The sequence below is a fragment of the Vigna umbellata genome, chromosome 3, assembly GCF_029865625.1.
Source record: "Vigna umbellata cultivar VRB3 chromosome 3, Vumbellata_1.0, whole genome shotgun sequence".
Classification (NCBI taxonomy): domain Eukaryota; kingdom Viridiplantae; phylum Streptophyta; class Magnoliopsida; order Fabales; family Fabaceae; genus Vigna; species Vigna umbellata.
Genome location: NC_142167.1, coordinates 34,207,973 through 34,280,061, shown reverse-complemented (window position 1 = coordinate 34,280,061; position 72,089 = coordinate 34,207,973). Strand labels below are relative to the sequence as shown.

General features: G+C 37.3%; 4 protein-coding genes and 1 long non-coding RNA gene across 8 annotated transcripts in view; 1 reads left to right on the top strand and 4 right to left on the bottom strand.

Moving 5' to 3' along the window:
• Positions 1-19,865, bottom strand: part of LOC148202351 (exosome complex component RRP41 homolog) — a 23,832-nt gene extending 3,967 nt beyond the window's left edge. For 2 of the 3 annotated variants that reach the window (XM_088111086.1, XM_088111087.1), the window contains exons 1-5: positions 19,812-19,865; positions 18,943-18,989; positions 18,797-18,857; positions 18,593-18,628; positions 8,095-8,162 (exon numbers count right to left, since the gene is read on the bottom strand). In XM_088111086.1, coding sequence (XP_087967212.1) covers positions 8,095-8,162; positions 18,593-18,628; positions 18,797-18,857; positions 18,943-18,989; positions 19,812-19,865 — 266 coding nt within the window. Of the gene's footprint in view, positions 1-8,094; positions 8,163-8,253; positions 8,290-8,457; positions 8,519-8,603; positions 8,651-9,483; positions 9,538-18,592; positions 18,629-18,796; positions 18,858-18,942; positions 18,990-19,811 lie in introns of those variants that run through there. The other variant, XM_088111085.1, reaches the window with a different exon arrangement.
• LOC148202352 (exosome complex component RRP41 homolog) lies at positions 15,786-17,351 on the top strand. The gene is made up of 6 exons (XM_088108766.1): positions 15,786-15,832; positions 15,918-15,978; positions 16,147-16,182; positions 16,275-16,342; positions 17,143-17,221; positions 17,307-17,351. The coding sequence occupies exons 1-6, from the start codon at positions 15,786-15,788 to the stop codon at positions 17,349-17,351; spliced, it is 336 nt and encodes a 111-aa protein (XP_087964892.1).
• Positions 19,866-40,939: 21,074 nt separating the features above from the next.
• LOC148202350 (exosome complex component RRP41 homolog) lies at positions 40,940-44,988 on the bottom strand. 2 transcript variants are annotated; one of them, XM_088108460.1, is made up of 11 exons: positions 44,935-44,988; positions 44,055-44,101; positions 43,909-43,969; positions 43,705-43,740; positions 43,547-43,614; positions 42,714-42,792; positions 42,592-42,628; positions 42,356-42,472; positions 42,146-42,231; positions 41,088-41,177; positions 40,940-40,987 (listed from the first exon to the last, which is right to left on the bottom strand). In XM_088108460.1, the coding sequence occupies exons 1-11, from the start codon at positions 44,986-44,988 to the stop codon at positions 40,940-40,942; spliced, it is 723 nt and encodes a 240-aa protein (XP_087964586.1). The 2 variants fall into 2 exon arrangements, with proteins under 2 accessions (XP_087964586.1, XP_087964587.1); XM_088108461.1 differs by having other exon boundaries at positions 42,146-42,216.
• Positions 44,989-58,516: 13,528 nt separating this feature from the next.
• Positions 58,517-62,690, bottom strand: LOC148202349 (uncharacterized). Its single transcript, XR_015785046.1, has 2 exons — positions 61,956-62,690; positions 58,517-59,517 (listed from the first exon to the last, which is right to left on the bottom strand). It is a non-coding gene; the product is annotated as an uncharacterized LOC148202349 (long non-coding RNA).
• Positions 62,691-65,484: 2,794 nt separating this feature from the next.
• Positions 65,485-71,792, bottom strand: LOC148202348 (uncharacterized). The gene has a single exon (XM_088108258.1). It carries the CDS (start codon positions 69,756-69,758, stop codon positions 68,310-68,312), a length of 1,449 nt encoding a protein of 482 aa, XP_087964384.1. The 5' UTR covers positions 69,759-71,792; the 3' UTR covers positions 65,485-68,309.
• Between the last annotated feature and the right edge of the window lie 297 nt (positions 71,793-72,089).

Here is a 72,089-nt window from a genome sequence, read left to right as displayed (position 1 = left end):
GTTAAGAGAATCATAACAACACAATCATCTTATTCATTCCCAACTTGCCTTTTTGCTTTTGCATTTGCATTTGCATTGAGCTTTACTTCTTTTTCTTTTCTTTTCTTTTTCTTATTCTTTTCATATTCTTACTTTTTAGCTCTTAGCTCAATGCTTTTCCTTTTTCATGTTTCCCCAACAACCCCAAACTTGAACATTTAACAATACCACATAAGATCTTCTACTTAACTCAAGGTAAAGATTTTCAATCAAGGGTGTTCAGTGTATGTTCAAGGCTTTGGGTTGAAAGGATAGAACACAAAGTGTTCTCTTTTAGTAGGCTAACTTTATGAATTTGGCCAATAAAAAGGGTTTTAAAAACACGGCCTTGATCACATGATGTAAAACAAGCAATTGATTCAATCATAGAAAACCTGGGCAAAATCATTCATGCTTTCAAAGTAATAGCATTCAACAATAACAACTCTGGAGCTCAAAACCTCACATATAAGCTCATTCACATTTGACATACACATCCTGCTTAATTTCACAATCACAATCATGATATTATGCATTTGTTCACAAAGCTTGTGAATCACCTGTATAAGCATTTAATGTGCACATCATCTCAACATCAATCAGTCAATAAGCATCATCAAGCATTACTCATCAAACAATCACAGTTAATAGCAAACCATCATAATAAACCAGATGTTCAATAGAGTACATCAAACCCTAATCTAAAAACAAAAAAAAACATACTTACAAGATACTGGGTTGCCTCCCAGTAAGCGCTTGTTTAACGTCCCGAGCCTGACCCAACTTTCAAGGATCAACCAACAACATCATTGTGGAAAATTGTTGCACCTCTCCCCCTAGATAAGGCTTGAGACGTTGACCATTTACCACCCAGCTTTTCTGTGGATCATCAGCAGATGGATTAAATATTTCAATTGCTCCATGTGGATGCACTTCTTTTATCACAAATGGTCCTGTCCATTTTGACTTCAGCTTCCCAGGAAATATCTTCAATCTTGAATTGAACAATAATACCTGTTGTCCTGGATTGAAAACTCTATTCACCAACTTCCTGTCATGATAGAATTTCATTTTGTCTTTGTAAGCCTTGGATGAATCATATGCATGTAAGCGCATTTCTTCAAGCTCCAAAATCTGCCGTCTGCGTGTGCATTGAGTGTCATAAGGATCAAAATTCAAGAATTTCAAAGCCCATAATGCTCTATGCTCCAATTCAACTGGCAAATGGCATGCTTTCCCATAGACTAATTGAAATGGTGATAATCCCATAGACGTCTTCATTGCTGTTCTATAAGCCCAAAGAGCATCATCCAATTTGAGAGACCAATCCTTCCTTGATGAAGTCACAGTTTTTTCCAGGATTCTTTTTATCTCCCTGTTAGATACCTCAGCTTGTCCATTGGTTTGTGGATGATAAGGTGCAGCTACCTTATGCTTCACTCCATAGTGTTTAAGTACTTTCTCTAGCTGATAATTGCAAAAATGAGATCCTCCATCACTAATCAACACTCTTGGAGTGCCAAATCGTGAGAATATCTGCCTCTTCAGGAATTTAATTACCGTGCTAGCATCATTTTTAGGACAAGCCAATGCTTCCACCCATTTACTCACATAATCCACTGCTACCAGAATATATTCATTGTTGAAGGATGGAGGGAAGGGTCCAACAAAATCAATGCCCCAACAATCAAAAACCTCAACCTCTAAAATACCTTGTAAAGGCATCTCATGACGTTTAGTGATTATCCCTGCTCTTTGACATTTGTCACAATTCCTAGCATGATTATGAGCATCTTTAAATAAAGTTGGCCAATAGAATCCTGATTGAAGGACTTTTGCTGCTGTTCTTTCTCCATTAAAATGTCCTCCATAAGGTGAATCATGACAATGCCAGAGAATTCCTTCTGCTTCTTCATTTGTAACACATCTCCTCAGAAGATTATCTGCTCCAATTTTGAACAAATACGGATCATCCCACACAAACTGCTTGGCATCATGCAGAAATTTCTTTCTCTGTTGCCAAGTTAAGTCTTCTGGCATGACTCTTGCAGCTTTGAAATTTGCCATATCAGCAAACCAGGGCCTCTGCTGAATATACATGAGTGATTCATCTGAAAAAGATTCCCAGATTTCAGACTCCTTGCTAGTGACCTCATTGTTGACTAACCGTGACAAATGATCAGCAATTAAGTTCTCACTTCCTTTCTTATCACGGATTTCTACATCAAATTCTTGCAACAATAATACCCATCTAATCAGACGTGGCTTAGAATCTGGTTTTGTCAACAAATATTTGATAGCTGCATGATCTGTATAGACAATCACCTTAGACCCAATAAGATAAGGTCTAAATTTCTCTAGAGCATATACAATGGCAAGAAACTCTTTCTCTGTGGTAGCATAATTCAATTGAGCATCATTCAACACCTTGCTAGCATAATAAATTGGATGAAACTTTTGTTCTTTCCTCTGACCAAGGACAACTCCTATTGCATAATCACTTGCATCACACATTAATTCAAAATTTTGATTCCAATCTGGTGCTACAATTACTGGAGCTGACACTAGCTTCTGCTTCAATATATCAAAAGCTTTCAGGCAGTCTTCATTCATCACAAAAGGAGCATCCTTCATCAAAAGATTACTCAATGGTTTAGCAATTTTTGAGAAATCTTTGATGAATCTTCTATAGAACCCAGCATGACCAAGAAAACTCCTAATCCCCCTTACATTTGTTGGTGGAGGCAGTTTCTCAATGACTTCTACTTTGGCTTTATCCACCTCAATTCCTTTAGCAGAGATTTTATGCCCCAGTACAATCCCTTCAGTTACCATGAAATGACATTTCTCCCAATTCAAAACCAGATTTGTCTGAACACATCTTTTGAGGACAGTGTTCAAATTAGCTAAACATCTTTGGAAAGAATTTCCAAAAACTGAGAAGTCATCCATGAATACTTCAATGCATTTTTCTAAAAGATCAGAAAAGATTGCCTGCATGCACCTCTGAAACGTAGCTGGAGCATTACATAATCCAAAAGGCATCTTTCTATATGCAAAGATACCAAAAGGACAAGTAAAAGCCGTCTTCTCCTGGTCTTTTGGATCTACCACAATTTGATTATATCCAGAATATCCATCTAGAAAACAATAGAAAGCCTGCCCTGACAATCTTTCTAGCATCTGATCCATGAAGGGAAGAGGAAAATGATCTTTCCTAGTAGCTTTATTCAGCTTCCTGTAATCAATGCACATACGCCAGCCAGTAACTGTCCGAGTAGGAATAAGTTCATTCTTGTCATTATAAATTACTGTCATCCCACCTTTCTTTGGCACCACCTGTACTGGACTCACCCATTCACTGTCAGAGATTGGATAAATGATACCAGCTTCTAGTAGTTTCAACACTTCTTTTCTGACCACCTCTTTCATAACAGGATTTAACCTTCTCTGTGGTTGAGCACTTGGTTTATAGTCTTCTTCCATAAAAATCTTGTGCATGCAATAAGTTGGGCTAATACCTTTGAGATCTGATATTGACCACCCAATTGCTTCTTTGTTAGCTTTCAGAATTTCTACCAACTGCTCTTCTTCTTGTAAAGATAAAGAGTTACTGATGATGACTGGCTTTGTTCCATCCCCTTCTAAAAACACATATTTCAAATGTGATGGCAATCTTTTTAATTCTGGAGACTGTGCTTTGATTGTTTCTTCCTTATCAATTGTTTCGAATATTGGATCTTCCTCTGGACCCTTTTTCAATGTTTCCAAGTCCATCAGACATTCATCAATCAATTTCTCTTCTTCTTCATCCAAATCTTCACATGCATCAATGAGCGTTTTTTCCAATGGAGAAATGTTACGCACCATTCTTTCTTGAACCATACAAACTTCATCAAGTTCATCAAATTGAAAGCATGCTTTGTCATCATTTGGATACGTCATAGCCTTGGATACATCAAAAGTGACTTCTTCATCATCAACTCTCAGTTTAAGCTGACCATTCTCTACATCAATCAAAACTCTAGCAGTCTTCATAAAAGGTCTCCCAAGAATGATAGGAACATCACTAGTTCCTTCCATCTCCATCACAATGAAATCTACTGGAAATACAAATTTGTCAACCTTCACTAGAACATCTTCAACCACTCCATATGGATATTTAAGAGACCTGTCTGCCAATTGAAGAGTCATTCTGGTTGGTTTAATTTCCAGCCCCTGAATTGTTCTGCACATGGATAGCGGCATTAGATTAATGCTAGCTCCCAAATCAATCAATGCTCTTCCAACTTTCACATCTCCTATGGTGCATGGAATGGTGAAGCTTCCTGGGTCTTTAAGTTTAGGAGGTAGTTTCTGTATGATTGCACTGCAATTGCCCTGTATATTGATAGTTTCCTTCTCAATGTACTTGTGTTTCTTTGTGAGAAGTTCCTTCAAGAATTTTGCATATGCTGGCATCTGTTGCAATGCTTCAGAGAATGGTATAGTGATCTCCAACTTCTTAAACAGTTCCATGAATCTTTCCAACTGCTTTTCTTTCTCCTTCCTTGAATAACCCTTTGGATAAGGAAGTGGCTTTTCATACTCTTTTTCTTTCTGTCTCTCTTCTCTCTCATTTTTTTCTCTCCTCTCCTCTTCTTCTTTTTTCTTTTTCTCTCTCTCAACTCTTTCCTTCCACTCACATGTTTCTTTTTCACTCTCACTCTCATTTTCTTTCTCCTTTCTCTCTTTTTTTCTCTCCTCTAACACTCTACCACTTCTAGTCACAACAGTTTTACATTCCTTTCCAAGAGTATCATGTTTCATCTCGTCAACTATTCTCTCAACATAGACCTCCATTTTTTTAAATGCAGCATCCACATTATGACAATAAGACGCATTTGTCTTTAAGAATCTCTGGAAAGTCTCTTCAAGCTTTGTTGTTTTCTCAGCTGGAGTAAATTGCATTTGCCATTTTTGGTGCTCTTGAACCATTGAAACCTGTTGTATTTCCTGTGGTATTTGAGAAAGTTTCATGGTTACTTCTTCAAGCTGTTGAGAGATAATTCTGTTTTGGATAAGCAAGGCCTCATTTAATTGTAACAACTCCTTCTGACTAGGATCTCCTTTTTCAATATTGAGTTCGTTGTCACTAGTAGCCATATTTTCAATCAGTTCAGTTGCTTCCTCTGGAGTTTTCCATTTAATATTGCCTCCTGCTGAGGCATTCAGCATCATCTTGGTTTGTGAACCAAGCCCTCCAAGGAAAGTTAGGACTACTTCTTCTTCTTTGAAACCATGCATGGGAGTTTTACGTAACAAGCTTTTATACCTGTCCCAAGCATGTCCCAGTGATTCTTCCATGCCCTGCTTGAATGAAGAAATCTCTTGCTTGCCCTTAGTCACTTTAGATTGTGGGAAGTATTTATTTAAGAATTTTGTCACCACTGCCTCCCACTCTGTGAAACTTTCTTCTGGAAAAGAGTTCAACCAAAGCTTAGCATTGCCCCCCAATGAGAAAGGGAACAAGCTAAGTTTGATAGCTTCGTCTGGCACCCCATTAATCTTGACCGTATTGCAGATCTCATTAAAGGTAGTAAGGTGCTCATATGGGCTTTCGTGAGATAACCCATTAAATTGATTACTCTTCACCAGTTGAATCAGTGCTGGCTTGACCTCCATGTTGGCTGCATTGACTCTAGGTCTAGCTATGCTGTTGAAGTGTTGAGGTCCAGCAAGATTAGTGTAATCTGCAAGAGTTCTTCTAGCATTATTGTTCTCCATACTCCCTGTGCTATGAACAGAACCTTGTGGTGATGATTGTAAGAGAGTTTCTGGAGAAGGGAAAAGTTCTCTAGACGTTCTGATTCTTCTCCTCCTTCTACTCTCTTCTAGACCTTCAAGAAGTGGTTCTGTTGTTTTCTTACTCCTAGTTCTAATTGCTTCCTGCATACACAAGAAAACAAAACCCTAGAAAAGATTTGTTAGCACAAAAAGATATAGGAGAAGATATATATTCAGAAGATAAAAGATTCAGAAGATAAAATAAAATAAGATAGAATAAAATAAAACCTAATCTAAAAAAAAATAAAATCTTACCTAATCTAAAAGATAAAATAAAATAAAATCTAATCTAATCTAAAAAAAATAAAATAAAATAAAATCTAACCTAACCTAAAAGATAAAATAAAATCAAATAAAATCAAATCTAATCTAATAAAATAAAATCTAATCTAATCTAAAAAGATAAAAAGATAGAATAAAATAAAAACAGAAAAATAAAAACAGAAATTCAAAATTAAAGTCAAAGATAATCAATAATCACACAAATTAACCAGTTAAACCACGAGTCCCCGGCAACGGCGCCAAAAACTTGATGGACAAATTTGTAAGCACCAAAATATGATGTCACAAACTTGTTTCACAATCGGCAAGTATGACCGAATCGTTCAAGTAATAAACTTGGTAAGACCAAGTATCGTTCTTCCCAAAGGACTCACGGCCTAGTTTAGTTATGTGATTTGTTGATTAGCTAAGACTTACAAACAAAATAATTGGATTTTAATATGCAAGACGAAAAATAAACATGTATGCATGAAGTTTGATCAATGGCAAAGACAAAAGATAAACACTTTCAATGGAATATATGAATATGTTGTTGGGGGTCAATTTCATCTCATCCACTCTCATACATTTTAGGAATTCAACATTCAAATCATCATTGTTAATGCCACTCTCTAAAGTACCATTCTAGATGGCTTCTCCCTAATCACGAGTTCATACAATTCCTAGCATTCCTAATGATTAGTTCATAAGCGCAGGAGCTTAACGACAACCAATATAATATTGGGAGAAATTCCCCGGATCTAGACTTCCCCGTACGTGCCCGTATCGACAAAACCAATAATCATGCATTAGAATGAGTTAAACAATGCAAGCATTAAGCAAAGAGGAAAAACCCTAACTAATGATGAAAGAAAGCATATATCTTAATTCAAAGATGCAAGCATAAATTCCATATATGAGAGCTTCAAGAGATTACATTGATTCCCCAACAAACATACAAGGTTTAGTTCACCATATTCATGGTGAACCTAGATGAATTACAATGAAAGTATGAAAGAATAAACCCAATAAAGGTGAAGAGGTAGCCTGAGCATCCAAGATCCTCCTTCAAAGGGGTGGAAGAGAGAGTGTTTGCCTCCTTTCTGCCAAAGATACTAATTCTAGGACGTGCAAGTCCTTATATACTAATTTAGAATTACAAAAGATTACAAAAGCCCAAGTCCATAAAAGTGCCGCTCAGCGGTAAATACCGCTCAGCGGTGATTGCGCTTCACGTTTCTTCCCCTCAGCGGCCAGTTTGCCCCTCAGCGTGACTCCCACAACCTCCTGAGTGCCGCTCAGCGGTAAATTGCCGCTGAGCGGTGCCTTCGGCTTCTACTTTTGCACTCTTTCTTGTCTTTTCTAATGTCATCTCTCTCCTTCTTCACTTCTTTCACCAAATTCACCTCAAAACCTGCACAAAAACACTTAAATCAAGCATAAACCTGTCCAGCTCTCTTATTTCTGAAAATATGGATAAAAGGCATGATTTCAAGCTAGTTTCTAAGTCTAAAGGTTGCTTTTAGTATCAATTTTAAGCATGAAAATAACAGTTTTTCAACTGTTATCAAGCAGCCAGCCCCAAAAACACTACAATACGTTAGTGGATAGCAAGATAGTTGTTACATAGAAAATTATGAATGCAAGATTAAAAAAAAAATTATACTGTATCACATGAACAAATGCAATATATATATATATATATATATATATATTACTAATTAATAATCAAAATTTATACTCTAAAAGTCTAAACATGCATTACCACCATTGCTATTAAATTCTTACCTCAGTAAAAAGATCAAAAAGTCCAATTTACAAATTACAAGGCACTCTTAAGATAGATTCTACTAATGCAACATTCATTATCATCCTAGTAGTCTATGCTCCAATACCATTTTGATAAGTATAAAACTACGAATATATAAAAAATAAGTGAAAGGTCAAAAAGAATAGGAAGTTAAACAAAAGCAAGTAAATGAGCAAAACCTGTCACCCTTTGATTTCCTCATGCGATCTCCAGTGCTAAAATTAGCCATGCTGTACTCACACCGAACCTATAGACATACATTGCACATAAGCAACAATTAAGTTTTTGTTACAATTCATATAAATACAGACAACATAACTTAGAAAAAAAAAAACTACCAGAGCATGGTTGGTTATTTGGCTTCTATTTTGCACCTGAAATGCAGAGAAGTTACTAAAGAAAAACAACAAATCATCTAAAGCTCAACTACAACATCAAAGTTTTTTAAATGTCTAAACCAACTAACACTGAAAAAGGATAGTTAACAATCCTTAAATTACATAGACAAATTTTCATTAGCAAGGTAAATAATTAAACAGTACCTCTCTAGGGCCATAGACGGCAGCAATAACTTTTGTATTACCCATCTCAAACATGGCAGAACTGTTTTCAAAATAAAAAAACTTTATGGTCAAATGCTTCAAATGATATCACAACTTAATTTTCTAAAAAGCTAAAATTCATTTACCCATCTGCTTTGGATACAACACCAATTTCTGCACGAATTTGTCGCATCTACAATATACCATAAAGAGAGGAGAAAAAGTTAAAGGCAAAAGATCAGTAGAGAAAGAAATATAAAATCATAGATTTAGATCCTCTGCAGTGAAGGAATAACACTTTAGAGGATAAACTGCAGTAATAGTCATTGAGATTTTAATAACTTCATAGTTTCTTATACATGTACATATATTTTATCGCACTCTTAAATACTAAATTTTTAATAAATAGTAATAACTTCACCTTATCCTCTAAAGTGCATCTCCTCATTTTAAATAGTCGAATCCCAAAATCATGTCCAAATCACAGCTGTTAAATAGGACTGAATTCCATAGGCCAGACCTTAAAATGCTGCTTTCAATTAGCTCATTTTGTCATAGGACCAAGTTCATATATCTTACTAAAAAAGGTTGGTTAGACATCCTTAGGGTTAGAACCCTCCATTTTCTTACTTTTATCATTTGGCAAACTACAACATTTGTAGCTTTTAAGTGATAGGTTTTAATGTTTATCAGAACTAAGGTTATTGACTGCTTCTAATCTGTTTATATGTTTTTTTGCAGTTCAAAATGTGCCCTTACACATTTCCATTACCCATGGCATGGCTCATCTATGTATAACCCATATGCAGAACTATCTGCAGATCTTATATATACTAATTAACATAAAGCTTCAGTAATTCATGACTATGTAAGAATTCATGTAGGATATTATTATTTATTAATACTCCACATTTCATACGCTTCATGAGTATTCTTGAAAGATCTAAAGGAACCTTTTTTGGAATGAATATTAAGTGAAGAAAAAAGGAGGAAAAAAAAAGCCCAAGAAAAAAATAATAGTTGTACCTCCATGGGTCTGCGACCATCCAGTCGAAGTCCTTCTGGGCTGACGTATTCCATCCTCAGGTCAATCTATGGCAGAGACAAAAAGGAGACAAAGATGAGACATAAGCAGCTGGATTTTGTTTTATTTTGCTTTATATTCTTGGCTTCCAAAAAAAAATGATATTTTCTACTAAAGTTATTGAAACAAAATGGTGAGATTTTGCAGAATCTGTGTAAGGACTTGGATTTGAGTCAGCAAAAAGGGGATGACAAGTGGAAAAGATGAGAGGTTGAGTACTTTAAAATAAAATTACATTAGTTTTGAAACATTGATTTTTAACTCATTCCTCTTGTCTGAGAAACCATTCCTCTTCCTGCAAGCTCTCTCCTCCCCCTATATCTTCTCCCTTTCCCTTCTTCACACTGAACCATTAAATTCTCGATTAGGTGCTGCCCCAACGATCACAAAGTAGCGGGTCTTGCTCTTAGTCGATCAATTTCTCTAATCAGAACCGGTAAGAAAACCCCCTTTCTCATGTGCCCTAGGGTTGTAAGCATGTGATTGAACTTGTTGCATGCAACCCATTTCGTTTTCTTCCGTAATCTAGCTTCTATTGGGTTCTAAGATTCGTTTTCTATCATCAATTGATGATTTATAGGTGATTCTAACATTTTGAGAGTGCAAGCAAGTGGTCTAGGGTTCCTACTTGAGCTTGGTTGTCTACACTAGAGGTAAGGGGAGCTAGTTCTACTTTTGATTTTACTGTGTGGAGTGAATGCATGATAAAATTTGTAGTGGTTTGTGGTGGAAGCATGAACTTGGTTCTAGCTAAACTTGAAATGCATGTATGGAAGTGTGTGTTATGTGTATTTGGTGATTGATGTCTATAAACTGTTTGGAATGACTTAGAATGATGGAATTGTGTATGTTGGAACTGTTTTAGCGTGAAAATTCTGTGGTAGTGCTGTTAGAAAGGAAATAAAGTGTCTTTAGGGTCAATTTTAGGCCATTTTAGAGGAAGTGAGGTAGGGATTTTGAGTAAATGAAGGCTGCAGTGTTCCTGGACTGTTTGGGCAGCCTAGACAAGTCCATTGTGACTTGTTAGAAACATAAGAGTGGTCGGAAACATGTTCCAAGTAGTAGAATCAAATTTGGGTCCCTAAGTTGTTGAAGTTAGTGTTTTGGAGCTGAAAGTGAACTTTAATCACTTAAAAATGGTAGTAGGAATGCTTAGAATCAGTTGGACAAGTTTAATTAAGTCTAAAACGAGAATTAAGAGTCTAAGAAGTTGAGAAAAGTGGTTAGAAATGGTCAAAGGGAGGTTCTGTTACCATTATGCAGAATTCTGCATAATTCTGCAGAATGCGCAAACTGACCGTTCGTCCATGTCGGATTTGAACGCTCGGTCATGCCATGTGCTGAGTGACGTTCGGTCAAATGTTGGTTTGATTAGCGTTCGTCCTTGTCTGGGGAGCGTTCGGTCTTAGGGGATGATATTAACAGCGTTCGGTCATTGGTTTAAATAACGATCGCTCAAGTTATGGTTTAGTAACGATCGCTCAGGTGTTGGTTAGTAGCGTTCGTTCAGTTGATGGTTTAATTAGCGTTCGGTCAGAGGTTGAATTAGTAGCGAGCGTCCATAAGTAATAGCGAGCGTTCATGTTGGTGGCATTCGGCCTTGGTTTAGTTGCGATTGTGAGTGTTCGGCCTGAAGTTTGTATTCTTAGGGTTGAATCTTAAGCGTCCGGTCTTGATATTGGTTAGTGATCGCTAGCGCTCGGTCTTCATGTTTGATCGTTGAGCGTTCGTCCAAACAAAGTCCGCCCAAGGGATTTTGACGTTCGTTCAAACAGTGTCCGACCAATGGGTTTTGGACGTTCGTTCAAACAGTGTCCTCCCAAGGGCTCTTGGCGCTCGTCCAAATAGTGTTCGTCCAGTGGTGATATTTTCTGTTATGTTTTCTCTCATTCCAATAAGTTATGTTATTTAAATATTTCGGTTACAATTTATGAATGCATCTTCATGTGATCCAGATTGGTTGAAAGTGTATGGTTATAAGTGGTTTATGATGTACATTGTTGATCCAAAAGGAATATCATAAGATTTAAAATGGTAGGATTGAATCGGAAATTTAGATCTCTCGGTGGGATCAGTTAGTGTATTGAATGAATGTAAGAGGCTTCCATATGGGGGTTATCCCTAACACTCCAACGGTCTTTCATTCTCACTTAGAGAGGATTGACGCGTGTGGTGGGAGTAGTGGGAGGTCCTAGGGTAGACGCTATCACTGGAGGTCTATTCCGCGGTAACGGACTAGCCTTGTGTATGGTCGGGTGGAACCCCTCGGCAATGGCTTTGCAAAGCAGTAGAGGCCATCACAAGTGCACAACCCGCCCCAGCTCTACATACATTCTATGTCCGGACGTGTCTAGAGTCTTAACATGATAGGATGCTTGTCTTGATGAGTTTTATGAAATGAATGCTTATGTTTATGATGACTAAGGTGTTTATATGTGTATGGATATTCTGGTAACTGCTAGATTGATTGAAAATGAATTGTATGTGTTGCATGTGTTTGCCTTTCCCCTTGCGATGATCATCCAATCCTTTGGATGTGAGCAGTAGGTGATGATGTACCTTTGGAGCAAGCTTTGGAAGTTGAGGAAGACCCAGCCCCTAGTGCTTAGGATTTCTACTAGCTAAACAACTCTTTATTTTGAAAGACTTCTAGCCTTCATTTTAGCATGATCTGTGTTTTGGAGAATTATGAACTTGTACTTAAGTTTTAAAGTTTCCCAGCCAGACTTGGATAACTGTACTCCTTAATTCTATCTATTGTGTACTCTTAACTGCTTTCTATTATTATAATCGCTGCATTCTACATATATACATTGTTATATATTTTGGGATGTCAGCATGTGACACCCGGGCACTGATGAGAGTGCGGGGAGTGACGCCGGTGCAGGTAGCATGGTGCAGGGGGCACAGACAAGGAGCGGCTCCTGGCAAGGCTTCCGGTGGAAGGGGTACATGGATGAATCGAACATACACCGGAATGAGAGGGATCTGGAGACTATATAGGTATGGGACTATACCATTGAAGGATAGCTTAAAGGAATTGATTTGACTACTCATATCACCAAATGCATTTGCTTTTCGGTTGCCCGACTCATAAGAACTCCATGGTTAAGCGTGCTTAGCCTAGAGTAATTCTAGGATGGGTGACCTTCTGGGAAGTTTTGGTGATCTGTGGGGGCAGTCGACACTAAATAGGTTTAATAGGTCCTATTTTTTTTCTAGAAAAATCAAATTTAAACACCGAACAGCGGAACCCTGCCTAGACTAGGCTCGTTTGCAGTGCGCGGACCAACTTCCGTTCTCGCCGTCGCCACACAGAGCGTAACAGCCACCGGCAAATCTCGCCGTCAGTCAGGTACTTTTCCTTTTCTCTCTCTCTGGTCATCAAAGTTCAAACCCTTTCAATGTTTGCGTTGTCATGTGTAGTGCCTTGCAGTGTCACCACTCACCACCCAATCCCTATTTTCTGTTAAACTCGTAAAAGTTGCTATGCTTTTCTAATTTAATCAATTCAACATTTACAACCAAGAAAAATGGAGTTTACGACAGCTTTGTATAAGCTTCAAACATTGAACATCTTGATAACCAATTACTCCTATACTATATCGTTCTCTCAATCAAACTTATAACCCTTCCTTGCCCTTTGTATCGATCTCACAAAAACTCTTCTTAAAAATCCTACATCTTGAACTTGCATACCACTCAACCATAAAATTGATCTATAGCATAACCGAGTCACTAAAATCATTGCTCTGTGTTGTTAGTTTATTAAGTGGGAAGGGAACACTGTCCTTCTCATATATAATTGACCCAAATCTTTCTTCTGTAACTATTAAACTAAAAGCCTGCTCATTCTCCTTTAAAAATTTGTTGAAATTCGGGGAGTGCTAGAATAAAATAAAAATAATAACAGTATGCAGATTGAATTTGCTTCGAGAACCACCCCTTTACAATATCTTTCTGTCCGTGGTGTACTTTCCTCTTTTTCTTTGCTTGTAGTAAGATTAAGAGCAAACTTAAATGTTTAAAAGGGTAGGGACACGACCAGATTTATTTTCTTCAAATGCGTTGTTATTTTGTTGTTTGCTGATTTCTAATATTTATTTCTGCAATATTATTTACCTAGTGCCCCACTTATTGGGTAAATGTTTGTTGTTGTCTATATGATATTCATTCAAAGTTCAGATTGCTTGATTTTTTGTAACCTTGTTTTCATCCTAATCTTTACAGAGCAACTGGAGTTTGTTCGGTATGTTTTCAATTGAGCAGTGTTATTAATTCGAACTGCTCTCTCACTCATCTCACTGCATGACCCACAAACTACTTGAGCCAACACAAACTTTTAAATGACTCAGATTCATCAAAATCTCACCATTTTGTTTTAATAACTTTAGTAGAAAATATCATTTTTTTTGGAAGCCAAGAATATAAAGCAAATAAAAACAAAATCCAGCTGCTTATGTCTCATCTTTGTCTCCCTTTTGTCTCTGCCATAGATTGACTTGAGGATGGAATACGTCAGGCCAGAAGGACTTCGACTGGATGGTCGCAGACCCATGGAGGTACAACTATTATTTTTTTCTTGGGCTTTTTTTTTCCTCCTTTTTTCTTCACTTAATATTCATTCCAAAAAAGGTTCCTTTAGATCTTTCAAGAATACTCATGAAGCGTATGAAATGCGGAGTATTAATAAATAATAATATTCTACATGAATTCTTACATAGTCATGAATTACTGAAGCTTTATGTTAATTAGTATATATAAGATCTGGTAATAATTCTGCATATGGGTTATACATAGATGAGCCATGCCATGGGTAATGGAAATGTGTAAGGGCACATTTTGAACTGCAAAAAAGCATATAAACAGATTAGAAGCAGTCAATAACCTTAGTTCTGATAAACATTAAAACCTATCATGATGGACGAACGCCCGAGGAGAGGTCGATTGAAGCTGCGCGAATACAAACCGGACCTCCTCGAAGCTTCTCTGACGAAGAATACACAACGGAAAATGACAAAAACAGAGGGTTAAACTCGATAGAAACCCTATAAATGGAAGGAAACCCAATATGAACCGATTAATCGGTTCAAAATGAAGATTGAACGATGGAAAAGGTTTGGAACGAATCAAAAGTAATTTTAATCGGCTAAAATCAGAGAAAATGATGAAGGATGAAGAAACCCTAGACAAATGTGCAGATGATTTGGTGACAGTGGAAGAAAGATGAAGAAACTTGTGAATCTGATACTTACGGAGGAGAAGAGATGGATTTGTGATGAAGAATGGCTGGCGACGAGGAAACTCTTGAGTGGAAGAACGAGATGTGGTTCTGCGAGATGGAGAAAAAGCTCTCACGAAAGAGAGAATGTGGCTGTGCGTGTCTGATGTGTGAGAAGAAAAGCAAATGATGTGGAACGAGGGAGCGGACGCGTGGCTGAAGAAGGAATTGAAAAACGCTGACGCATGCGAGGTGGCAGCGAAGGAGAGGTGGCGTGGAGGAATGAGTAGCACCGTGGAATTTTGGAGAAATGGAAAAATAGAGTGTGCTTGGAAGGTGGCTAGAGGAAGTCTTTGGACTCTCTAGCCTATGACTTTCAAGAGAGAATTATTCTGATTTCAGAAATATAATTCTCATTCAGCTCAAAAGTGACAATACAATAGAGGAGCTGGGTATTTATAGTAACCCATGCTCCTTAAGAGCTAAACTATAAAAAGTAAAAAAATACAAAAAGAGGACTACGTCAAGTACGATTCCATCATATCACTTAAAAGCTACAAATGTTGTAGTTTGCCAAATGATAAAAGTAAGAAAATGGAGGGTTCTAACCCTAAGGATGTCTAACCAACCTTTTTTAGTGAGATATATGAACTTGGTCCTATGACAAAATGAGCTAATTGAAAGCAGCATTTTAAGGTCTGGCCTATGGAATTCAGTCTTATTTAACAGCTGTGATTTGGACATGATTTTGGGATTCGACTATTTAAAATGAGGAGATGCAATTTAGAGGATAAGGTGAAGTTATTACTATTTATTAAAAATTTAGTATTTAAGAGTGTGATAAAATATATGTACATGTATAAGAAACTATGAAGTTATTAAAATCTCAATGACTATTACTGCAGTTTATCCTCTAAAGTGTTATTCCTTCACTGCAGAGGATCTAAATCTATGATTTTATATTTCTTTCTCTACTGATCTTTTGCCTTTAACTTTTTCTCCTCTCTTTATGGTATATTGTAGATGCGACAAATTCGTGCAGAAATTGGTGCTGTATCCAAAGCAGATGGGTAAATGAATTTTAGCTTTTTAGAAAATTAAGTTGTGATATCATTTGAAGCATTTGACCATAAAGTTTTTTTATTTTGAAAACAGTTCTGCCATGTTTGAGATGGGTAATACAAAAGTTATTGCTGCCGTCTATGGCCCTAGAGAGGTACTGTTTAATTATTTACCTTGCTAATGAAAATTTGTCTATGTAATTTAAGGATTGTTAACTATCCTTTTTCAGTGTTAGTTGGTTTAGACATTTAAAAAACTTTGATGTTGTAGTTGAGCTTTAGATGATTTGCTGTTTTTCTTTAGTAACTTCTCTGCATTTCAGGTGCAAAATAGAAGCCAAATAACCAACCATGCTCTGGTAGTTTTTTTTTTTTCTAAGTTATGTTGTCTGTATTTATATGAATTGTAACAAAAACTTAATTGTTGCTTATGTGCAATGTATGTCTATAGGTTCGGTGTGAGTACAGCATGGCTAATTTTAGCACTGGAGATCGCATGAGGAAATCAAAGGGTGACAGGTTTTGCTCATTTACTTGCTTTTGTTTAACTTCCTATTCTTTTTGACCTTTCACTTATTTTTTATATATTCGTAGTTTTATACTTATCAAAATGGTATTGGAGCATAGACTACTAGGATGATAGTGAATGTTGCATTAGTAGAATCTATCTTAAGAGTGCCTTGTAATTTGTAAATTGGACTTTTTGATCTTTTTACTGAGGTAAGAATTTAATAGCAATGGTGGTAATGCATGTTTAGACTTTTAGAGTATAAATTTTGATTATTAATTAGTAATATATATATTATTAATTAGTAATATATATATATATATATATATATATATATATATATATATATATATATATATATATATATATTGCATTTGTTCATGTGATACAGTATAACTTTTTTTTTAATCTTGCATTCATAATTTTCTATGTAACAACTATCTTGCTATCCACTAACGTATTGTAGTGTTTTTGGGGCTGGCTGCTCCATGCCTTTGATATAGCTGACTACAGGCTCAGCAATGGGTTATGTATCATAAAACAATGAAAAGCTTAACCCCATGCACCCTTTTACTGCCTTTTCTCATTTTTAATCTTTTTTGCAAGCTTTGACTTTTTGAGTAATCTTTGGCCAAAACTCACTGAATAGTTTTGAATGGCTTAACCATCAATGTTTGCAGATATAAATGTTATCATGTTTTGCTTTTCCTTCATAGTTTTAATATGGTTCTCATTGTAAGGTTCTCTTACAGAAGGATAATAGGATCACTTCTTATTTTTTACTACGTGATTTGAAGTTCTCATTCTACAGGAGATCAACTGAAATTTCCCTGGTTATTCGGCAAACCATGGAAGCATCTATATTGACACATCTATTGCCTCGATCTCAGGTTTTATTACACATTAAGAACTTATTTTGTCATGTGCTTTGCTTTCCCCTAGTCCTCCCTAATGTTTTACTTATTAAATTTGCAGATAGATATATATGTCCAAGTTCTCCAAGCAGATGGAGGTAACTAAGACTTGATAATGGGATCTTGTGATTCTCTTCTGTCATTGCCATTTTATTAAATGAGTAAAGAGAGAAAATAAAATGGCAATGACAGAAGAGAATCACAAGATCCCATTATCAAGTCTTAGTTACCTCCATCTGCTTGGAGAACTTGGACATATATATCTATCTGCAAATTTAATAAGTAAAACATTAGGGAGGACTAGGGGAAAGCAAAGCACATGACAAAATAAGTTCTTAATGTGTAATAAAACCTGAGATCGAGGCAATAGATGTGTCAATATAGATGCTTCCATGGTTTGCTGAATAACCAGGGAAATTTCAGTTGATCTCCTGTAGAATGAGAACTTCAAATGACGTAGTAAAAAAATAAGAAGTGATCCTATTATCCTTCTGTAAGAGAACCTTACAATGAGAACCATATTAAAACTATGAAGGAAAAGCAAAACAGGATAACATTTATATCTGCAAACATTGATGGTTAAGCCATTCAAAACTATTCGGTGAGTTTTGGCCAAAGATTACTCAAAAAAGTCAAAGCTTGCAAAAAAGATTAAAAATGAGAAAAGGCAGTAAAAGGGTGCATGGGGTTAAGCTTTTCATTGTTTTATGATACATAACCCATTGCTGAGCCTGTAGTCAGCTATATCAAAGGCATGGAGCAGCCAGCCCCAAAAACACTACAATACGTTAGTGGATAGCAAGATAGTTGTTACATAGAAAATTATGAATGCAAGATTAAAAAAAAAATTATACTGTATCACATGAACAAATCCAATATATATATATATATATATATATATATATATATATATATTACTAATTAATAATCAAAATTTATACTCTAAAAGTCTAAACATGCATTACCACCATTGCTATTAAATTCTTACCTCAGTAAAAAGATCAAAAAGTCCAATTTACAAATTACAAGGCACTCTTAAGATAGATTCTACTAATGCAACATTCATTATCATCCTAGTAGTCTATGCTCCAATACCATTTTGATAAGTATAAAACTACGAATATATAAAAAATAAGTGAAAGGTCAAAAAGAATAGGAAGTTAAACAAAAGCAAGTAAATGAGCAAAACCTGTCACCCTTTGATTTCCTCATGCGATCTCCAATGCTAAAATTAGCCATGCTGTACTCACACCGAACCTATAGACATACATTGCACATAAGCAACAATTAAGTTTTTGTTACAATTCATATAAATACAGACAACATAACTTAGAAAAAAAAAACTACCAGAGCATGGTTGGTTATTTGGCTTCTATTTTGCACCTGAAATGCAGAGAAGTTACTAAAGAAAAACAGCAAATCATCTAAAGCTCAACTACAACATCAAAGTTTTTTAAATGTCTAAACCAACTAACACTGAAAAAGGATAGTTAACAATCCTTAAATTACATAGACAAATTTTCATTAGCAAGGTAAATAATTAAACAGTACCTCTCTAGGGCCATAGACGGCAGCAATAACTTTTGTATTACCCATCTCAAACATGGCAGAACTGTTTTCAAAATAAAAAAACTTTATGGTCAAATGCTTCAAATGATATCACAACTTAATTTTCTAAAAAGCTAAAATTCATTTACCCATCTGCTTTGGATACAGCACCAATTTCTGCACGAATTTGTCGCATCTACAATATACCATAAAGAGAGAAGAAAAAGTTAAAGGCAAAAGATCAGTAGAGAAAGAAATATAAAATCATAGATTTAGATCCTCTGCAGTGATGGAATAACACTTTAGAGGATAAACTGCAGTAATAGTCATTGAGATTTTAATAACTTCATAGTTTCTTATACATGTACATATATTTTATCGCACTCTTAAATACTAAATTTTTAATAAATAGTAATAACTTCACCTTATCCTCTAAAGTGCATCTCCTCATTTTAAATAGTCGAATCCCAAAATCATGTCTAAATCACAGCTGTTAAATAGGACTGAATTCCATAGGCCAGACCTTAAAATGCTGCTTTCAATTAGCTCATTTTGTCATAGGACCAAGTTCATATATCTCACTAAAAAAGGTTGGTTAGACATCCTTAGGGTTAGAACCCTCCATTTTCTTACTTTTATCATTTGGCAAACTACAACATTTGTAGCTTTTAAGTGATAGGTTTTAATGTTTATCAGAACTAAGGTTATTGACTGCTTCTAATCTGTTTATATGTTCAAAATGTGCCCTTACACATTTCCATTACCCATGGCATGGCTCATCTATGTATAACCCATATGCAGAACTATCTGCAGATCTTATACATACTAATTAACATAAAGCTTCAGTAATTCATGACTATGTAAGAATTCATGTAGGATATTATTATTTATTAATACTCTGCATTTCATACGCTTCATGAGTATTCTTGAAAGATCTAAAGGAACCTTTTTTGGAATGAATATTAAGTGAAGAAAAAAGGAGGAAAAAAAAAGCCCAAGAAAAAAATAATAGTTGTACCTCCATGGGTCTGCGACCATCCAGTCGAAGTCCTTCTGGGCTGACGTATTCCATCCTCAGGTCAATCTATGGCAGAGACAAAAAGGAGACAAAGATGAGACATAAGCAGCTGGATTTTGTTTTATTTTGCTTTATAGTCTTGGCTTCCAAAAAAAAATGATATTTTCTACTAAAGTTATTGAAACAAAATGGTGAGATTTTGCAGAATCTGTGTAAGGACTTGGATTTGAGTCAGCAAAAAGGGGATGACAAGTGGAAAAGATGAGAGGTTGAGTACTTTAAAATAAAATTACATTAGTTTTGAAACATTGATTTTTAACTCATTCCTCTTGTCTGAGAAACCATTCCTCTTCCTGCAAGCTCTCTCCTCCCCCTATATCTTCTCCCTTTCCCTTCTTCACACTGAACCATTAAATTCTCGATTAGGTGCTGCCCCAACGATCACAAAGTAGCAGGTCTTGCTCTTAGTCGATCAATTTCTCTAATCAGAACCGGTAAGAAAACCCCCTTTCTCATGTGCCCTAGGGTTGTAAGCATGTGATTGAACTTGTTGCATGCAACCCATTTCGTTTTCTTCCGTAATCTAGCTTCTATTGGGTTCTAAGATTCGTTTTCTATCATCAATTGATGATTTATAGGTGATGCTAACATTTTGAGAGTGCAAGCAAGTGGTCTAGGGTTCCTACTTGAGCTTGGTTGTCTACACTAGAGGTAAGGGGAGCTAGTTCTACTTTTGATTTTACTGTGTGGAGTGAATGCATGATAAAATTTGTAGTGGTTTGTGGTGGAAGCATGAACTTGGTTCTAGCTAAACTTGAAATGCATGTATGGAAGTGTGTGTTATGTGTATTTGGTGATTGATGTCTATAAACTGTTTGGAATGACTTAGAATGATGGAATTGTGTATGTTGGAACTGTTTTAGCGTGAAAATTCTGTGGTAGTGCTGTTAGAAAGGAAATAAAGTGTCTTTAGGGTCAATTTTAGGCCATTTTAGAGGAAGTGAGGTAGGGATTTTGAGTAAATGAAGGCTGCAGTGTTCCTGGACTGTTTGGGCAGCCTAGACAAGTCCATTGTGACTTGTTAGAAACATAAGAGTGGTCGGAAACATGTTCCAAGTAGTAGAATCAAATTTGGGTCCCTAAGTTGTTGAAGTTAGTGTTTTGGAGCTGAAAGTGAACTTTAATCACTTAAAAATGGTAGTAGGAATGCTTAGAATCAGTTGGACAAGTTTAATTAAGTCTAAAACGAGAATTAAGAGTCTAAGAAGTTGAGAAAAGTGGTTAGAAATGGTCAAAGGGAGGTTCTGTTACCATTATGCAGAATTCTGCATAATTCTACAGAATTCTGCAGAATGCGCAAACTGACCGTTCGTCCATGTCGGATTTGAACGCTCGGTCATGCCATGTGCTGAGTGACGTTCGGTCAAATGTTGGTTTGATTAGCGTTCGTCCTTGTCTGGGGAGCGTTCGGTCTTAGGGGATGATATTAACAGCGTTCGGTCATTGGTTTAAATAACGATCGCTCAAGTTATGGTTTAGTAACGATCGCTCAGGTGTTGGTTAGTAGCGTTCGTTCAGTTGATGGTTTAATTAGCGTTCGGTCAGAGGTTGAATTAGTAGCGAGCGTCCATAAGTAATAGCGAGCGTTCATGTTGGTGGCGTTCGGCCTTGGTTTAGTTGCGATTGTGAGTGTTCGGCCTTAAGTTTGTATTCTTAGGGTTGAATCTTAAGCGTCCGGTCTTGATATTGGTTAGTGATCGCTAGCGCTCGGTCTTCATGTTTGATCGTTAAGCGTTCGTCCAAACAAAGTCCGCCCAAGGGATTTTGACGTTCGTTCAAACAGTGTCCGACCAATGGGTTTTGGACGTTCGTTCAAACAGTGTCCTCCCAAGGGCTCTTGGCGCTCGTCCAAATAGTGTTCGTCCAGTGGTGATATTTTCTGTTATGTTTTCTCTCATTCCAATAAGTTATGTTATTTAAATATTTCGGTTACAATTTATGAATGCATCTTCATGTGATCCAGATTGGTTGAAAGTGTATGGTTATAAGTGGTTTATGATGTACATTGTTGATCCAAAAGGAATATCATAAGATTTAAAATGGTAGGATTGAATCGGAAATTTAGATCTCTCGGTGGGATCAGTTAGTGTATTGAATGAATGTAAGAGGCTTCCATATGGGGGTTATCCCTAACACTCCAACGGTCTTTCATTCTCACTTAGAGAGGATTGACGCGTGTGGTGGGAGTAGTGGGAGGTCCTAGGGTAGACGCTATCACTGGAGGTCTATTCCGCGGTAACGGACTAGCCTTGTGTATGGTCGGGTGGAACCCCTCGGCAATGGCTTTGCAAAGCAGTAGAGGCCATCACAAGTGCACAACCCGCCCCAGCTCTACATACATTCTATGTCCGGACGTGTCTAGAGTCTTAACATGATAGGATGCTTGTCTTGATGAGTTTTATGAAATGAATGCTTATGTTTATGATGACTAAGGTGTTTATATGTGTATGGATATTCTGGTAACTGCTAGATTGATTGAAAATGAATTGTATGTGTTGCATGTGTTTGCCTTTCCCCTTGCGATGATCATCCAATCCTTTGGATGTGAGCAGTAGGTGATGATGTACCTTTGGAGCAAGCTTTGGAAGTTGAGGAAGACCCAGCCCCTAGTGCTTAGGATTTCTACTAGCTAAACAACTCTTTATTTTGAAAGACTTCTAGCCTTCATTTTAGCATGATCTGTGTTTTGGAGAATTATGAACTTGTACTTAAGTTTTAAAGTTTCCCAGCCAGACTTGGATAACTGTACTCCTTAATTCTATCTATTGTGTACTCTTAACTGCTTTCTATTATTATAATCGCTGCATTCTACATATATACATTGTTATATATTTTGGGATGTCAGCATGTGACACCCGGGCACTGATGAGAGTGCGGGGAGTGACGCCGGTGCAGGTAGCATGGTGCAGGGGGCACAGACAAGGAGCGGCTCCTGGCAAGGCTTCCGGTGGAAGGGGTACATGGATGAATCGAACATACACCGGAATGAGAGGGATCTGGAGACTATATAGGTATGGGACTATACCATTGAAGGATAGCTTAAAGGAATTGATTTGACTACTCATATCACCAAATGCATTTGCTTTTCGGTTGCCCGACTCATAAGAACTCCATGGTTAAGCGTGCTTAGCCTAGAGTAATTCTAGGATGGGTGACCTTCTGAGAAGTTTTCCCGGAAAGTGTGCGAGTGAGGACAAAGCACACTAGAAAGCCTAGTGGTGATCTGTGGGGGCAGTCGACGGTCCCTGTGACGTTACAATCTACCGAACAAACTCCAGTTGCTCCTAAAGATTAGGATGTAAACAAGGTTACAAAAAATCAAGCAATCTGAACTTTGAAACATTTACCCAATAAGTGGGGCACTAGGTAAATAATATTGCAGAAATAAATATTAGAAATCAGCTAACAACAAAATAACAACGCATTTGAAGAAAATAAATCTGGTCGTGTCCCTACCCTTTTAAACATTTAAGTTTGCTCTTAATCTTACTGCAAGCAAAGAAAAAGAGGAAAGTACACCACGGACAGAAAGATATTGTAAAGGGGTGGTTCTCGAAGCAAATTCAATCTGCATACTGTTATTATTTTTATTTTATTCTAGCACTCCCCGAATTTCAACAAATTTCTAAAGGAGAATGAGCAGGCTTTTAGTTTAATAGTTACAGAGGAAAGATTTGGGTCAATTATATATGAGAAGGACAGTGTTCCCTTCCCACTTAATAAACTAACAACACAGAGCAATGATTTTAGTGACTCGGTTATGCTATAGATCAATTTTATGGTTGAGTGGTATGCAAGTTCAAGATGCAGGATTTTTAAGAAGAGTTTTTGTGAGATCGATACAAAGGGCAAGGAAGGGTTATAAGTTTGATTGAGAGAACGATATAATATAGTAGTAATTGGTTATCAAGATGTTCAATTTTTGAAGCTTATACAAAGCTGTCGTAAACTCCATTTTTCTTGGTTGTGAATGTTGAATTGATTAAATTAGAAAAGCATAGCAACTTTTACGAGTTTAACAGAAAATAGGGATTGGGTGGTGAGTGGTGACACTGCAAGGCACTACACATGACAACGCAAACATTGAAAGGGTTTGAACTTTGATGACCAGAGAGAGAGAAAAGGAAAAGTACCTGACTGACGGCGAGATTTGCCGGTGGCTGTTACGCTCTGTGTGGCGACGGCGAGAACGGAAGTTGGTCCGCGCACTGCAAACGAGCCTAGTCTAGGCAGGGTTCCGCTGTTCGGTGTTTAAATAGGTCACTAAATAGGTTTAATAGGTCCTATTTTTTTTTTCTAGAAAAATCAAATTTAAACACCGAACAGCGGAACCCTGCCTAGACTAGGCTCGTTTGCAGTGCGCGGACCAACTTCCGTTCTCGCCGTCGCCACACAGAGCGTAACAGCCACCGACAAATCTCGCCGTCAGTCAGGTACTTTTCCTTTTCTCTCTCTCTCTGGTCATCAAAGTTCAAACCCTTTCAATGTTTGCGTTGTCATGTGTAGTGCCTTGCAGTGTCACCACTCACCACCCAATCCCTATTTTCTGTTAAACTCGTAAAAGTTGCTATGCTTTTCTAATTTAATCAATTCAACATTTACAACCAAGAAAAATGGAGTTTACGACAGCTTTGTATAAGCTTCAAACATTGAACATCTTGATAACCAATTACTCCTATACTATATCGTTCTCTCAATCAAACTTATAACCCTTCCTTGCCCTTTGTATCGATCTCACAAAAACTCTTCTTAAAAATCCTACATCTTGAACTTGCATACCACTCAACCATAAAATTGATCTATAGCATAACCGAGTCACTAAAATCATTGCTCTGTGTTGTTAGTTTATTAAGTGGGAAGGGAACACTGTCCTTCTCATATATAATTGACCCAAATCTTTCTTCTGTAACTATTAAACTAAAAGTCTGCTCATTCTCCTTTAGAAATTTGTTGAAATTCGGGGAGTGCTAGAATAAAATAAAAATAATAACAGTATGCAGATTGAATTTGCTTCGAGAACCACCCCTTTACAATATCTTTCTGTCCGTGGTGTACTTTCCTCTTTTTCTTTGCTTGCAATAAGATTAAGAGCAAACTTAAATGTTTAAAAGGGTAGGGACACGACCAGATTTATTTTCTTCAAATGCGTTGTTATTTTGTTGTTTGCTGATTTCTAATATTTATTTCTGCAATATTATTTACCTAGTGCCACACTTATTGGGTAAATGTTTGTTGTTGTCTATATGATATTCATTCAAAGTTCAGATTGCTTGATTTTTTGTAACCTTGTTTTCATCCTAATCTTTACAGAGCAACTGGAGTTTGTTCGGTATGTTTTCAATTGAGCAGTGTTATTAATTCGAACTGCTCTCTCACTCATCTCACTGCATGACCCACAAAATACTTGAGCCAACACAAACTTTTAAATGGCTCAGATTCATCAAAATCTCACCATTTTGTTTTAATAACTTTAGTAGAAAATATCATTTTTTTTGGAAGCCAAGAATATAAAGCAAATAAAAACAAAATCCAGCTGCTTATGTCTCATCTTTGTCTCCCTTTTGTCTCTACCATAGATTGACTTGAGGATGGAATATGTCAGGCCAGAAGGACTTCGACTGGATGGTCGCAGACCCATGGAGGTACAACTATTATTTTTTTCTTGGGCTTTTTTTTTCCTCCTTTTTTCTTCACTTAATATTCATTCCAAAAAGGGTTCCTTTAGATCTTTCAAGAATACTCATGAAGCGTATGAAATGCGGAGTATTAATAAATAATAATATTCTACATGAATTCATACATAGTATATAATTAATATATATAAGATCTGCAGATAATTCTGCATATGGGTTATACATAGATGAGCCATGCCATGGGTAATGAAAATGTGTAAGGGCACATTTTGAACTGCAAAAAAGCATATAAACAGATTAGAAGCAGTCAATAACCTTAGTTCTGATAAACATTAAAACCTATCATGATGGACGAACGCCCGAGGAGAGGTCGATTGAAGCTGCGCGAATACAAACCGGACCTCCTCGAAGCTTCTCCGACGAAGAATACACAACGGAAAATGACAAAAACAGAGGGTTAAACTCGATAGAAACCCTAGAAATGGAAGGAAACCCAATATGAACCGATTAATCGGTTCAAAATGAAGATTGAACGGTGGAAAAGGTTTGGAACGAATCAAAAGTAATTTTAATCGGCTAAAATCAGAGAAAATGATGAAGGATGAAGAAACCTTAGACAAATGTGCAGATGATTTGGTGACAGTGGAAGAAAGATGAAGAAACTTGTGAATCTGATACTTACGGAGGAGAAGAGATGGATTTGTGATGAAGAATGGCTGGCGACGAGGAAACTCTTGAGTGGAAGAACTAGATGTGGTTCTGCGAGATGGAGAAAAAGCTCTCACGAAAGAGAGAATGTGGCTGTGCGTGTCTGATGTGTGAGAAGAAAAGCAAATGATGTGGAATGAGGGAGCGGACGCGTGGCTGAAGAAGGAATTGAAAAACACTGACGCATGCGAGGTGGCAGCGAAGGAGAGGTGGCGTGGAGGAATGAGTAGCACCGTGGAATTTTGGAGAAATGGAAAAATGAGAGTGTGCTTGGAAGGTGGCTAGAGGGAGTCTTTGGACTCTCTAGCCTATGACTTTCAAGAGAAAATTATTCTGATTTCAGAAATATAATTCTCATTCAGCTCAAAAGTGACAATACAATAGAGGAGCTGAGTATTTATCTTGAATTAATGGTTTTCTTAAAGATAAGAATAACTCAAGATTTGAATTGTCATATTTTGAAAATGTTTTCATGACAATTGGTTTGAAAGAGAAGTCAAAAATTGAAAAGTAATCAATTATTGGAAAAGAAGTAAAGATTTGGAAACCTTCCCTTTTTTGTTCCAGTCTTTGAAAGAATAGGATTTGTCATCAGTAACAATTTCTCCTTTTCTTTCTTCTCTCTTTCTTGCCTTTCTTTCTTTTCTTCTTCTTTTCTCTCTTCTTCTCTTCTTAATTCCTCTCTTCTTCTCTCTTTTCTTTTCTCTATTTCTTCTCTTCTTAATTTCTCTCTTTTTCTCTCTTCTCTTTTCTCTATTTCTTCTCTCTCTCTCTTCTCTTCTTCTTTCCTTTCTTCCTTTTCTTTTCTCTCAATCTCTCTTTCTCTTTTCTTATCCTTGATCTCCTTAAGTCTTGCCCCAAATTCTAATTCTCTACGAAGAAACCCATGATTATTTAAACTCTCAAGAAATAATTTTCCATCATTAATGCAATCCCTAATTAGTTCTAGGTTTCTTTTAATGCTTGAAGGCACAAACTTTCTTCTCATGCAAGCTTTTAAATCACGCCAATCACGTATGGAGGACTTTCTACCTTTCCTAACATGATATTGTCTTTCATCCCACCACTCACTTGCATTTTCTTCTAACTTAGAGAGATATATACTAAGAACATAATATTCACTCTCTTCACAAAACCAAGGATTTATTTTATCAATTTCTTTTTCCCAAGCTAGGTATGTTAATGCACCTATATCTTTACCAAAGGATGGAAGATTCCTAGCTTGTTTAAACATTTCATCAACTTTATCTAACCTAGAAGACCTATATGAACCATAAGACATCTTTGTTTTTAAAAGTTTTCTTAATCTATAGGGTTCAAAACTTTCACTTAGACAAGTCCCAAGTAAGAGAGGTGAGCTAAAGAGCTGCTTAAGTACCAAATCTTGCCTTGCCAGAAATGTCTTAGGCTACTAACTAATTACCCCTTAAACTAAAATCACCTTTAGAAACAAAGTACACAACTCAAACAATTAATCACAAATAAAAGACTAGACTCTCGGACTCTAATGTGAAAAGGCTTAGAGTTTAATCCCTTTTAGCCTAATCAACCCTAAACGTGAACACAAAATCAAAGATACAAAAACACTAAAGAAACCAGCGGACTCTAATGACCCCTACGAGATACACAAATTAAGTCAATATTAAAGTCTACTCCTATGGTGAAGCTTGTAGCTTTGGCTAACAAGACACATTCACCTGTCTAGCTATGCTAAAAATAAAAGCAAATAAAGTTGCCAAGAGTTTGAAAGAGCACCAAGGACTCTTCCTAAACACTTGGACTTTATAAAAGGCCCTTTTACAAAACAAAAGCTAAAGCTAACAGTAGGCTAACACAAGCCTATTACAAACAAATTGAAGAAAATAATTACAAAAGAAAAACTATACTAGGCTGCTACGGTCCTGGTCCTGGTCCACTTCATTCATTTTGATGCCAAGTCCTTGTGCCAAAAAAAAATGTACACTCCTGTTGCTGGTTCGGCCAGCTTTGGCCCCTTTTCTAGCTTCTGGTTTATCCTATAATCACAAATCACAATTGGAATCAATGTGCCTTATCTACACACAGATATCAAAAGGATTAAATTCACACAATATAAAAGATTCTTCCCTTTTCTCCTAGTCTCGTACACTTGATGCAGCTATATAAATTTCTGTTGCTCTCAAATGACAAACTGCAATCAAAGATTCACAATCAATTCAGCAGAGTAACCATCAATGCTATCAATTTCCAGCTAAGACAGAAACAATTAAGTAATCCAGAGGCAACAAAATTAAACAACTCCCCTAATTAAATGGTTGGTCTATCTTGCTGTAAACTCTACTGATATTCTGCTACTGCTTAAAATTCTTGACTCCAAATGTTTATCAACTCTGCACACAACAACATCAAACCAGATTCCAATTCAGCAAATCACATCATCCAACAAATTGCAAGCTATAACACAAACAGTTAAACAAATAGAAGTAATATAGCTAAGCAACTTCCCTGATTAATGCTATTTCTAGTTGTTGGTTTTAGTGGACTTTGTTGTAGGTTCTTCCTTGTGCTCAACTAATCAGCAGATTCATTCTTCACTTTTTCCCTGCACTGATTCACTTCAGATCTGCTCACAGAAATTGCACCAACTCCAGCAAAAATACACAAGGACATAGATATTAAACCAGATGCAATGGGTGTAATTCAAAGCTGAACTAAACTGATTTAAACAACCATTCAATTCTAATTTAAATTCTGATCAATCCAATGGGTAAAAGAATTATGTGCTTAATTCAACCACAACGTCAGAATTGGAAAGTAAGTGCTTTAGTCACTTCTTCAAATGGAATGATGCTTTGGCAGTTAAAACAAGTTCATGCACAAGACTAATTACTCCAAGCAAATCAATTCATGCATAAATCAGTCCATGAACAACTAACTAGGTGGCATGCAAGGTATTCAATCAATCAATCTGAATAAAACTGAAATCTGCATGTGATTAATACCAGGAAAATATTTTCTATATGCATTTGGAAAAATTGATCTCAACAACGAAAGAATGATGGTGCTAATAAGTATTCAACAGATTTCAACAATTGTAAGCAAACCATGAAATCAGTAATCACATTCAGACATATAATATCTCAATGATTTCAGCAAGCAGTTTATAATCCAAAATGAATGCAATGTCAGTTTAAGCAAACCACAACTGATCCAATCTAATTGATCCAATTTCTTTTCCTGCACAATGAACAATCACAAAACAGTTAGACTAACAATGAATTCTCTATTTCAAAGTGCCAAGGAATTAGGCCAAATCAGCCTTACAAAACTCACAACACTCAGGCTTCTTTTTAAAAGCTTAAAGCACTCAAAATGTAAAGGTTTGGAAGGGAGATTCTCCCTTGGCAGTACACAGCTGGAGAGTATTCCAGACCACCACCACCTAAAATGCTACCAAGCACACAAACCTTCTTTCAATTTCCAGAAATCCAGAGTGAAAAAGCTTCTCAAGTAATAAAGAAATGGCTAGGCAAAGATCAAAGTAATGGACAGACAGGTAGAACAGAACAGGACAACCACTAAAGCAAAAGAATTTACAGCACAACAGAGAAACTGACTCAAGATCAGATTATGAAAGCAAACAAAGCTCAAATTAGAACAGCTGAACAGATTTTACATGTAATGTAGACAAAACTAAGACATTCAACAATGACAAGCAAGAAACAAAGCTTTTGATCACAGTAAGCACTCAAACAGGATCCTAAGATCAGTTCTAGAGTAGATTTCAAAAGCAATAAAAGATCAAGAACAAATTGCAGAATTTTTGTAAACAAATGTTCAAACTGATTCACTTTATTTCAGACTTGTAGTGCAGCATTTAACATTGTTAATTTCAGCCTTATGCACTGTTTTACAATGAAATCAGTAGAATCAACTCCAATTACAAGTGTTACTGCTAGGTTCAAATTCAAATCACAGATTTAGTGGTTGTTTTGTACAAGATTACAAGTACTGCTGATGTGATGCAGATTTTTGTGGACTTAATCATCAACCACTTACAAATTTTAAGCCAGAACAACTTTGACACAAAGGTGCAGTAACACAAGTCAAATCAAATTTAATTCTGCAGAAAAGAAATTAAAGCACTCAGACACAATGACTCTAGGATGTACTGATGTTAGAACTTAGTAATGATCTAATACTAAGTAGAACAAACACACACTCAAAACATTAACACAGACTTCAAAGAAAAACCAGTTCGGTGTAGCTGGCCAAATGAAAGACTGATGCTGCTGTAAGCATCTTGCACCCAAGCTCAATGCAACATTTCATAGCTTAATTGGTGTGCATTTGCTATCCACAAGCAGATTCAACTTTCAGCTCACAGAATTTCAAAAGTGCAATACAAATTACATGTAATGGTCAGCATCAAAAACTCAAGACAGCTTCAGATAAATGAAATGAAATTAAACTGCTGTTGAAGTCTGCATCAAGCTCATTCAATTGAATGTCACTGCTTATGATGATGAACAGATCTTACTCAAAGCAAAAAAAACTCAATTGAATCACAGTTAAACTCAGATTTAATTGACAATTAAAACAAAATAACATGACATAGACAAAACAGAAATGGATTTAGAAATTAAAATACTCAAACAAAGACTTGCACCGAAATAAAATGAAATAATACTCATATAATGACTCAAAGGCACAGAACAAGAAAGCTTAAACAAATAAGTAACACTCAACTTGAAAACCTAAACGCAGAAATTGAGATCCAAGAACGAACAAACATATTTGAATCTCATACAGAAAAAACAACACATACTGAAACTGAATCAAGGCAAAACACTTTGAGAATTCCATGACGAACAAAAGTTAAACACAAGACAGTAAAGAAATTAACTAAGAACGCGAAAATGGAAGAATAAACTCAGAATCAAGACAGAATCAAAACACAAAACTAGAACAAAGACAGAGACACGAATCAAACTGAAACAAGAATCGAAACAACTCAATAATGGAAGAAAACTCAGAACAGAGACGAACCGAGATACTTACCTCTGAAGCGTGTTCGAACCTGGCGACGAGGAAACTCTTGAGTGGAAGAACGAGATGTGGTTCTGCGAGATGGAGAAAAAGCTCTCACGAAAGAGAGAATGTGGCTGTGCGTGTCTGATGTGTGAGAAGAAAAGCAAATGATGTGGAACGAGGGAGCGGACGCGTGGCTGAAGAAGGAATTGAAAAACGCTGACGCATGCGAGGTGGCAGCGAAGGAGAGGTGGCGTGGAGGAATGAGTAGCACCGTGGAATTTTGGAGAAATGGAAAAATAGAGTGTGGTTGGAAGGTGGCTAGAGGAAGTCTTTGGACTCTCTAGCCTATGACTTTCAAGAGAGAATTATTCTGATTTCAGAAATATAATTCTCATTCAGCTCAAAAGTGACAATACAATAGAGGAGCTGGGTATTTATAGTAACCCATGCTCCTTAAGAGCTAAACTATAAAAAGTAAAAAAATACAAAAAGAGGACTACGTCAAGTACGATTCCATCATATCACTTAAAAGCTACAAATGTTGTAGTTTGCCAAATGATAAAAGTAAGAAAATGGAGGGTTCTAACCCTAAGGATGTCTAACCAACCTTTTTTAGTGAGATATATGAACTTGGTCCTATGACAAAATGAGCTAATTGAAAGCAGCATTTTAAGGTCTGGCCTATGGAATTCAGTCCTATTTAACAGCTGTGATTTGGACATGATTTTGGGATTCGACTATTTAAAATGAGGAGATGCACTTTAGAGGATAAGGTGAAGTTATTACTATTTATTAAAAATTTAGTATTTAAGAGTGTGATAAAATATATGTACATATATAAGAAACTATGAAGTTATTAAAATCTCAATGACTATTACTGCAGTTTATCCTCTAAAGTGTCATTCCTTCACTGCAGAGGATCTAAATCTATGATTTTATATTTCTTTCTCTATTGATCTTTTGCCTTTAACTTTTTCTCCTCTCTTTATGGTATATTGTAGATGCGACAAATTCGTGCAGAAATTGGTGTTGTATCCAAAGCAGATGGGTAAATGAATTTTAGCTTTTTAGAAAATTAAGTTGTGATATCATTTGAAGCATTTGACCATAAAGTTTTTTTATTTTGAAAACAGTTCTGCCATGTTTGAGATGGGTAATACAAAAGTTATTGCTGCCATCTATGGCCCTAGAGAGGTACTGTTTAATTATTTACCTTGCTAATGAAAATTTGTCTATGTAATTTAAGGATTGTTAACTATCCTTTTTCAGTGTTAGTTGGTTTAGACATTTAAAAAACTTTGATGTTGTAGTTGAGCTTTAGATGATTTGCTGTTTTTCTTTAGTAACTTCTCTGCATTTCAGGTGCAAAATAGAAGCCAAATAACCAACCATGCTCTGGTAGTTTTTTTTTTCTAAGTTATGTTGTCTGTATTTATATGAATTGTAACAAAAACTTAATTGTTGCTTATGTGCAATGTATGTCTATAGGTTCGGTGTGAGTACAGCATGGCTAATTTTAGCACTGGAGATCGCATGAGGAAATCAAAGGGTGACAGGTTTTGCTCATTTACTTGCTTTTGTTTAACTTCCTATTCTTTTTGACCTTTCACTTATTTTTTATATATTCGTAGTTTTATACTTATCAAAATGGTATTGGAGCATAGACTACTAGGATGATAGTGAATGTTGCATTAGTAGAATCTATCTTAAGAGTGCCTTGTAATTTGTAAATTGGACTTTTTGATCTTTTTACTGAGGTAAGAATTTAATAGCAATGGTGGTAATGCATGTTTAGACTTTTAGAGTATAAATTTTGATTATTAATTAGTAATATATATATTATTAATTAGTAATATATATATATATATATATATATATTGCATTTGTTCATGTGATACAGTATAATTTTTTTTTTAATCTTGCATTCATAATTTTCTATGTAACAACTATCTTGTTATATTGTAGTGTTTTTGGGGCTGGCTGCTCCATGCCTTTGATATAGCTGACTACAGGCTCAGCAATGGGTTATGTATCATAAAACAATGAAAAGCTTAACCCCATGCACCCTTTTACTGCCTTTTCTCATTTTTAATCTTTTTTGCAAGCTTTGACTTTTTGAGTAATCTTTGGCCAAAACTCACTGAATAGTTTTAAATGGCTTAACCATCAATGTTTGCAGATATAAATGTTATCCTGTTTTGCTTTTCCTTCATAGTTTTAATATGGTTCTCATTGTAAGGTTCTCTTACAGAAGGATAATAGGATCACTTCTTATTTTTTACTACGTGATTTGAAGTTCTCATTCTACAGGAGATCAACTGAAATTTCCCTGGTTATTCGGCAAACCATGGAAGCATCTATATTGACACATCTATTGCCTCGATCTCAGGTTTTATCCCCATCTCTTTGAAAGCACGTCTTAATTTTCGAGGACGAAAATTTTTGTAGTTGGGGGGAATGTCAGGCCTCAGAAAAAAAAAAAAAAAAAAACGTGGCAGTCTGAGAGCGCGCCACCTCAGCGACACACGTGGAGACAGCACCGTCTGTCGGATGCCAGGGTGTGAACGTGCGTCCGATGGTAGTGGAAAACACGTGGCAACCTCAGAGTGGACGACCGTCCAGCATGGCCGACAGGAGCGTGGTGGAGTGCCCTGGCAGCATGGGAATGTGTCTGCCAAAGTGGGAACGTGCGCTGGCTGCCAGACTGGACGTGCGCTGGAAAGGGGGTGGGAACAAATCTGAGATCTGAATTTATTCCCCACTCCCACTGCACGCCCCTTCTTTCCTTCATTTCTGAGAAATTCTTTCTCTCCTCCTTCTCTCTAAACTCTCTGCACCCTCTCTCTAAGACACACCACCGTTTCATCCCCTCCAATTCTGTATTCCAGCACCGTAGAAGGACGCTCGGCGTCAAGGACTTCCAGAGAAGAACGTTCGGTTAGTGAAGCTGTGTGGATAACAAGCGTTGGCGGTAGGAGAAATTGTAGTGGAGAATTGTAATTTGCGCATCTGTGGACGTTCGTTCATTTTCCAAGTAAGGGAAGCTTATTTGATTTATTTCATGTGGTGTGCCTTGTATGAACGTTCGTTAATTTACTGCATGAAATTAATGCATGATGTATGATACGTATGAAATGTTTGAACGATCGTTATTTGCTGGATGAGTATAATGCATGATGTTAATGTGCTTGAGATGCATGAACGTTCGCTAATTTGGTGAAATGAAATATATGAATTTACATGATATGAGTCGTATTAACTGTGAAAGTTAATGATGATATGAACTGGAATGAGAATGGATTGTAAGAGAATTTCCCATAAATATGTACGTTCCTACTGCACGGTCATTGACCGTTCGGTTTTCCAGTAAGTAACAGTGAAATGTTGATTCTCTCATTTAAATAGTAATCTAGTGGAGGACGAGCGTCCTCGTGTCAAAATACTCTGATTGAGCGTTCGTCCTTTAGGGTGCTCGGTTTTTATGATGAGCGCTCGTCCTAATTGGTGTTCGGTCTGATACCGAACGCTCGCTCAAAATGGCGCTCGGTTTTGAACTGAGCGTTCGTCCAAAAGTGCTCCGAATTGAGCGTTCGTCCAAAATGGCGCTCGGTTTTGAACTGAGCGTTCGTCCAAAAGTGCTCCGAATTGAGCGTTCGTCCAAAATGGTGCTCGGTCTAACACTGAGCGTTCGTCCAGCGCTCGGTTTTGAATTGAGCGTTCGTCCTAATGGTCTCGGTTTTGAATTGAGCGTTCGTCCTAATGGTCTCGGTTTTGATTGAGCGTTCGTCCTAAAGGGTGTTCGGTTTATATTGAACGCTCGTCCTAATGGTGCTCGGTTTTGAAAGGAGCGTTCGTCCTAAAAATGGGGCTCGGTCTTACACTGAGTGCTCGCTCAAAATGGTGTTCGGTTTTATTGAAAAAGCGTACGTCCAATTTCAGATTATCCACCGTTTGGTTATTTATTTAAAATTCACGAGCGTCAGTTCATTTAAGTATTCTCAAGGTAAATAACGTTCGTCCAAATAGCCATTCGCGTTCGTCCAAACGAACAGTGTATTTTTCAGCCATTCGTGTTCGTCCAATAAACAGTATAATATGTATCCCAGTACGTCATTGAAATTCAGCCGTTCGTACTCTGATTCGAACGAGCGTCTTTTGGGTCTCGCTCACAGCGTTCGTCCTCGGTTTTATTGGGGATAGAACGTTCCGTTTTTTTTTTGGTTTCATTATGAATGATGAAAATGATTATGGAATGATGAATAGTGAATGATGTACAGTATATGAAATGAAATGAAAGTATGAATATTGAACGAGCGTTCCGGGGAGGAATGACTCATGGATGATTATAAGAATTTTGTAAAGTATGACTGTGGATAGTTAATGCTGGCTGTTCGATCCTGATATTCCGTGACTACTCGTCCTCACATAGAGGGGTATGTCATGCGTGGGAATGGCAGGAGTTCCCCGTCACATAACAGTAATTTGGGCGGAACCGTTACATAACAGTAATTTGGACGGAACGGACTAACCTCGGGTGGCAGCTGATGAGAATGCCAGTTACCACACCACCCGGGTGCGTGAACGCCTGTAACTACGCAGAATTCATACAGTCCGGACAGTCAGTCGTGTATTGAGTTTTATGTTGAGCGTGCGTTGAAATAAGGACGTATGTTGAATTGTTTACTTGAATTGATGTGTTGATGCATGAATTAAATTACATAAGCTTACCCTTGCGTTTTCCTTGTGTTGTCTCGTTTTGTACGTCCGTCCTGTCATTGCAATGATCATCCGTGTGGATGTGAGCAGAGGGAGACGAGCGTTTGGAGGATGTTCTGAACGAAGAGAATCTGGTTGAAGTTGAAGTGAAGACCGAGCAGTAAGAGGTTCGGCTAGTAGTGTAGCAGTGTGCTATAATGGTTGTTCGATCACTTAGCTGTTTGCTTTTGGTTTGTACGACCGTTCGGTAATTTCCGTGTAAACCGTTCGGTCAAGTTTTAATTGTACGTTCCGCTGAAATTTGTAACTCTTGTGAGGACGTGCGGCTTTGCGCGTTCGTTCGTTATTGATGTAAGACTGTACTCAAGGACGTTTGTCCTTGAGCTTTCGTTCGTTCGATTTTATTTTTAGTAATAAAACTGTACTGTTTTATTATTAACTGTCATTTTCTAATTATATGGTTTATGACTTATTTTTGGGATGTCACAACCTCCAACCGAATAAACGTGCTCAATCACGAAGTCATACATATTCTCAATAATATGTATAACTAATCCAATATTGGATCAAGGAAATAACCCACAATTCTCAATAATTGCTTCAAAATACTCCCACGGATTCATGCATTGCCGAACGTTATTTCCAACTCCGATACTATCTGAACGAACGTTCAGAAGTTGGCCGACCACTATTTGATCGAGCACTGTTAGGACGAACGTCCAATTTTGACTCCCCAAAATTGGACGAACGCGCATTCTGCAGAAATTCTGCAGAATCGCACCAGAGTCCAGAAAGCCCAGAAAACCTCCATTTTCATTCCCAGATTTTACCCAGTTTTGCATCAAACACTAATAACTCAAAAATCAAGGAAATAAATCAAGCTCCCCCTTACCTCTTGAAGACTTCCTTGTAAGTTTTGGGATCAATCTCCTCCTAGACGTGCAGATCAAGATCTCCTAGCAACTTCAACAGCTCTCCACTTCCTCTCCCAGATCTTGGTGCAAGAACTCCACCCTCACAAGATGCTCAACCCAGATCCTCCTCTCAGTTCTTCTAAAATTGGTACTGCTTCCCTTGGGTGCTCTTGGACGGTTGAAAAAGGGAAGAAAGGATTTCCTTCCTCTGGGTTGTTCTCCCGTTGTGGCAAGCATACACCAAAGCACTAAGTTTTGGAATAAAGGAGAGGACTTCCGAAAGCATCCAGCAGCAGCGTGAAGAAAGCTTCACGGCCTTTACAAGAAATTATAGTTTGGAAGCAAAGAAGAGAAGTCCAACACACCAGCAGCTGCAACCGTGAATGAAGAAGAAGTACATGGCCATGGCATCCGAGAGTAGATGCCCCTACTGAGACCATTCCCCCCTCATTCTCCCATTCCTATCATTGCACTCCAATAATGCACTCCCAATAGTCAAAGAGGTGGGTGACCACCATGCCCCCACCATGTCCCCCACCATCCAAAATTTACGGGTCTTACAAAATTCATACAAGATAATTATAAACAATTAACAATAATAAAATATTACTGTAAATGGTCATATAAGAATACAATATTTGACAATCATAAAAATAATCCTAATATAAAAATTCATGGGGAAACAAGAAGTTGAATCTGGCAGAGCCGGTTAGACAACTTCTAATCCATCCAAAAATACAATATAATTAAATAACAAGAACAATAACATGTATGGGGAAATAAGAAGTTGAATCTGGCAGAGCCGGTTAGACAACTTCTAATCCTTCCAAAAATGCAATAAAATAAATAAGTAAAGCAATAAATAGTTTGGGGAAACAAGAAGTTGAATCTGGCAGAGCCGGTTAGACAACTTCTAATCCTTCCAAAATGCAATAAAATAAATAAGTAAAGAAATAAAACGTTTGGGGAAACAAGAAGTTGAATCTGGCAGAGCCGGTTAGACAACTTCTAATCCTTCCAAAATACGATAAAAATAAACAAGGAAAGCAATAAAATGTTTGGGGAAACAAGAAATTGAATCTGGCAGAGCCGGTTAGACAATTTCTAATCCTTCCAAAATACAAAAATAAACAACTAATAACATACAAATGGCATAACATAATCAATATCACGTTTTACAACTATCACACTTGGATATCAACACAAAAGCATACTCTCATTTAAATTCAAAATCATACAGAAACAAAATACTCCATATTCAAGATTTAAGATCAGACAAAAGCAAAATATAGCATATTCAAGACTCAAGATAATACAAAAGGAGATACTCAAGGTTAGCTCCCCTTACCTCTATTCCAGACTTACACTACAAGAATGATTGAGATTACCGACGGTCATAAGTCGTCGGTAATGTATAAAATCCGTCGGTAATTAGCATTTACCGACGGCTTACCGACGGCCAATATACCGTCGGTAAAAACGTTGTCGGTAAACTTTACCGACGGATCTTTCGTCCGTCGGTAATTACCGAAGGCTTTTGGCCGTCGGTAAAGCCTTCGGTAATTACCGAAGGATCTAGGCCTTCGGTAAATCCGTCGGTAAATGTCGCGACCTGGTTCATCTTCTTCCTCTTCCTTCATCGCTGTGTCAATTTTTTTTTACATTTTCACGAACTCCGCCACCAAAACGGCATCACGCGAGTAACAAATTAATGTCCAAAGTATCAAACAACCATTTATTTTCAATAGTTAAAATTATAGGGAATCATGGACAATTTTTCTACAATTCTCAGATTTGTAAGATAAATGTTCCTAATCCAAAAAATATGGTGGAGAGAACGGTGGTAGAGGGCAGCGGTGGTGAAGAGAACGGTGGTAGAGGAAAACGGTGGTGGAGGGCAGCGACGGTGAAGAGTAATGGAGGTGGAGAGCAGCGGTGGAAAGCAGTGGTGGTGGAGAGCAGCGGTGGTGGAGGGCAGCGGTGGTGGAGGGCAGCGGTGGTGGAGGGCAGCGGTGGTGGAGGGCAGCGACGGTGGAAGGCAGCGGCGGTGGAGGGCAGCGGCGGTGAAGAGCAACGATAGAAGAAGTATTAGACTGAGATAGAGAGAAATGAGAGGAGAAATGAGTGGTTGCCACATATATTGGCACTGGATGCGAAGCTGGTCTCGAAAAATCCCGCTCTTTTTACCGACGGCCCGAAGCCTTCGGTAAATCCGTCGGTAATGTCGTCTAGCGAAATAATGGGCGGGAAAAATCCCGCTCTTTTTACCGACGGCCCAAAGCCTTCGGTAAATCCGTCGGTAATGTCGTCTAGCGAAATAATGGGCGGGAAAAATCCCGCTCTTTTTACCGACGACCCAAAGCCTTCGGTAAATCCGTCGGTAATGTGCATGTCACTTACCGACGGCCTTACCGAAGGCTTTTGACCGTCGGTAAAAAAGATTAAAAATACCGTCGGTAATTCCGTCGGAAATTAAGATATATCGACGGATATTAATCCGTCGGTAAAAATCCGTCGGAAATATTAATATTTTTTGTAGTGTTAGTTTCCTCTTCTCAAACCGTTCTCCGGAAACTTCCAGAATTTCCCCTCTTCAACTAGAATTTCCTCCAACTCTCTTCTCTCACAATTTCTCTAGAATTTTGGTGCAAATCTTCAGCCTCCCCCCCTTGGCTATTTATAGCCAAAAAATTTTTTTACTATTCATTTTTACTATTCATTTTTACTATTCACTTTTACTATTCATTTTTACTATTCAAATATTATCTTTTATTCACCATTCTTATCTCTGAATGATTAATTCTACGTGGAGTGTTCTCTTCCACAATTTATTTTAATATTTTTTTTAACTATTCACTATTCACTATTTACTATTTACTATTTACTATTCACTATTCACTTTTCTTAAAAAAAATCCTAAATAAGTTATCAAAAATTTGAAACTCTCCCTCTAGAATTACTATAATTTTATATCCAAAAATTTACATTTTTCTATCCATTAAAATTATTATTACTAATAAAATGCTAAAATTTACTATTATAAATATTTTTTCATGGGTCTTACAAATTAAGCTACCAAAATTTCTTATTAATCTTTCCACATTTTATAAACTTATATATTTTCCATTCACAAAGAAATTTATTACTACTAGTAATAAAATTATTATTATTAAAGTAAATATTTTTCATGGGTCTTACACTTTCCTTTACCATAGAAATAATCCTAAAATTCTCTTGATCATTAACTTTCAGGTTAACTTTTTCTGTGAAATTTTTTTCCCAGAAAAATTAACATTTTTCCATACAATATTATTACTTCAAATACTTTATTTTCTTCTAAATCTGTATTAGTGATGTTTCAAACTTACTGTATTCAACTCTACAAAAAAACTTCAGTATTCCGCTCTAGCATACGTATTTAAAAGAAATAAAAAAATGTTAACTTAATTAAACTACTTTATATTTACCAGGATTTAGAAATTACTATAAATTATTTACTTTTTATATTTACATAATTAATCAGTTTAACTCGCTATATCAAGACTTTAACTGCAATACAAACATTTAACACCAAAGCTGTCTTTATCAAACTGTATCGTACCCAAAAAGGAAATTTAGGAAACTAACCATTGAAATTAGTTAGCAATTAAATTGTCAATACTGATGTCATTGCTTTTTCTGAGGATGCAATCACCATGTACACACACTCCACCAACCCACTGATTATTTTGATTCTAACTTCAATCATTAATTCTTCATTCGTTGAAGTGTCAGATCATTAGTTCCATTCTACACGTCTTATTTTGGGGGATTGGTGGAAATTCAGAAAGTGGTCCCAAAATAAATCATAATTTTGCTACCTTTTATTCATAGTGATAAGGTGACAGAAATGAGAAACGAATTCTACAACAATTTTCCGTTTTATTCAGCACCGTATGCTAAAAACAAAATTGTTCCACGTAAATACAAGAGAATTCTCCTCCATAACCAAAAAAAAGCACAAATGCTGAAAGAACGGACCTACAAATCTGGAAAACCGTGACCACAGGTAATAATAATCATAGCATCATTTCTGCTATAAAAACTATACACCTCGTCGATACTCCAGTTGCTTTGTGTTCTCCAGCAAAATCTGCCAGCCAACAAAGAAACAGGATTTAAGCAGTGAAATTAATGTAAAACTTGTTTGGACTCCTCTTAGTATAATCACAAAAGTGTCAGCAGGTTCTTACTTCTCGAATGTAGTTTGCTATTGCTTTGCAGCCTTCGATTGCCAGTTGCATAACATTTTCCAAAATGTCAATTGGTAGTTTAGAATCCATCTATAGACAGTAACAACAGAAATTAGTGCAAATAAAATTAAACTAGGAGCTTTTCCATTCTAAACTACGGAATATGGCAGGGAGTGAACGAATGAAATAAGCTGGATGAGAAAAGAAAAGCATTGCATGCTTTTCATAATAATGATAGTAGTAAATTTCTGATTAAAACTTTGAAGGTTCACAATCTCAACCAGCCTTTACATAGTGGCACGTGTTCGAAACAAATTTAACTCCATAATATCAATCTAAGAATGGGAGCAATAAAGTGACTGATAAACTGTCATTGGAAAAAATCTATGCCAGCCCCACCAAATGAAGTTACCCTCCCTCTCTGTTTTGTGGACCATACATGAATTTCATCCTATAATAAGGTGGCGGAAAGAATATATCAACTATATTTCTTCAGTCAAAATTTAAAGTATTAACAAAAGATCTGCAACTAAAAAAGTAAAAGATGCTGAACTGGAATTCCAAATAAAGAGTTACCAAGTATGATACTAGTGAAAATTAAGTTACACTTGATCAAACATTAACTCAGACTAAAAAGAAGATTTGTCATGACATAACTCCATCAAAGGGTACAACAGCAAATCACTCTATCAGGAACCTTCGTAAGAAGTATCTGTTGATTAAAAAACAACTGATATTTGAAAAAAGATTCATGTGTACAGCAAACTATTAAGTTGTTAAATCTGAGGCGAGCTTAGATAAGCTTCTTTTGGGGATTTCCGAACATGCACCTATTCCCTCGAGTAATCAAGGGTTAAAACTCTACTGTTCTCTCCAAAATCTCTAATAACAAGAACAGTTTTTGAAGGAAGAGGAATTACAGCTTCAACACCACCAGACTCTTTACTACGTGAGTACCAATGACTGAGAGAGCAATAAAAAGTTTTCCTTTCTGTTGAACTAATTTACCTGGTTGACTACACAATAGATACAGAGAAAATAACAAGACATGAATTAACCTGAAGCAGTGTTACTTTATCCAACTTTGGCAGAATTCCTAGGGTTACATCAGGACCTCCAGCACTGTCTTCTACATAGTTCAAATCTGTACACATTCAGAAACCTTTAATAATTAGGGCAGCCCGTGCATCAGAAGTAGACAGAAACAAAACAGACATACCACACTTGTATTTAGCCAGTTCAAATTTAGAGTAAAAACAGATATCTACCAAGCAGACTTGTGTTGTTAAGGTATCCGGCACTGCAGGATGTTACAAGATCACGCATAGGGATCCCAGCATCGGCAAGGGCCAAAGTTGCAGCATTTATACAAGCAGATCTAGTTCCTATAAAAGACATGTCAACATCACCCAAAATTAATGTACATATTAAATGAGTAAAGAGAGAAAATAAAATGGCAATGACAGAAGAGAATCACAAGATCCCATTATCAAGTCTTAGTTACCTCCATCTGCTTGGAGAACTTGGACATATATATCTATCTGCAAATTTAATAAGTAAAACATTAGGGAGGACTAGGGGAAAGCAAAGCACATGACAAAATAAGTTCTTAATGTGTAATAAAACCTGAGATCGAGGCAATAGATGTGTCAATATAGATGCTTCCATGGTTTGCCGAATAACCAGGGAAATTTCAGTTGATCTCCTGTAGAATGAGAACTTCAAATCACGTAGTAAAAAATAAGAAGTGATCCTATTATCCTTCTGTAAGAGAACCTTACAATGAGAACCATATTAAAACTATGAAGGAAAAGCAAAACAGGATAACATTTATATCTGCAAACATTGATGGTTAAGCCATTCAAAACTATTTAGTGAGTTTTGGCCAAAGATTACTCAAAAAAGTCAAAGCTTGCAAAAAAGATTAAAAATGAGAAAAGGCAGTAAAAGGGTGCATGGGGTTAAGCTTTTCATTGTTTTATGATACATAACCCATTGTTGAGCCTGTAGTCAGCTATATCAAAGGCATGGAGCAGCCAGCCCCAAAAACACTACAATACGTTAGTGGATAGCAAGATAGTTGTTACATAGAAAATTATGAATGCAAGATTAAAAAAAAAATTATACTGTATCACATGAACAAATGCAATATATATATATATTACTAATTAATATATATATATATTACTAATTAATAATCAAAATTTATACTCTAAAAGTCTAAACATGCATTACCACCATTGCTATTAAATTCTTACCTCAGTAAAAAGATCAAAAAGTCCAATTTACAAATTACAAGGCACTCTTAAGATAGATTCTACTAATGCAACATTCATTATCATCCTAGTAGTCTATGCTCCAATACCCTTTTGATAAGTATAAAACTACGAATATATAAAAAATAAGTGAAAGGTCAAAAAGAATAGGAAGTTAAACAAAAGCAAGTAAATGAGCAAAACCTGTCACCCTTTGATTTCCTCATGCGATCTCCAGTGCTAAAATTAGCCATGCTGTACTCACACCGAACCTATAGACATACATTGCACATAAGCAACAATTAAGTTTTTGTTACAATTCATATAAATACAGACAACATAACTTAGAAAAAAAAAACTACCAGAGCATGGTTGGTTATTTGGCTTCTATTTTGCACCTGAAATGCAGAGAAGTTACTAAAGAAAAACAGCAAATCATCTAAAGCTCAACTACAACATCAAAGTTTTTTAAATGTCTAAACCAACTAACACTGAAAAAGGATAGTTAACAATCCTTAAATTACATAGACAAATTTTCATTAGCAAGGTAAATAATTAAACAGTACCTCTCTAGGGCCATAGACGGCAGCAATAACTTTTGTATTACCCATCTCAAACATGGCAGAACTGTTTTCAAAATAAAAAAACTTTATGGTCAAATGCTTCAAATGATATCACAACTTAATTTTCTAAAAAGCTAAAATTCATTTACCCATCTGCTTTGGATACAGCACCAATTTCTGTACGAATTTGTCGCATCTACAATATACCATAAAGAGAGGAGAAAAAGTTAAAGGCAAAAGATCAGTAGAGAAAGAAATATAAAATCATAGATTTAGATCCTCTGCAGTGAAGGAATAACACTTTAGAGGATAAACTGCAGTAATAGTCATTGAGATTTTAATAACTTCATAGTTTCTTATACATGTACATATATTTTATCGCACTCTTAAATACTAAATTTTTAATAAATAGTAATAACTTCACCTTATCCTCTAAAGTGCATCTCCTCATTTTAAATAGTCGAATCCCAAAATCATGTCCAAATCACAGTTGTTAAATAGGACTGAATTCCATAGGCCAGACCTTAAAATGCTGCTTTCAATTAGCTCATTTTGTCATAGGACCAAGTTCATATATCTCACTAAAAAAGGTTGGTTAGACATCCTTAGGGTTAGAACCCTCCATTTTCTTACTTTTATCATTTGGCAAACTACAACATTTGTAGCTTTTAAGTGATAGGTTTTAATGTTTATCAGAACTAAGGTTATTGACTGCTTCTAATCTGTTTATATGTTTTTTTGCAGTTCAAAATGTGCCCTTACACATTTCCATTACCCATGGCATGGCTCATCTATGTATAACCCATATGCAGAACTATCTGCAGATCTTATATATACTAATTAACATAAAGCTTCAGTAATTCATGACTATGTAAGAATTCATGTAGGATATTATTATTTATTAATACTCCGCATTTCATATGCTTCATGAGTATTCTTGAAAGATCTAAAGGAACCTTTTTTGGAATGAATATTAAGTGAAGAAAAAAGGAGGAAAAAAAAAGCCCAAGAAAAAAATAATAGCTGTACCTCCATGGGTCTGCGACCATCCAGTCGAAGTCCTTCTGGACTGACGTATTCCATCCTCAGGTCAATCTATGGCAGAGACAAAAAGGAGACAAAGATGAGACATAAGCAGCTGGATTTTGTTTTATTTTGCTTTATATTCTTGGCTTCCAAAAAAAAATGATATTTTCTACTAAAGTTATTGAAACAAAATGGTGAGATTTTGCAGAATCTGTGTAAGGACTTGGATTTGAGTCAGCAAAAAGGGGATGACAAGTGGAAAAGATGAGAGGTTGAGTTCTTTAAAATAAAATTACATTAGTTTTGAAACATTGATTTTTAACTCATTCCTCTTGTCTGAGAAACCATTCCTCTTCCTGCAAGCTCTCTCCTCCCCCTATATCTTCTCCCTTTCCCTTCTTCACACTGAACCATTAAATTCTCGATTAGGTGCTGCCCCAACGATCACAAAGTAGCGGGTCTTGCTCTTAGTCGATCAATTTCTCTAATCAGAACCGGTAAGAAAACCCCCTTTCTCATGTGCCCTAGGGTTGTAAGCATGTGATTGAACTTGTTGCATGCAACCCATTTCGTTTTCTTCCGTAATCTAGCTTCTATTGGGTTCTAAGATTCGTTTTCTATCATCAATTGATGATTTATAGGTGATTCTAACATTTTGAGAGTGCAAGCAAGTGGTCTAGGGTTCCTACTTGAGCTTGGTTGTCTACACTAGAGGTAAGGGGAGCTAGTTCTACTTTTGATTTTACTGTGTGGAGTGAATGCATGATAAAATTTGTAGTGGTTTGTGGTGGAAGCATGAACTTGGTTCTAGCTAAACTTGAAATGCATGTATGGAAGTGTGTGTTATGTGTATTTGGTGATTGATGTCTATAAACTGTTTGGAATGACTTAGAATGATGGAATTGTGTATGTTGGAACTGTTTTAGCGTGAAAATTCTGTGGTAGTGCTGTTAGAAAGGAAATAAAGTGTCTTTAGGGTCAATTTTAGGCCATTTTAGAGGAAGTGAGGTAGGGATTTTGAGTAAATGAAGGCTGCAGTGTTCCTGGACTGTTTGGGCAGCCTAGACAAGTCCATTGTGACTTGTTAGAAACATAAGAGTGGTCGGAAACATGTTCCAAGTAGTAGAATCAAATTTGGGTCCCTAAGTTGTTGAAGTTAGTGTTTTGGAGCTGAAAGTGAACTTTAATCACTTAAAAATGGTAGTAGGAATGCTTAGAATCAGTTGGACAAGTTTAATTAAGTCTAAAACGAGAATTAAGAGTCTAAGAAGTTGAGAAAAGTGGTTAGAAATGGTCAAAGGGAGGTTCTGTTACCATTATGCAGAATTCTGCATAATTCTGCAGAATTCTGCAGAATGCGCAAACTGACCGTTCGTCCATGTCAGATTTGAACGCTCGGTCATGCCATGTGCTGAGTGACGTTTGGTCAAATGTTGGTTTGATTAGCGTTCGTCCTTGTCTGGGGAGCGTTCGGTCTTAGGGGATGATATTAACAGCGTTCGGTCATTGGTTTAAATAACGATCGCTCAAGTTATGGTTTAGTAACGATCGCTCAGGTGTTGGTTAGTAGCGTTCGTTCAGTTGATGGTTTAATTAGCGTTCGGTCAGAGGTTGAATTAGTAGCGAGCGTCCATAAGTAATAGCGAGCGTTCATGTTGGTGGCGTTCGGCCTTGGTTTAGTTGCGATTGTGAGTGTTCGGCCTTAAGTTTGTATTCTTAGGGTTGAATCTTAAGCGTCCGGTCTTGATATTGGTTAGTGATCGCTAGCGCTCGGTCTTCATGTTTGATCGTTGAGCGTTCGTCCAAACAAAGTCCGCCCAAGGGATTTTGACGTTCGTTCAAACAGTGTCCGACCAATGGGTTTTGGACGTTCGTTCAAACAGTGTCCTCCCAAGGGCTCTTGGCGCTCGTCCAAATAGTGTTCGTCCAGTGGTGATATTTTCTGTTATGTTTTCTCTCATTCCAATAAGTTATGTTATTTAAATATTTCGGTTACAATTTATGAATGCATCTTCATGTGATCCAGATTGGTTGAAAGTGTATGGTTATAAGTGGTTTATGATGTACATTGTTGATCCAAAAGGAATATCATAAGATTTAAAATGGTAGGATTGAATCGGAAATTTAGATCTCTCGGTGGGATCAGTTAGTGTATTGAATGAATGTAAGAGGCTTCCATATGGGGGTTATCCCTAACACTCCAACGGTCTTTCATTCTCACTTAGAGAGGATTGACGCGTGTGGTGGGAGTAGTGGGAGGTCCTAGGGTAGACGCTATCACTGGAGGTCTATTCCGCGGTAACGGACTAGCCTTGTGTATGGTCGGGTGGAACCCCTCGGCAATGGCTTTGCAAAGCAGTAGAGGCCATCACAAGTGCACAACCCGCCCCAGCTCTACATACATTCTATGTCCGGACGTGTCTAGAGTCTTAACATGATAGGATGCTTGTCTTGATGAGTTTTATGAAATGAATGCTTATGTTTATGATGACTAAGGTGTTTATATGTGTATGTATATTCTGGTAACTGCTAGATTGATTGAAAATGAATTGTATGTGTTGCATGTGTTTGCCTTTCCCCTTGCGATGATCATCCAATCCTTTGGATGTGAGCAGTAGGTGATGATGTACCTTTGGAGCAAGCTTTGGAAGTTGAGGAAGACCCAGCCCCTAGTGCTTAGGATTTCTACTAGCTAAACAACTCTTTATTTTGAAAGACTTCTAGCCTTCATTTTAGCATGATCTGTGTTTTGGAGAATTATGAACTTGTACTTAAGTTTTAAAGTTTCCCAGCCAGACTTGGATAACTGTACTCCTTAATTCTATCTATTGTGTACTCTTAACTGCTTTCTATTATTATAATCGCTGCATTCTACATATATACATTGTTATATATTTTGGGATGTCAGCATGTGACACCCGGGCACTGATGAGAGTGCGGGGAGTGACGCCGGTGCAAGTAGCATGGTGCAGGGGGCATAGACAAGGAGCGGCTCCTGGCAAGGCTTCCGGTGGAAGGGGTACATGGATGAATCGAACATACACCGGAATGAGAGGGATCTGGAGACTATATAGGTATGGGACTATACCATTGAAGGATAGCTTAAAGGAATTGATTTGACTACTCATATCACCAAATGCATTTGCTTTTCGGTTGCCCGACTCATAAGAACTCCATGGTTAAGCGTGCTTAGCCTAGAGTAATTCTAGGATGGGTGACCTTCTGGGAAGTTTTCCCGGAAAGTGTGCGAGTGAGGACAAAGCACACTAGAAAGCCTAGTGGTGATCTGTGGGGGCAGTCGACGGTCCTTGTGACGTTACAATCTACCGAACAAACAAGGTTACAAAAAATCAAGCAATCTGAACTTTGAATGAATATCATATAGACAACAACAAACATTTACCCAATAAGTGGGGCAGAAATAAATATTAGAAATCAGCAAACAACAAAATAACAACGAATAGGTCACTAAATAGGTTTAATAGGTCCTAGTGCGCGAACCAACTTCCGTTCTCGCCGTCGCCACACAGAGCGTAACAGCCACCGGCAAATCTCGCCGTCAGTCAGGTACTTTTCCTTTTCTCTCTCTCTGGTCATCAAAGTTCAAACCCTTTCAATGTTTGCAGTGTCACCACTCACCACCCAATCCCTATTTTCTGTTAAACTCGTAAAAGTTGCTATGCTTTTCTAATTTAATCAATTCAACATTTACAACCAAGAAAAATGGAGTTTACGACAGCTTTGTATAAGCTTCAAACATTGAACATCTTGATAACCAATTACTCCTATACTATATCGTTCTCTCAATCAAACTTATAACCCTTCCTTGCCCTTTGTATCGATCTCACAAAAACTCTTCTTAAAAATCCTACATCTTGAACTTGCATACCACTCAACCATAAAATTGATCTATAGCATAACCGAGTCACTAAAATCATTGCTCTGTGTTGTTAGTTTATTAAGTGGGAAGGGAACACTGTCCTTCTCATATATAATTGACCCAAATCTTTCTTCTGTAACTATTAAACTAAAAGCCTGCTCATTCTCCTTTAGAAATTTGTTGAAATTCGGGGAGTGCTAGAATAAAATAAAAATAATAACAGTATGCAGATTGAATTTGCTTCGAGAACCACCCCTTTACAATATCTTTCTGTCCGTGGTGTACTTTCCTCTTTTTCTTTGCTTGCAGTAAGATTAAGAGCAAACTTAAATGTTTAAAAGGGTAGGGACACGACCAGATTTATTTTCTTCAAATGCGTTGTTATTTTGTTGTTTGCTGATTTCTAATATTTATTTCTGCAATATTATTTACCTAGTGCCCCACTTATTGGGTAAATGTTTGTTGTTGTCTATATGATATTCATTCAAAGTTCAGATTGCTTGATTTTTTGTAACCTTGTTTTCATCCTAATCTTTACAGAGCAACTGGAGTTTGTTCGGTATGTTTTCAAAAACACGGCCTTTGATCATATGATGCAAAACAAGCAATTGATTCAATCATAGAAAACCTGGGCAAAGTCATTCATGCTTTCAAAGTAATAGCATTCAACAATAACAACTCTGGAGCTCAAAACCTCACATATAAGCTCATTCACATTTGACCTACACATCCTGCTTAATTTCACAATCACAATCATGATATTATGCATTTATTCACAAAGCTTGTGAATCACCTGTATAAGCATTTTAATGTGCACATCATCTCAACATCAATCAATCATAAGCATCATTCAGCATTACTTATCACACAATCACAGTTAATAGCAAACCATCATAACAAACCAGGTGTTCAATAGAGTACATCAAACCCTAATCTAAAAACAAAAACAAATAAGTTCAGAAAACTTAAACCACAAAAGCATAATCATATGATAGCATTCATCAGTAAATGCTATCTCAGCTCCTCATCAGTCTGAGCTGTCCTCTGTATCTTCCTCTTCCTCTTCATCATCATCATCATCAAATGCATCCTCCTCCTCAGCTTCATCTTCTTCCATATCTCCTGCTGAAGCTTCAGCTGCTCCAGCTCCTCCATGTACTGGTTCTTCTGGCCACGCTACCACATTATGGAATTCATCCATAGTCCACCTGTGGGCTGGAGGTGTATCATACATCCCCACTATCATTTCAGCAGTGGCCACCTGCCCTCTGTGGATGGACTGCAACTGAGCACCTATAAGAGACATATACATGTCCCTCATCTGGAATGGTTCTGCTTCATGTGTATCAGCAGATGTCTGGCTCTGTGCTGATCCTCTCTCTCTACGAGCTCGGCGTGGTGGAACTGGCTGAGCTACATCCTCACCTCCACAGTACTGTCTGTAATAGGCCTCATCAATAGCTTTTCTTGGCCTCTCAAATGGTGGAGCAGAAGTGTCCACCCCAGCTAGTTTGCAAAGGTGAGTGATCAAAGAAGGATGTCCTAGTGGTGCTTTGTTGTTTGAGGTATTCGCGCACACACTAATTTCATCAGCTATCACCTGCCCAACATTAACATTTAAGTTCCTGATAGCACAGTAGATGAATAGTGCCCTGCTGAGAGTAATATCTGACACATGTGAACATGGCTGAATGTTGGCATGAGAAAACGCCATCCAATACTTTGCAAGAGGAGTCAAATCTGTCCTCCTAATGTTAACTACTGCGCCAGATCTATTCCTTTGGAAGTGTCCTCCAGGTATACACAACACTCTCTCCACATCCTCAAAATCAGCACCTTCCTCCATGCTAAGAGCAAACTGGCATTGCTCACCAGCCCACACAGTATCCAGGAAGTTGTTGATAGAATCAGGATCATACCTAATAGCATGGCCTCTGACATATCCCAAATAATTCTCAGCTGGATAGTCACCAATCTTCTTTGCATTGGTGTAGAATTCCTTCACCACAGCTATGTTGGCAGGTGCTGGATAAGTGGCTAGCTTTCCCCAATCATTCCCTAACACTTGCTCTCCAAATTGCGGAGCAAAGTTAGGTATCATTCCAACCTTTCTCTCCATTAGAAGTCTCCTGTCCTGAACCACCCTAAAGTGCTTCTCATGTTTCCTAGAGAGGAACCTGCTAGAGTGGGGTTGCTCTGGTTCCTTTTCCTTCCTCTTGGTTGCCATGGTTTTCAATCTCTTTCCTGAAGAGGATGCCATTCCTGCATTCAGACATAAATACAAAACCACAGAACATGATGTTAATCATTAGTATAACACAGAACACAACTCCTTTCGAAGCTAAACCACCGCTGAGGGCTAGAATTTCCCCTCAGCGCCACCAGTGCCACATACCAACACGCAACAAACCAGAAAAATCAAATCTGGCAGAGTGCCGCTCAGCGGTAACTGCCGCTCAGCGGTGATCTGCAGATTTTTGAAAATCTCGTTTTAAAACTGTCCTAACTCCACCCAAATGCAATTTTCAGTTTTCCAGTTCATAATCATGCAGTTTAATCGGTTCAAACATCAAATATATAATCAAATCATGCATAGAAATCAAAACCCCTAAATATTCATGCTTTGACAATCACATTCAAATTCAAGAACCCTAGAATGAACAAAATGCATTTTACTTACTTGGGTGGAGATGCTAGATGCTATGAGAATGCTTCCAAACTAGATTACTCTCTTCCAACCCCAAACTTTGATGGCACACTAGTGAAAAAGTGAGTGAAAGAGAGATTTTCTAAAGAGGGAAGAGTGAAAAGATGTGGAAAACCTAAGAGAAGATGTGTGGAAGTGTTTGTGCAGAGAAGAGCTTGAAAGAATGAAAAATTGCGCAGCTTAGGGTTTAAAAATACCCTAATGGGCTCGGGTTCCGCTAAGGGGAACTTAAGCCCAACTGCGATAGTACCGCTCAGCGGTAATTGCCGCTCAGCGGCACTTTCGTGAAGTGCTCCTCTCCTTCTTTTCTTAACCTACGTGCCTTCCCTACATGCCCCTCATGGGTTCCCTGCAATTCAATGTTAAAAATGCTTATGCAAATCCTAACTAAAATAAAACAAACAGAAACAATCAATCAACTGGGTTGCCTCCCAGGTAGCGCTTGTTTAACGTCACGAGCCTGACCCAAAATCCACCAACACCCATCAGTAGGTGTTTCAAACTTACCAGCACCCATCAGTAGGTGCAAAATTTTCTCACCAACACCCATCAGTAGGTGTTACAAACCTAGTATCCTTCAGTAGATACTTAACCACCTAGCATCCTTCAGTAGATGCTAGATTCAACAAAATAATGTCCAGAATAATGTTCACAGATTAAAAGTTACAAAACCAAAACAAATCAAAAGTTTGTAAATCCACTGGGTTGCCTCCCAGCAAGCGCTCCTTTAACGTCATTAGCTTGACCTTGTTAAAGCTCATGTTCCATCTTCTTTATAGTTGATGTAGTCCTTCCACCAACCTTTCAATTGCTTCCTTTGGACTGTTTTGGATCCTCTAGAATATGGAGACTCTATCTCTATCATCTCCTTCTCTTTAAAGCCTTTTATAACCCACAACTTGTTCTTGAGTCTTACAGGTGTGCCAACTTGGAGTCTTATTTTCTTCCAGTCTCTAGGAACTTCTTCTCCTTTTCCAATCTCTTCTACCTTGTTTACCTGAAAAAACAAACAATGGTTATCTAAAACTTCAAGATTTTCATCCTTACCTCTAGTCATGGGTGCATCTCGAAATGCAGCTTTGTAACTAGCCTCTTCCTCCTCTGCTTGTTTTTCATCTTTGAAGACATCCACCACCACTCTCTCCTCTCTGTCTTGGAGAACCACTATACCTTCATTCACATCTATGATAGCCCTGGCCGTTTTCATAAACGGTCTTCCAAGTATAAAAGGTATCTTCTCGGTTTCCATCTTCATCACCACAAAGTCTGCCAAGAACTGAAGTTTGCCCACACAAACTACAACGTCTTCTGCAATCCCACATGGCTCTTTTGAAGATCCATCGGCCATTACTAAATTAACCTTTACAGGTTTCATTTTAACTTTGCCAATTTGCTCCAATAGAGAATAAGGCATCAAGTTAACACTTGATCCTAAATCAAGGAGAGCTTTCTTTACCTTTTTCTTCCCTACAATGCAAGGGATAGAAAAACTACCTGGATCTGCTGCTTTTGGTGGGAATGACTCTTTCTTAACAGTTATACACTTTTCTTCCTCATCATCTCTACGTCTTCTTTTTGTAGAGGTTCCTTCATCAGATTTTGTATAAACTGCTATTTTCTGTAGAATTTGTTCCCAAGGTGCTTCATTATCAACCATTCTGAATAAATCTGTGAAGTCCATTGGTTTCTCTTGATTTATTGGGAAAAGAAAAGTGTTTCTTCTTTCTACTTCTCTTCTCTCTTCTGTTTCTTCTTCTTCTAACTCAATTATCTCTTCATTCACACTCTTGACTACTTTGCACTCTTCTCTGGGGTTAACCTCAGTATTAGCCCCAAAATTTCTGTTTGGCCTTTCTTCCAATTGCTTGGTAATCTGACCCATTTGAATCTCCCAATTCTTTATAGCAGCTTCAGTGCTCTTTTGAGAGGATTCAGTTTTCTGTATGAATTGCTGAAGAGTTTCTTCCAACCTTGTTGATCTTTCATTAAGCATAGCTAACTGTTGCCACAAGGTTGGTTGCTGCTGCTGCTTATTATATTGATTAGCCTGCCCAGTTTGACCTTGGCCAATGCTTGGATGTGGTTTCCATCCTTGATTATAATTTCCTTGACGGTATGGAAACTGATTAGCCATGAAATTAACATCTTCCACGGCTTCCACTGGAAAAGCACACTGGCCATTGATGTGATCACCTCCACATAATTCGCACAACTGGGTTTGTATCTGTGCAGCAGATTTCAACTCTTTAGGTAATTGAGCCAAAGTTTTAGTCAGAGTTTCCAGCTGTTGAGTTAGAATCTTATTCTGGGCTAGCAAGGCATCATGTGTTTGCAATTGAAGAACCCCTTTTTGTTGCATAGGAGTTCCTCTTTCACTGTGCAGCTCATTATCACTTGTAGCCATGTTTTCAATTATTTCAGTTGCTTCCTCTGGAGTTTTCCATTTGATATTGCCTCCAGCTGAGGCGTCCAGCATCATCTTGGTTTGTGAACCAAGCCCTCCAAGGAAAGTTAAGACTACTTCTTGATCTTCAAAGCCATGCGTGGGAGTTTTACGTAACAAGCTTTTATACCTGTCCCATGCATGCCCCAGTGATTCTTCCATGCCCTGCTTGAATGAAGAAATCTCTTGCTTGCCCTTAGTCACCTTAGATTGTGGGAAGTATTTATTTAAAAATTTTGTAACCACTGCTTCCCACTCTGTGAAACTTTCTTCTGGAAAAGAGTTCAACCAAAGCTTAGCATTGCCTCCCAATGAGAAAGGAAACAAGCTAAGTTTGATAGCTTCGTCTGGCACCCCATTAATTTTGACCGTGTTGCAGATCTCATTAAAGGTAGTAAGGTGCTCATATGGGCTTTCGTGAGATAACCCATTAAATTGATTACTCTTCACCAATTGAATTAATGCTGGCTTGACCTCCATGTTGGCTGCATTGACTCTAGGTCTAGCTATGCTGTTGAAGTGCTGAGGTCCAGCAAGATTAGTGTAATCTGCAAGAGTTCTTCTAACATTATTATTGTTCTCCATACTCCCTGTGCTATAAACAGAACCTTGTGGTGATGATTGTAGGAGAGTTTCTGGAGAAGGGAAAAGTTCTCTAGACGTTCTGATTCTTCTCCTCCTTCTACTCTCGTCTAGACCTTCAAGAAGTGGTTCTGTTGTTTTCTTACTTCTAGTTCGAATTGCTTCCTGCATACACAAGAAAACAAAACCCTAGAAAAGATTTGTTAGCACAAAAAGATATAGAAGAAAAGATATATTCAGAAGAAAAAAAAAATTTAGAAGATAGAATCAAATAAGATAGAATAAAATAAAACCTAATCTAAAAAATAAAATCTTACCTAATCTAAAAGATAAAATAAAATAAAATCTAATAAAATCTAACCTACTCTAAAAGATAAAATAAAATCTAACCTAACCTAAAAGATAAAATAAAATCTAATCAAATCAAATCTAAAATAAAATCTAATCTAATCTAAAAAGATAAAAAGATAGAATAAAATAAAAACAGAAAAATAAAAACAGAAATTCAAAATTAAAGTCAAAGATAATCAATAATCACACAAATTAACCAGTTAAACCACGAGTCCCCGGCAACGGCGCCAAAAACTTGATGGACAAATTTGTAAGCACCAAAATATGATGTCACAAACTTGTTTCATAATCGGCAAGTATGACCGAATCGTTCAAGTAATAAACTTGGTAAGACCAAGTATCGTTCTTCCCAAAGGACTCACGGCCTAGTTTAGTTATGTGATTTGTTGATTAGCTAAGACTTACAAACAAAATAATTGGATTTTAATATGCAAGACGAAAAATAAACATGTATGCATGAAGTTTGATCAATGGCAAAGACAAAAGATAAACACTTTCAATGGAATATATGAATATGTTGTTGGGGGTCAATTTCATCTCATCCACTCTCATACATTTTAGGAATTCAACATTCAAATCATCATTGTTAATGCCACTCTCTAAAGTACCATTCTAGATGGCTTCTCCCTAATCACGAGTTCATACAATTCCTAGCATTCCTAATGATTAGTTCATAAGCGCAGGAGCTTAACGACAACCAATATAATATTGGGAGAAATTCCCCGGATCTAGACTTCCCCGTACGTGCCCGTATCGACAAAACCAATAATCATGCATTAGAATGAGTTAAACAATGCAAGCATTAAGCAAAGAGGAAAAACCCTAACTAATGATGAAAGAAAGCATATATCTTAATTCAAAGATGCAAGCATAAATTCCATATATGAGAGCTTCAAGAGATTACATTGATTCCCCAACAAACATACAAGGTTTAGTTCACCATATTCATGGTGAACCTAGATGAATTACAATGAAAGTATGAAAGAATAAACCCAATAAAGGTGAAGAGGTAGCCTGAGCATCCAAGATCCTCCTTCAAAGGGGTGGAAGAGAGAGTGTTTGCCTCGTTTCTGCCAAAGATGTCTAACCCTAGGACGTGCAAGTCCTTATATACTATTCTAGAATTACAAAAGATTACAAAAGCCCAAGTCCATAAAAGTGCCGCTCAGCGGTAAATACCGCTCAGCGGTGGTTGCGCTTCACGTTTCTTCCCCTCAGCGGCCAGTTTGCCCCTCAGCGTGACTCCCGCAACCTCCTGAGTGCCGCTCAGCGGTAAATTGCCGCTGAGCGGTGCCTTCGGCTTCTACTTTTGCACTCTTTCTTGTCTTTTCTAATGTCATCTCTCTCCTTCTTCACTTCTTTCACCAAATTCACCTCAAAACCTGCACAAAAACACTTAAATCAAGCATAAACCTGTCCAGCTCTCTTATTTCTGAAAATATGGATAAAAGGCATGATTTCAAGCTAGTTTCTAAGTCTAAAGGTTGCTTTTAGTATCAATTTTAAGCATGAAAATAACAGTTTTTCAACTGTTATCAATGAGCCATGCCATGGGTAATGGAAATGTGTAAGGGCACATTTTGAACTGCAAAAAAGCATATAAACAGATTAGAAGCAGTCAATAACCTTAGTTTTGATAAACATTAAAATCTATCATGATGGACAAACGCCCGAGGAGAGGTCGATTGAAGCTGCGCGAATACAAACCGGACCTCCTCGAAGCTTCTCCGACGAAGAATACACAACGGAAAATGACAAAAACAGAGGGTTAAACTCGATAGAAACCCTAGAAATGGAAGGAAACCCAATATGAACCGATTAATCGGTTCAAAATGAAGATTGAACGGTGGAAAAGGTTTCGAACGAATCAAAAGTAATTTTAATCGGCTAAAATCAGAGAAAATGATGAAGGATGAAGAAACCCTAGACAAATGTGCAGATGATTTGGTGACAGTGGAAGAAAGATGAAGAAACTTGTGAATCTGATACTTACGGAGGAGAAGAGATGGATTTGTGATGAAGAATGGCTGGCGACGAGGAAACTCTTGAGTGGAAGAACGAGATGTGGTTCTGCGAGATGGAGAAAAAGCTCTCACGAAAGAGAGAATGTGGCTGTGCGTGTCTGATGTGTGAGAAGAAAAGCAAATGATGTGGAATGAGGTAGCGGACGCGTGGCTGAAGAAGGAATTGAAAAACGCTGACGCATGCGAGGTGGCAGCGAAGGAGAGGTGGCGTGGAGGAATGAGTAGCACCGTGGAATTTTGGAGAAATGGAAAAATGAGAGTGTGCTTGGAAGGTGGCTAGAGGGAGTCTTTGGACTCTCTAGCCTATGACTTTCAAGAGAGAATTATTCTGATTTCAGAAATATAATTCTCATTCAGCTCAAAAGTGACAATACAATAGAGGAGCTGGGTATTTATCTTGAGTTAATTGTTTTCTTAAAGATAAGAATAACTCAAGATTTGAATTGTCATATTTTGAAAATGTTTTCATGACAATTGGTTTGAAAGAGAAGTCAAAAATTGAAAAGTAATCAATTATTGGAAAAGAAGTAAAGATTTGGAAACCTTCCCTTGTTTGTTCCACAGTCTTTGAAAGAATAGGATTTGTCATCAGTAACGATTTCTCCTTTTCTTTCTTCTCTCTTTCTTGCCTTTCTCTCTTTTCTTCTTCTTTTCTCTCTTCTTCTCTTCTTAATTCCTCTCTTCTTCTCTCTTTTCTTTTCTCTATTTCTTCTCTTCTTAATTTCTCTCTTTTTCTCTCTTCTCTTTTCTCTATTTCTTCTCTCTCTCTCTTCTCTTCTTCTTTCCTTTCTTCCTTTTCTTTTCTCTCAATCTCTCTTTCTCTTTTCTTATCCTTGATCTCCTTAAGTCTTGCCCCAAATTCTAATTCTCTACGAAGAAACCCATGATTATTTAAACTCTCAAGAAATAATTTTCCATCATTAATGCAATCCCTAATTAGTTCTAGGTTTCTTTTAATGCTTGAAGGCACAAACTTTCTTCTCATGCAAGCTTTTAAATCACGCCAATCACGTATGGAGGACTTTCTACCTTTCCTAACATGATATTGTCTTTCATCCCACCACTCACTTGCATTTTCTTCTAACTTAGAGAGATATATACTAAGAACATAATATTCACTCTCTTCACAAAACCAAGGATTTATTTTATCAATTTCTTTTTCCCAAGCTAGGTATGTTAATGCACCTATATCTTTACCAAAGGATGGAAGATTCCTAGCTTGTTTAAACATTTCATCAACTTTATCTAACCTAGAAGACCTATATGAACCATAAGACATCTTTGTTTTTAAAAGTTTTCTTAATCTAAAGGGTTCAAAACTTTCACTTAGACAAGTCCCAGGTAAGAGAGGTGAGCTAAAGAGCTGCTTAAGTACCAAATCTTGCCTTGCCAGAAATGTCTTAGGCTACTAACTAATTACCCCTTAAACTAAAATCACCTTTAGAAACAAAGTACACAACTCAAACAATTAATCACAAATAAAAGACTAGACTCTCGGACTCTAATGTGAAAAGGCTTAGAGTTTAATCCCTTTTAGCCTAATCAACCCTAAACGTGAACACAAAATCAAAGAAACAAAAACACTAAAGAAAAAAGCGGACTCTAATGACCCCTACGAGATACACAAATTAAGTCAATATTAAAGTCTACTCCTATGGTGAAGCTTGTAGCTTTGGCTAACAAGACACATTCACCTGTCTAGCTATGCTAAAAATAAAAGCAAATAAAGTTGCCAAGAGTTTGAAAGAGCACCAAGGACTCTTCCTAAACACTTGGACTTTATAAAAGGCCCTTTTACAAAACAAAAGCTAAAGCTAAGAGTAGGCTAACACAAGCCTATTACAAACAAATTGAAGAAAATAATTACAAAAGAAAAACTATACTAGGCTGCTACGGTCCTGGTCCTGGTCCACTTCATTCATTTTGATGCCAAGTCCTTGTGCCAAAAAAAAATGTACACTCCTGTTGCTGGTTCGGCCAGCTTTGGCCCCTTTTCTAGCTTCTGGTTTATCCTATAATCACAAATCACAATTGGAATCAATGTGCCTTATCTACACACAGATATCAAAAGGATTAAATTCACACAATATAAAAGATTCTTCCCTTTTCTCCTAGTCTCGTACACTTGATGCAGCTATATAAATTTCTGTTGCTCTCAAATGACAAACTGCAATCAAAGATTCACAATCAATTCAGCAGAGTAACCATCAATGCTATCAATTTCCAGCTAAGACAGAAACAATTAAGTAATCCAGAGGCAACAAAATTAAACAACTCCCCTAATTAAATGGTTGGTCTATCTTGCTGTAAACTCTACTGATATTCTGCTACTGCTTAAAATTCTTGACTCCAAATGTTTATCAACTCTGCACACAACAACATCAAACCAGATTCCAATTCAGCAAATCACATCATCCAACAAATTGCAAGCTATAACACAAACAGTTAAACAAATAGAAGTAATATAGCTAAGCAACTTCCCTGATTAATGCTATTTCTAGTTGTTGGTTTTAGTGGACTTTGTTGTAGGTTCTTCCTTGTGCTCAACTAATCAGCAGATTCATTCTTCACTTTTTCCCTGCACTGATTCGTTTCAGATCTGCTCACAGAAATTGCACCAACTCCAGCAAAAATACACAAGGACATAGATATTAAACCAGATGCAATGGGTGTAATTCAAAGCTGAACTAAACTGATTTAAACAATCATTCAATTCTAATTTAAATTCTGATCAATCCAATGGGTAAAAGAATTATGTGCTTAATTCAACCACAACGTCAGAATTGGAAAGTAAGTGCTTTAGTCACTTCTTCAAATGGAATGATGCTTTGGCAGTTAAAACAAGTTCATGCACAAGACTAATTACTCCAAGCAAATCAATTCATGCATAAATCAGTCCATGAACAACTAACTAGGTGGCATGCAAGGTATTCAATCAATCAATCTGAATAAAACTGAAATCTGCATGTGATTAATACCAGGAAAATATTTTCTATATGCATTTGGAAAAATTGATCTCAACAACGAAAGAATGATGGTGCTAATAAGTATTCAACAGATTTCAACAATTGTAAGCAAACCATGAAATCAGTAATCACATTCAGACATATAATATCTCAATGATTTCAGCAAGCAGTTTATAATCCAAAATGAATGCAATGTCAGTTTAAGCAAACCACAACTGATCCAATCTAATTGATCCAATTTCTTTTCCTGCACAATGAACAATCACAAAACAGTTAGATTAACAATGAATTCTCTATTTCAAAGTGCCAAGGAATTAGGCCAAATCAGCCTTACAAAACTCACAACACTCAGGCTTCTTTTTAAAAGCTTAAAGCACTCAAAATGTAAAGGTTTGGAAGGGAGATTCTCCCTTGGCAGTACACAGCTGGAGAGTATTCCAGACCACCACCACCTAAAATGCTACCAAGCACACAAACCTTCTTTCAATTTCCAGAAATCCAGAGTGAAAAAGCTTCTCAAGTAATAAAGAAATGGCTAGGCAAAGATCAAAGTAATGGACAGACAGGTAGAACAAAACAGGACAACCACTAAAGCAAAAGAATTTACAGCACAACAGAGAAACTGACTCAAGATCAGATTATGAAAGCAAACAAAGCTCAAATTAGAACAGCTGAACAGATTTTACATGTAATGTAGACAAAACTAAGACATTCAACAATGACAAGCAAGAAACAAAGCTTTTGATCACAGTAAGCACTCAAACAGGATCCTAAGATCAGTTCTAGAGTAGATTTCAAAAGCAATAAAAGATCAAGAACAAATTGCAGAATTTTTGTAAACAAATGTTCAAACTGATTCACTTTATTTCAGACTTGTAGTGCAGCATTTAACATTGTTAATTTCAGCCTTATGCACTGTTTTACAATGAAATCAGTAGAATCAACTCCAATTACAAGTGTTACTGCTAGGTTCAAATTCAAATCACAGATTTAGTGGTTGTTTTGTACAAGATTACAAGTACTGCTGATGTGATGCAGATTTTTGTGGACTTAATCATCAACCACTTACAAATTTTAAGCCAGAACAACTTTGACACAAAGGTGCAGTAACACAAGTCAAATCAAATTTAATTCTGCAGAAAAGAAATTAAAGCACTCAGACACAATGACTCTAGGATGTACTGATGTTAGAACTTAGTAATGATCTAATACTAAGTAGAACAAACACACACTCAAAACATTAACACAGACTTCAAAGAACAACCAGTTCGGTGTAGCTGGCCAAATGAAAGACTGATGCTGCTGTAAGCATCTTGCACCCAAGCTCAATGCAACATTTCATAGCTTAATTGGTGTGCATTTGCTATCCACAAGCAGATTCAACTTTCAGCTCACAGAATTTCAAAAGTGCAATACAAATTACATGTAATGGTCAGCATCAAAAACTCAAGACAGCTTCAGATAAATGAAATGAAATTAAACTGCTGTTGAAGTCTGCATCAAGCTCATTCAATTGAATTTCACTGCTTATGATGATGAACATATCTTACTCAAAGCAAAAAAAACTCAATTGAATCACAGTTAAACTCAGATTTAATTGACAATTAAAACAAAATAACATGACATAGACAAAACAGAAATGGATTTAGAAATTAAAATACTCAAACAAAGACTTGCACCGAAATAAAATGAAATAATACTCATATAATGACTCAAAGGCACAGAACAAGAAAGCTTAAACAAATAAGTAACACTCAACTTGAAAACCTAAACGCAGAAATTGAGATCCAAGAACGAACAAACATATTTGAATCTCATACAGAAAAAACAACACATACTGAAACTGAATCAAGGCAAAACACTTTGAGAATTCCATGACGAACAAAAGTTAGACACAAGACAGTAAAGAAATTAACTAAGAACGCGAAAATGGAAGAATAAACTCAGAATCAAGACAGAATCAAAATAAAAAACTAGAACAAAGACAGAGACACGAATCAAACTGAAACAAGAATCGAAACAACTCAATAATGGAAGAAAACTCAGAACAGAGACGAACCGAGATACTTACCTCTGAAGCGTGTTCGAACCTGGCTCTGATACCACTTGATGGACGAACGCCCGAGGAGAGGTCGATTGAAGCTGCGCGAATACAAACCGGACCTCCTCGAAGCTTCTCCGACGAAGAATACGCAGCGGAAAATGACAAAAACAGAGGGTTAAACTCGATAGAAACCCTAGAAATGGAAGGAAACCCAATATGAACCGATTAATCGGTTCAAAATGAAGATTGAACGGTGGAAAAGGTTTGGAACGAATCAAAAGTAATTTTAATCGGCTAAAATCAGAGAAAATGATGAAGGATGAAGAAACCCTAGACAAATGTGCAGATGATTTGGTGACAGTGGAAGAAAGATGAAGAAACTTGTGAATCTGATACTTACGGAGGAGAAGAGATGGATTTGTGATGAAGAATGGCTGGCGACGAGGAAACTCTTGAGTGGAAGAACGAGATGTGGTTCTGCGAGATGGAGAAAAAGCTCTCACGAAAGAGAGAATGTGGCTGTGCGTGTCTGATGTGTGAGAAGAAAAGCAAATGATGTGGAATGAGGGAGCGGACGCGTGGCTGAAGAAGGAATTGAAAAACGCTGACGCATGCGAGGTGGCAGCGAAGGAGAGGTGGCGTGGAGGAATGAGTAGCACCGTGGAATTTTGGAGAAATGGAAAAATAGAGTGTGCTTGGAAGGTGGCTAGAGGAAGTCTTTGGACTCTCTAGCCTATGACTTTCAAGAGAGAATTATTCTGATTTCAGAAATATAATTCTCATTCAGCTCAAAAGTGACAATACAATAGAGGAGCTGGGTATTTATAGTAACCCATGCTCCTTAAGAGATAAACTATAAAAAGTAAAAAAATACAAAAAGAGGACTACTGATAACAGTTGAAAAACTGTTATTTTCATGCTTAAAATTGATACTAAAAGCAACCTTTAGACTTAGAAACTAGCTTGAAATCATGCATTTTATCTATATTTTCAGAAATAAGAGAGCTGGACAGGTTTATGCTTGATTTCAGTGTTTTTGTGCAGGTTTTAAGGTGAATTTAGTGAAAGAAGTGAAGAAGGAGAGAGATGGAATCATAAAAGGAAGCAAAGAGTGCAAAAAGAGAAGTCGAAGGCACCGCTCAGCGGCATTTTACCGCTGAGCGGCACTCAGGAGGTCACGGGAGGTCCGCTGAGGGGCAAACTGGCCGCTGAGGGGAAGAAAAGTGAAGCGTGGTCACCGTTGAGCGGTATTTACCGCTGAGCGGCACTTTTTGGGCTTGGGCTTTTGTAATCTTTTGTAACTCTAGAATAGTATATAAGGACTTGCACGTCCTAGGATTAAGTATCTTTGGCAGAAACGAGGCAAACACTCTCTCTTCCACCCCTTTGAAGGAGGATCTTGGCTGCTTAGGCTACCTCTTCACCTTTATTGGGTTTATTCTTTCATACTTTCATTGTAATTCATCTAGGTTCACCATGAATATGGTGAACTAAACCTTGTATGTTTGTTGGGGAATCAATGTAATCTCTTGAAGCTCTCATATATGGAATTTATGCTTGCATCTTTTCATTAAGACTTATGCTTTCTTTCATCATTAGTTAGGGTTTTTCCTCTTTGCTTAATGCTTGCATAGTTTAACTCATTCAATGCATGATTATTGGTTTTGTCGATACGGGCACGTACGGGGAAGTCTAGATCCGGGGAATTTCTCCCAATATTATATTGGTTGTCGTTAAGCTCCTGCACTTATGAACTAATCATTAGGAATGCTAGGAATTGTATGAACTATTTGATTAGGGAGAAGCCATCTAGAATGGTACTTTAGAGAGTGGCATTAACAATGATGATTTGAATGTTGAATTCCTAAAATGTATGAGAGTGGATGAGATGAAATTGACCCCCAACAACATATTCATTCATATATTTCCTTGAAAGTGTTTATCTTTTGTCTTTGCCATTGATCAATTCATGCATACATGTTTATTTTCTGTCTTGCATAATTAAATCCAAATATTTCGTTTGTAAGTCCTAGCTAATCAACAAATCACATAACTAAACTAGGCCGTGAGTCCTTTGGGAAGAACGATACTTGGTCTTACCAAGTTTATTACTTGAACGATTCGGTCATACTTGCCGATTGTGAAACAAGTTTGTGACATCATATTTTGGTGATCATAAATTTGTCCATCAAGTTTTTGGCGCCGTTGCTGGGGACTCGTGGTTTAACTGGTTAATTTGTGTGATTATTGATTATCTTTGACTTTAATTTTGAATTTCAATTTTTATTTTTCTGTTTTTCTGTTATTTTATCTTTTTAGATTAGATTTTATCTTATTAGATTAGATTAGATTAGATTATATTTGATTTTATTTGATTAGATTTTATTAGATTTTATTTTATTAGATTTGATTAGATTTTATTTTATTTTATCTTTTTAGATTAGGTTAGATTTTATTTTATTCTATCTTATTTTATTCTATCTTCTGAATCTTTTATCTTCTGAATCTATATCTTCTTCTCTATCTTTTTGTGCTAACAAATATTTTCTAGAGTTTTGTGCCTAATGCATGCAGGATGCAATTCGATCAAGAATTTAACTATATGGGCACTCAATTCTTCCAAGGTCAACAAAGGAAAGTAAGAGATCTCATCTTTCAGGCAAGGCATGGAGGAATCACTAGGTCATGCATGGGACAGATATAAAAGCCTATTAAGAAAGACTCCCACGCATGGATTTAACGAAGGAGAAGTAGTCCTAATCTTCCTTGGAGGCCTTGGTTCACAAACCATGATGATGCTTGACGCCTCAGCTGGAGGCAATATCAAATGGAAGACTCCAGAGGAAGCCACAGAAATAATTGAAAGCATGACTACTAATGACAATAAGTGGAACAGTGAAAGAGGAGCTCCTATTCAACAAAAAGGAGTTCTACAGTTGCAATCCAAATATGCCTTGATAGCTCAGAACAAGATACTAACTCAACAATTGGAGAATCTCACAAAGATACTTGCACAATGATGAGAGGGTCGCACCTCCCAACAAAAGTTGTGCATAAAAGAATGCAGTATAGTACTAGGAAGTGACTCCTAGGTCGTCTCTCAAGGACCAATTTTGGTTCAGTCTCAGATCAAACATGTAGTGGGGGGTTTTGAAAGTGTTCTTGGGATTGGAAATAAACTAAATTAAAACTGGAAATTAAATACGACCAAACATAATTGAAAACATTGACAGAAATGAACAAGGCATGAAAATAGAATGATCCTACATATAGAACGGTTCTACATTGAGACCGAACGATCTAAACACAGCAAAACCAGAATAACTACAGAATTCATCGGATTGAAAACAAAACGCTGGAACAGTAAACACGCAGAACACGTAACAACATCTTAATTGAAATGTACCAATTGAACTTAAACATTAAACGCAAAAGTAAAAGCATCAGTAAAAGCAAACCGAGATTGAAACAACACTTGAAAACAAGATGAAGAGTAAAACACAATGACAGAATGTAGCGATGCAGAAAATAATGAACAGTAAATTACAACAGATAATAAAAATAAAAACACTTAATTAAAAATGAAGTCCATCAAGGATTCAACACTTAAATTAAAATAAAATGCATGAACAGTAAAGAAATCAACAATTGCAATCGGAGATGATATATCTATTAAAAATGTGTGACAGTAACATAAATTCAATGCAAAAGTGCTTTGGAGCTATCCTAAAATTCATCACCGAATGCACCTCTGCAGCCGTGACCCCACACCTTTCACCTAATCAATTTCTTAATTTCCTAAAGAAAAGAAATTCCAAAAGCTTAGCTACTTTCAGCTCACATTCCCGTGCTTCCACCTGTGCCTCATACATTGCTTCACCAAGCTACTCTTCTTTTCTAAAAGCTTCAACCACCGTGCACACCATTTCTCCCAGGACCCAACTAAATCAGCCGTGACACCACTCTACCTCTAGCCGTAGCCTTCCATTGCAAAAATAAAAATCTCCGTACTTGGTTGCGGCTGGAGCCCCCCCTATATCCTGCCTCTCCGTAACCTTTTCATTCTTCAAAGCTGGACGTGTTCCTCTCTTTCAGCCCATGCTGTATTTGCTTTTTGGACCGCTTGCTGGATGCTTCTCTGCTACTGTGGACAGGTGTTGCTGCTTTGGGCTGTGGACTTGCTTCTTTTCTTTCTCCTCCGTGGCAGCTGGATCGTGGAGCTTGACGTTGCTGGACTACATTCCATCCTGCACCCCCTGGGCCGTGACCGAGTGAAGAGTTGAATGGTACAGGCGGTCACACCACTTCCAGCTCAACGTGGAATCCGCAGCTGCCCGTGTTGCTAGGCGTTGCTGGACTGTGTTGGATGTGTATGTAACCCATGTGCAAGAAATCCCCTCTCATTTCCAAGCTGCTGCCCATTCTCCGCGTGCTTCTCTTCATGTGGGCCGTGTATGGTTTCTTTCTTCCAGCACCTTGTTTTCACTTCTTTGCTGGACCGAAAACTGTGTGGGCCGTGAACGTGAGTGTGCTGCTGGATGCACCCCTTTCTTCCCATGTGAAAGCTGCTGGACTGAGCTGTGCGTGATGTGCAACCGTGAGCTCCAAGGCTGCTGTGTGCTTCCAAAAATACGTGGCAGCACCTCCAGTTCATTTTCTTAGTTTAAAATAAAATTGATGTGGCATTTTCTTTTGACCTCCAAATGTCCCAAATAATATCCAACAATTTCACTACAATTAATAATGCAAATAATTAGTTCAAATAATTCAAATTAATTAAAATAAGAATTTTTAGTCAAATTAAGCACAATTAGCAAAAATGGGAAAATACTGGACAATTAAGCACAATTCCCTGATTAAATTCCGTACAATAAGCTAAGTGAAGTGAATAAAATATTGACTCATCAAAATAGACCACACTTAGTCTTTTGCACTCCTGGGCAAAATCAAGACGCAGATCAAGGAATAGTTCAAAGGACTTTTAGGAAGGTGACACAGACTCAGCATACAGAAAACAAAGACTCAACAAGGACAGAAACAGAATTACACAGTCCTCAAGAAATCTGGACAGAGAAAAGAAGTAGACAATTCCAACACAGAATGAATCAGAGAAAGCAGATACTCATGAAATCATCCAAGCAATTCAAGACATGGCAAAATGATCAATCAGCTCAAGAGGTGAATCAAAAGTAACAAAACCTCACAGATGCACTATCAGTGTTTCTCTCAAGTGTTTAAGGTAAATCAATGTCACTCAATGCACTCAAGAAAGCAAACACAAATAGACTTGGCAAGCCTCTAATATCAACACTCAAGCACATACGCATGTTCAAATCAAAAGGTCTTTTCATGGTTGTAATGGGGCCAAGGACAAGGCAGGATATATCTGGATAAGAAGCTACAAACCATAAGGAACAGAGGAGCAATGGGGAACAAGTGTAAACACATTCAAACACACCCACAACCTCTAATTCCATCCTCTTCTTGACTCCATTATTCACAATTATTGACCCACATTTTTTTTTTCACTATTTTTCTGCTCTTCTTTTTTTTTTTTTTTCATCCTGTCTCTTTTCTTTTCTCTCTTTTCAAAACCAAAACTATAAAAGACAAGATACACATATATTTACCAAAACAAAACAAGAAGAGGAACCAACTAGCCAACTCATCAGAAACTCCAAGGAGACCACACTTGTTCCCAAAACACTTCCAAAGCTCCAAAATTCCCTAAGGTTAAGGTTATCATGGTTTTTCACTTAAGGGTGATTAATGAGCTTGAAAACAAAGAACAGGGGAAAAGTATAGGCTCAAGGGGGTTATCAAAGGATTACAACAAGGTCAGCTTATTTGGCTAGAGAGGCTCAAGAACAAAATTGCCTTTATCACTTCCAAACATGCATATCAATCAAGAATCATCAAAAAGAGTCAAGCCAAGGCATATGTGCAAGCAATCAAGAGACATATCACACACAAGAAAGAACATTAAGTGGCTCAAATCTCACACAGGGTAATTGTCACAATCAATTCAACCTCTCAAACATCATAATCATCTTCTCAAGCAAAGAAAAGCAAGGATTTCAAACCAAGTATCAAGGAAGTGAAGATGAGTCTACAACCTAAACAAAGTCCAAAAGTCAAGAGAAACATGCAAACTGTACACAAGGCACGACAAAAACTACCTAGAAAAGAAAAAAAATTTAACCAAGAAAACAAAAACTAACAAAGAAAAATAAAAATCTCCCCCAATAGACCACACTTAAACTACACAGTGTCCTCAATGTGTCATAAGCATAAGATCAGAAATCAGAAAAATCAACACATCATGGAAAAGTGCAATAAAAGTAGGGAAAGGGGGAGAAGGGAAAAAGAAAACTCCCCCGGTCATGGTGGCAGTTGCCAATTTTGGACTTGTAGGGAGATGTCTTCCACCATTGGATCCAGCAAGGAAGTTTTGAGGAAGAATTTCTTCATCCTCCAGATTTGATCAAGCAGGGAAATGTCTTCCACAGCTGGATCTAAGAAGTGATTGTTGATGAGCGGGTTCAACAGGTGCCTATTGATCTTGAAGTTTTTGTGAATGTTAGCACCTTTGTTGTCCACTATGGGTGTTTGTTGATCAAATTCATTTGTACCTCCTGCAATGGGGTTAGTGCAATGTGGCTCTATAGAAATTTCATGCAGGGGTATAACACCCAATCCTAGTGTAACAAGCTGAACCTCAGATACATCCTCAGAACATGAATCAATTTCTAAATTACAAGTAATATCAATAACAGACTCAGATTCATGTTCAGTGCATGGAGAATAAACATTAGGATGTGATATCAAAAAGTGGTTCTCATCATGCACAGAGGAAGAATTAAAAACATGCTCAGCAACAATATGATCATCAACATACCTCTCAACAGCATAATCATTAAAGGCATAATCATCAACAGCATAATCAAATTCAGGTATGTTTTCCGCCACTTCCCTAAAGATTGGAAAAGTGGTGGCACATGAAAATGGTCTACCTGGTTCAAAATTACTGCTAATTTCTGCCTGGTCCTCAAGATTTTCATTAGTCTCCTCAGGTGCAAGAGTATGGACATCTGAAGGTAGGAAAGTAGGTTGCTCAGTGGTAAGCTCATAACTCTGTTCCCCATCTCCTATGTGGACGACACTATCATCATCAAGAATCTGAACAGTCTGAAATGGTGATTCCTCTAAATCATGAGGTTGTTCCTGATTGAGCTGAGTAGCTGTCTGCCCTATCTGATCATTCAAACTCTGAATGACAGCTTCTGTTTCCTGCTGAAACTCCATTATTTCTTGCTTGAACAGAAGATTTTGCATGGTCATCTGCTCTAATAACTCCTTCAATGTAGGTTTAGAAGTAGAAGGCTGAGGAGCTATTTGAGCAGGAGCATCATAAAATTGTATCTGTTGTTGTTGCTGCTGTTTTTGTTGCCTGTTGTTGTAGATGTTTGTAGCATAAGCCTGAGGTGCATCAAAGGCAGCATGGTGTTGCAAAGAAGGACATGCATCTGTATAGTGGTCACTGGAAGGACAAATAGCACATAGTCGTGCAACAGATGCAGAATGAGATGCAGATCTTTGGTTGGTAGTGAACTGTGTCACCAACTTCGCAAGAGAGTCAATCTTTCCTTCCAACTTGCTTTCAAAATCTGATAAAGACTGGGCAACATCATCATGTACGCCCCTCACCAAAGGATGCGCAATATTGTTCTCCTTATAGAAATCAGCAGAATAATTAGAGTACCATGCAGAAGGAGAATCATAAGTATTGGCAGAATAAGCACTATTCACAAAACCAGAATAAGTAGACATGGAAAAATAAAAATACTAAAAATTACGAAACAAATAAAACACAACACATTTATACATGCAAAACGCACACAGAAAACAGAACATCACAACACAAGACAAAACACATACGACACGCATACAAAAACGCACATAACAGAAAACAACAAAAGACCCAAAACCGAACCTTTGGTCCCCGGCAGCGGCGCCATTTTGATGAGAGGGTCGCACCTCCCAACAAAAGTTGTGCATAAAAGAATGCAGTATAGTACTAGGAAGTGACTCCTAGGTCGTCTCTCAAGGACCAATTTTGGTTCAGTCTCAGATCAAACATGTAGTGGGGGGTTTTGAAAGTGTTCTTGGGATTGGAAATAAACTAAATTAAAACTGGAAATTAAATACGACCAAACATAATTGAAAACATTGACAGAAATGAACAAGGCATGAAAATAGAATGATCCTACATATAGAACGGTTCTACATTGAGACCGAACGATCTAAACACAGCAAAACCAGAATAACTACAGAATTCATCGGATTGAAAACAAAACGCTGGAACAGTAAACACGCAGAACACGTAACAACATCTTAATTGAAATGTACCAATTGAACTTAAACATTAAACGCAAAAGTAAAAGCATCAGTAAAAGCAAACCGAGATTGAAACAACACTTGAAAACAAGATGAAGAGTAAAACACAATGACAGAATGTAGCGATGCAGAAAATAATGAACAGTAAATTACAACAGATAATAAAAATAAAAACACTTAATTAAAAATGAAGTCCATCAAGGATTCAACACTTAAATTAAAATAAAATGCATGAACAGTAAAGAAATCAACAATTGCAATCGGAGATGATATATCTATTAAAAATGTGTGACAGTAACATAAATTCAATGCAAAAGTGCTTTGGAGCTATCCTAAAATTCATCACCGAATGCACCTCTGCAGCCGTGACCCCACACCTTTCACCTAATCAATTTCTTAATTTCCTAAAGAAAAGAAATTCCAAAAGCTTAGCTACTTTCAGCTCACATTCCCGTGCTTCCACCTGTGCCTCATACATTGCTTCACCAAGCTACTCTTCTTTTCTAAAAGCTTCAACCACCGTGCACACCATTTCTCCCAGGACCCAACTAAATCAGCCGTGACACCACTCTACCTCTAGCCGTAGCCTTCCATTGCAAAAATAAAAATCTCCGTACTTGGTTGCGGCTGGAGCCCCCCCTATATCCTGCCTCTCCGTAACCTTTTCATTCTTCAAAGCTGGACGTGTTCCTCTCTTTCAGCCCATGCTGTATTTGCTTTTTGGACCGCTTGCTGGATGCTTCTCTGCTACTGTGGACAGGTGTTGCTGCTTTGGGCTGTGGACTTGCTTCTTTTCTTTCTCCTCCGTGGCAGCTGGATCGTGGAGCTTGACGTTGCTGGACTACATTCCATCCTGCACCCCCTGGGCCGTGACCGAGTGAAGAGTTGAATGGTACAGGCGGTCACACCACTTCCAGCTCAACGTGGAATCCGCAGCTGCCCGTGTTGCTAGGCGTTGCTGGACTGTGTTGGATGTGTATGTAACCCATGTGCAAGAAATCCCCTCTCATTTCCAAGCTGCTGCCCATTCTCCGCGTGCTTCTCTTCATGTGGGCCGTGTATGGTTTCTTTCTTCCAGCACCTTGTTTTCACTTCTTTGCTGGACCGAAAACTGTGTGGGCCGTGAACGTGAGTGTGCTGCTGGATGCACCCCTTTCTTCCCATGTGAAAGCTGCTGGACTGAGCTGTGCGTGATGTGCAACCGTGAGCTCCAAGGCTGCTGTGTGCTTCCAAAAATACGTGGCAGCACCTCCAGTTCATTTTCTTAGTTTAAAATAAAATTGACGTGGCATTTTCTTTTGACCTCCAAATGTCCCAAATAATATCCAACAATTTCACTACAATTAATAATGCAAATAATTAGTCCAAATAATTCAAATTAATTAAAATAAGAATTTTTAGTCAAATTAAGCACAATTAGCAAAAATGGGAAAATACTGGACAATTAAGCACAATTCCCTGATTAAATTCCGTACAATAAGCTAAGTGAAGTGAATAAAATATTGACTCATCACACAACTACCCAAAGAGTTGAAGACTGCTGCACATGTACAATCCCAGTTGTGCGAATTATGTGGAGGCGACCATATCAATGGTCAATGTGCCTTTTCAGTAGAAGCAATAGAGGATGTAAACTACATGACCAATCAATATCGTCAAGGGAGTTACAATCAGGGGTGGAAACCACACCCAAGCATTGGTCAAGGGCAAACTAGGCAAGCGGGTCAATATAATAAGCAGCAGCAGCAACCCACCTTATGGCAA

What these genes read in the sequence shown, in the direction of transcription:
- LOC148202348 (XM_088108258.1), bottom strand. Translation starts at nt 69,758, where the DNA reads ATGTCTACTTATTCTGGTTTTGTGAATAGTGCTTATTCTGCCAATACT.
- LOC148202352 (XM_088108766.1), top strand. Translation starts at nt 15,786, where the DNA reads ATGCGACAAATTCGTGCAGAAATTGGTGCTGTATCCAAAGCAGATGG. An exon ending in GCTGTATCCAAAGCAGATGG is followed by an intron (nt 15,833 to 15,917) that starts GTAAATGAATTT and finishes TTTTGAAAACAG; the next exon opens with TTCTGCCATGTTTGAGATGG. An exon ending in AAATAACCAACCATGCTCTG is followed by an intron (nt 16,183 to 16,274) that starts GTAGTTTTTTTT and finishes GTATGTCTATAG; the next exon opens with GTTCGGTGTGAGTACAGCAT.
- LOC148202350 (XM_088108460.1), bottom strand. Translation starts at nt 44,988, where the DNA reads ATGGAATACGTCAGTCCAGAAGGACTTCGACTGGATGGTCGCAGACCC. An exon ending in AAATAACCAACCATGCTCTG is followed by an intron (nt 43,615 to 43,704) that starts GTAGTTTTTTTT and finishes GTATGTCTATAG; the next exon opens with GTTCGGTGTGAGTACAGCAT. An exon ending in AGGAAATCAAAGGGTGACAG is followed by an intron (nt 42,793 to 43,546) that starts GTTTTGCTCATT and finishes CTCATTCTACAG; the next exon opens with GAGATCAACTGAAATTTCCC.